Source organism: Gossypium hirsutum, chromosome A05 (assembly GCF_007990345.1).
Source record: "Gossypium hirsutum isolate 1008001.06 chromosome A05, Gossypium_hirsutum_v2.1, whole genome shotgun sequence".
In the NCBI taxonomy this organism is placed as follows: domain Eukaryota; kingdom Viridiplantae; phylum Streptophyta; class Magnoliopsida; order Malvales; family Malvaceae; genus Gossypium; species Gossypium hirsutum.
The window spans coordinates 49,825,610-49,897,698 of NC_053428.1; the positions used below are offsets into that span (position 1 = coordinate 49,825,610).

The 72,089-nt window shown below is 35.4% G+C and overlaps 1 protein-coding gene across 3 annotated transcripts; it reads right to left on the bottom strand.

Moving 5' to 3' along the window:
* Nucleotides 1–42,800: 42,800 nt before the first annotated feature.
* Nucleotides 42,801–49,358, bottom strand: LOC107898021 (DNA polymerase alpha subunit B). Of its 3 annotated transcripts, none has more exons than XM_016823584.2 (16): nucleotides 49,151–49,358; nucleotides 48,980–49,055; nucleotides 48,662–48,793; nucleotides 47,531–47,891; nucleotides 47,353–47,448; nucleotides 47,196–47,275; nucleotides 46,703–46,778; nucleotides 46,442–46,618; nucleotides 45,983–46,087; nucleotides 45,789–45,884; nucleotides 45,517–45,609; nucleotides 45,383–45,421; nucleotides 45,256–45,297; nucleotides 44,453–44,583; nucleotides 44,207–44,333; nucleotides 42,801–43,401 (listed from the first exon to the last, which is right to left on the bottom strand). In XM_016823584.2, the coding sequence occupies exons 1-16, from the start codon at nucleotides 49,224–49,226 to the stop codon at nucleotides 43,237–43,239; spliced, it is 1,872 nt and encodes a 623-aa protein (XP_016679073.1). In that variant the 5' UTR covers nucleotides 49,227–49,358; the 3' UTR covers nucleotides 42,801–43,236. The 3 variants fall into 3 exon arrangements, 2 of the variants coding, with proteins under 2 accessions (XP_016679073.1, XP_016679079.1); XM_016823590.2 differs by having other exon boundaries at nucleotides 45,395–45,421; nucleotides 49,151–49,350; XR_001684335.2 differs by having other exon boundaries at nucleotides 43,281–43,401; nucleotides 44,207–44,337; nucleotides 49,151–49,350.
* Nucleotides 49,359–72,089: the final 22,731 nt, after the last annotated feature.

Consider the following 72,089-nt stretch of genomic DNA (forward strand, 5'->3'; position numbering starts at 1 on the left):
TTTTATGCCATTTGTTTGTCTTTTTATTTTATTACATCATGCATTCATAATTTTGTCCTATCATTTTCTGTATATATATGTTTTTGCATTTATGATTCTTGTCTATATATGCATTGAGAACAATGCATCCCTTAGGTTTGGGGGTGTGTTGTGCATATAGGATGCATTAGATATTTAGTTAAGTATATTCATTTTTAGTATTTTTGTTCACTTTTTCATTCATTTTTCCATAACATACATAAATTCCAAAGATTGTTAGATTGTGATGAATATATTTTTGCTTATGATGTTCGATGAGGAGTTTAATTCATCACTAAATTTAGAAAATTGTGACAGTGAATTAGGTGAGATTAGCTTAATATAGTTGCTTGAAAATTGACCCCTAAAAGTAGAATGTCCTAATTCCAATGACAATTAGTCTATGGTAAGTTGTTGAAGTTTTTCTGGTTTATAATGATAGATTCCTAGTAATCCCTACCTTCCCATTCAACAGATTTGATCCTCTTATCCTTGCCCTGATTACTTCCCAATAGTATTTTTTATATATTTTTGTTTGTTACATTTTGCATACATCAACATCATTTTAATTATCATTACATTTCTGTCACTGTTTTGCCACAGTATAATTCACATAATTCATAATAGCAATTTAACCAAGTTAATCCTATCTGATCCTTGTGGAGACAATCTTACTTATCATTATGTTACTTGATTCGACGTATATACTTGCACATTTCACATACTATATTCACAAAAGACATGTATCTACTCCTCTATGTTGATGACATTTTGATAGCAGCCAAATATAAATGAGAGATAAGAAAGGTCAAAACCCATCTTAGTACAGAATTTGAGATGAAGGATTTGGGGGCAGTAAAAAAGATACTTGGAGATTCTTAAAGATAGAAAAACATGTAAATTGTACCTAAGTCAGAAAGGGTTCATTGAGAAATTTTTTGTAGGTTAAATATGAAGAATACCATGCCTGTTAGTACTCCACTGGTAGCCCACTTCAGACTTTCATCAGCTTTTTCTCCATAATCAGATGATGAGATTGACTACATTTCACGTGTTCCATATTCTAGTGTAGTAGGATCTCTCATGTATGCTATGGTTTTCTCACATCCAGATTTATCATATGCAGTTAGTAGATACATGATGAATCCTAGTAAAATAACACTGGAAACCAGTTCAATGGATTTTTAGATATTTACGAGATACTACTAATGTTTGCTTACTGTTTGGAAAAACTAGAGATGGAATCATTAGATATGTTGGTTCTGATTTTACTGGAGACCTTGATAAAAGAAGATCTCTCACAAGGTATATCTTTACAATTAGGGGTTGCGTAATCAATTGGAAAGGCACTTTGCAAAATACAATTGCTTTGTCTACTACTGAAACTGAGTACATGGCGATCATTGAGGCTTATAAAGAAGCTACTTGGATAAAGGGGCTCTTTAGTGAACTCAGTAAAGACCTTCAGATCAATATAGTGTTTTGTTATAGTCAAAGTGTCATATTCCTTTTGAAAGATCAAATGTTAATGAGAGAACAAAGCAAATTGATGTTCAGTATCATTTTGGGCATGATACTATTGCTCATGGAGATATTATTGTAAGAAAAGTTAGTACTCATGAAAATCTTATAGATATGATGACTAAATCACTTCCTATAACCAAGTTTAAGCATTTCTTGGACTTGGTTGGTGTTCATTGTTGAAGAACACCCCTTAAGGGGGTTTCGTGGAAGAGGTAGAGAACTTGTTCATTGAGAGTTCATGGTGAAGAACTTGTTCATTGAGAGTTCATGGTGAAGAACTTGTTCATCGAGAATTCGTTTCAATGTGGAGATTGTTAGAGTTGAGTGACTCAAATCCTTGTTAAAATAAAATACAGTGGTAAAAAAAAAGTAAAATCCATATAGAACTAAACTTCTTTTATTTTACATTGATTAGAATAAGATTTTTCAACTTTACTACACTTCATCTACTTGATATTGATTAGAATATGGTTTTCAACCTATAAATAGATATAGTCTAAACTCCAATTGTATCATTCAAATTTGATATTAGCGAATTTTCTTCTCCTCTGCAAGTGATTTTTCCTGAAAGGGTTTTCCATGTAAAATCTATGTGTTTTATTTTTCTTTTTATTATTGCTTTGCGATCGTTCTATGTTGCCATTATCGGCGTTAGTTTCTACACTAATCGCGATCATTCTATGTTGCCATTATCGACGTTAGTTTCTACACTAATCTAATCGAGTTGGAAATTATTAGTGCTAATCAAATATTAAAATATATTTAAACTAAATTTAAATTGTCAATTAAACTACTTTCTTCCTATTGTCTTAGATTATCCAAATGATAAAAAATGATGATAAAATGATTAGCCAATTGTTAAGTAAGCCAATAATCTATCTTGATTATGTCGCTTGCCACTTATAACTAAGAATCTCCTTTTGATCTCATCTTAACTCTCGGTCTCATCTAGACATGTAGCTCTCCTCTCCTCCTAGCTCGTTTATCTAGATTTTTCACTAGAGGCTTCAAAATTCTAGTGTATTAAGAAATTCAATATAATTAAATAAATAACTAATCAAGCATAGAGATCAAATGTGTGTTGGAAAAACGGGTTTGGAAAACACAGCAGGAAATAAATTTAGGGAAAAACAAGAGTTATTAAAAAAATTTCCAAAACAAGATCTTGGTTGTGATATATAAAGTAATAAACACTTAATCAAAATTGTACATTTTCGATTCGTCTAGGATGAGCGCTTCGACCAAGTAGTCTTCTCCACTATCCTCAAGCTTAAGTCTGTCGAGCGTGAGCTCATTTCGAATCAGAAAATTTTTCACAAAAATTACTAGAGGGGTAATTTTATAATTTCTCTAAAATTTTGGGTCAATTTTGTAAATTAGAAAAATGTCTCTAGAAATTTTCTTTACTAATCTCTTCAGAGAATGTTTTTCTCTACAACTCTCTTGAATTCAAGTTTGTGTAAATAATTACTCAATGCTCTATTTATACAGGGAGAGTTTAGAGAGTTCGACTATGATCAAACTTAATCATTTTAATATTAAATTTAATATTAAATCTTATTAAAATGATAGGATGTTTATCTACAAGATAAATATTAAATTTAATTTAATATTAAGATAATCACTTTAATATTAAATTAATAAGATACTATTAAGATAAGTATTAAATTTAATTTAATATTAAACTATTAAAATATTATTATTTTTGGAATAATTAATCTGAAATCAATTTTTCTGGTAGAGTTCCAATAGGAGTGTAACTCTTCCACTGCTCAATCACCGACGACAAACCACTGTCGACCAATGGGACGCAGCCGTCGCAGCCACCGGCACCATCGTGTCTAGTAAAGCAAGTGCAACACTCTTACAACAGCTTGAGTTGGTTCGGCTACTGTCAATTCGGTCTTGGTTAGTGACAACCGGACCGGTCCAGTCTAGTCACCAGTTGGATCGTCAGCCCAGTTTCACATATTGGATCTGGTTTCAACTAGTTTTTGGGTCTTGGTCTTGGTTTGGGCTCTCGGGCCCAATTTACGATCTCAGGTCTAAATTTTAGGTTCAAATTACCCATTGAGTCAATTTTTTGACTTGAAAATTAACTTCCAAAAATATCATATTAATATTAATTGATTTGATTAATTAAATTTTACTTTATCAAAACTAATTTTTCCAAAAATCACTTAGATTTTCAAAATTAATTTTTCAAGAAAATTCTTTAATCAAATTCTCTAGTTGAACAATTCTCGCACCACCTAATTTAATTCCACACCGAATAAATCTACTCAATTAAATTATTCCCAAAGTCATAGAATTTTCTTATGATTCAAATGCAGTCCGCTTAAGCTTTTGTTAAGCTAGCAGAGGGACCAATCAGACATATAAAATTAGGCTCTAGTGATTGCAATTATGTCCAAAAGCATCGTTTTGATAATTTTCAATTACTTAATCATGCAGTCATTCCACAAAAAGTACCATGATTGAAAACTCCTTATTGTATACTGGAAACAAGAAAATATATACACTTTTTCATGTCCTTTTTAACTCAAATTCATGCAGTTTCGGTGTAATTCTTGTTGAAAAATTTATAATAATTATAAAATAATTAAATTGTACTTAAATTATTAAAATATTGGATTTTAATTAATTTTATAACAAATTTTAATTAATTTTGATTTATTTTCGACAGATCCGAACAAATGGCAAAATGGCTCTACAGACACTGCTATAAACACAAAATCGAGAAGCGGTTTTTAAAGCATCAAGGAGAATTAATTTTTCAGCCTAAGACCGTCCAATTTATGAATTCATAATATAATTAATTTTAATTTTAATCCAAATTATTTAGGGTTAAATAATTATTATTAATTAAATTATGACAGGAGGCCCAGTTGTGCTAAACCGAGAAGGTTGATTCAACCGAGCAGTGGGCTGCCCAAAGCCGTCCCACATGCTGACCCAATCAGTTTATTTAGCTGATTATTTGGCTTGCAAAACAGCCCTTGAAGCTTTCTTGAAATTACATTCAAACCCCTCTACTTATCAAGCTTTTGTAGATTTACCCCTAGCTAAATTTAGCAAGTTTGAAAGCTTCAAACTTGCCACATGTGTGGTCGGCCATGGGGGGAATCAATGACTACTGATTTTTGCTCTTTTTAGCAGCTTACTCAACCCATAAAGACCCCACTTGGCTGCTCATTTGAAACACACCTCTCATGCTTTCATTCTTCACTTCTCTCTCACTTTCACTCTTCAAAACCCTTCCTTTGTTCTTCATTTTCCCTTCCATTCCCTTGCTAATTTCCCTTTTGGAAAAGATCCCTTCAACCACCATTGGTTGCTGTAACATCCCGGTTTGGGGCCTAGTTAAAATAGTGGTTTCAAGACTACAAATCCAAACTATAAATATTTTTTATGATTTTTTTGAGGCCCCTGACATGTTTGCATGATTGTGTGAAAGTTTCATGAAGAAATTTTCTGAATAAGTGTCCAATTTAACTTTTAGGACTAAATTGCAAAAGTTGCAAAATATGAGATTCTAGAAGCTTTAAGTATGAAATAGCTTTGAATTATTAATTAGAGGGCCTTAAATGGAAATTTGACCAATTTTCATATTTTTGGACAAAAATGGACATGAATAGGAAAATTTTGAAAGAAATGCCTTAAGGGCATTTTTGTCATTTGGTTAATAAAAGAATAAAAAGGGAAAATAAGTCAAAAATTGTGTCCATCTTCCTCCCTCATTGCCGAAATTTCCAAGGAGCCATAGCTAAGGTTTTGTTCATCCTTTCAAGCTCAATAGTAAGTACATCCTAGCCCCGTTTTTAATGTTCTTTGTATTTTTGAAGTTGTCATTAACCGCTTTAGCTATTTCTACCATTTATTTGAGCTAGGGTTCATGTTCAAAAATCTATCCATGTGTGACATGCATGTATTTTGATATTTCATGGTACATTATGAAATTTTGGTGTGTGTTTAACATCTTTTACTAAAAGATTTTCGATGGAATTCTAAGTGAGTGGCATGATGACAACTAAGACATGAAAATGTTAAATAGAAGTAATCTACAACTCTTAGTGCATGAAAATTTATATATATTTGGTTTGAAAAAGTATGAAGTCATATGCATGTATCAGTAAAGATGAAATGATCATATTGTGTCTTGTTTTGTATGTTTAAGTGCTCACTTATGTAACACCCCTATCCTGTAACCGTCGCCGGAATAGGAAAGGGGAGTCACCGAACAGACAGAGCATATCGGAGTAACACAGATTCACAAATATCATATAATATCAATACATAAATATTAATCCACAATTGATCCATTAAGATGGTCTTCGAGACCTAAAACATACAATTAGAGAAGGTCGGAACTAAACCGAAACCAATCAGAAATTTCAGAACTTAATCAATATTTTCAAAACTGACCAAGTCACACGCCCGTGTGACTAGGCCGTGTCACTCACATGGGCACAAAACACGCCCATGTGGTCCAACCGTGCCAAAAAGAGGTTGCTCATAACATAAAGCACACAGAGTAAGCTACGAAGAGCTTAGTAAGCCAAACACAATTGGTTTAATAACATAAAGCATGTATATGTAATTCAAAACAATAATAAGAATTCATAGCCATTTCTCAGAGTTGCTCATAAACTTAACCATGCTCATTTTCTTGTAAGAATATCATATTCATTTCCATGATTCCGAATCTACTTCGCAGAAACAGAGTCTTTCATATTCAAAAATTAAGTACGATACGAACGTACCTGTAGGAATTATACATTTCATACCTCATACTTTACATCGAACAATCCAGAAACAAAATAGATATTCACAGACAAGTACAATGCCACTGTCCCAGACGTGGTCTTACATGTAATTCAATATCGATGCCTCTGTCCCAGACAAGGTCTTATACGAAAACAGATACGATGCCGATGTTCCAGACATAGTCTTACACGTAAATTTCAAATCGATGCCAGTGTCCCAGACATGGTCTTATACGATAATTTAGATCAATACCAACTTTCTTTTATCAGGTTCTCAAGGCCGTCCAATACAGATAACAGTTTATAAACACAGAATTTAATCAACTTAACACATAAGTGTAGTTTGACTTACCTCGTATGGATTTCAGACGAAAATAAGTCGACTATTCGACTACCTTGGACTTCCCTCGATCTAAGTCCGATTTTCTTTGTTCTTGATCTAATACAATATAAATTAAACCATTTAATCATTCATTTCATTCAATTTAATCCATATACACATATTTAGGGCACTTTACATTTTGGCCCTTACATTTTCACACTTTGACAATTTAGTCTATTTTTCACAAAATCACCAATATGCCAAATTCACCAAGACTATAACTTGGCCAAATATACATGGCTTCCATATAAGCCCATACAACATGTTTAATTCACAAATTAGTCCTTCAAAACCTCATTTCCACAAATTAGCCCAAATAGTTCATTTCATCAAAAATTCAAGAATAAAACATATAACCCATCTAACAAGCCTTCATAATTCATCCAAAAATATCACAAAACTCATGATATCAACAATGGAATTTCATGAAATCTTTAACAGAAATAGAAATTCAGACATGGGCTTTGAAGAACACGAAGCAACAATCACAGAAATGTTGAAATTATCAAAAATGGACCGAAGTACATACCTTAATCAAGAAATGACGTAGCCGAACCCTAGGTGTTTTGCTCCTTTTATTTCATTTGAATTTTCGACAATAACAATGTGTTTATGGCCATTTTCATGTTTTATTTTATTATAATAAACATTATATCCATCTTTTACCATTTTGCCCATCGCATATATCATTGAATTTTTACCAACTAATGTTCATAACTGTCCATGCATTATTACAATGGTCCAATTGCATCATAAGTACCTCTCATTTATAAAGCCAAGTCAAATAAGCACTTTAACAATTAGCATACAACTTTTGCATTTTACGCGATTAAGTCCTTTCTCGTAATTAAACACAGGAAAAGACAAATTAAATCACAGAAATTTCGCAAGTATAAATTCACATTTCACAGACACAGAAAATAATTTTAAAATATTTTTTAGACTCGGATTTGTGGTCCCGAAACCATTATTCCAACTAGGGTCGAAACCGGACTGTTACAATTCTCCCCCTCTTAGGGATTTTTGTCCCCGAAAATCTTACCGTTAAACAGATTCGGATATTGTTGTTTCATTGCATCTTCAGGCTCCTATGTAGCCTCTTCTACTCCATGTCTATGCCACAGTACTTTGACTAACGGAATTCTTTTATTACGTAATTCTTTAATCTCATGAAACAGAATACGAATCAGCTTTTCTTCATAAGTCATGTCAGAATGGATTTCAATATCAGACGGAGAAATTACATGCAAAGGATCAGATCTGTACCGTCGAAGCATCGATACGTGAAATACATTATGTATCCTTTCCAACTCAGATGGCAGCCTCAATTTATAAGCAACCAGCCCAACTCGCTCGGTGATTTCATACGGTCCAATGAACCTCGGACTCAACTTGCCCTTTTTGCGAAATCGAAACAGTTTTTTCCACGGAGATACTTTCAGAAACACTTCATCCCCGACCTTAAATTCAATATCTTTTCTTTTTAAATCTGCATATGACTTCTGACGATTAGAGGCAGCTTTCAGATGATCTCGGATTACTTTCACTTTCTGTTATGTTTCTTTTATCAGATCAACACCGTAAATCTTATTCTCACTAAGCTCAGACAAGTATAACGGAGTTCTACACTTTCTACCATATAATGCTTCATACGGCGCCATCTTAATGCTCGATTGAAAACTATTATTATAAGTGAATTCAATCAAAGGTAGATGCTGTTCCCGCGTACCTTCAAATTCAAGAATGCAACATCTTAACATATCCTCGAGTATCTGAATAATCCGCTCAGATTGACCATTTGTTTGCAGATGAAAAGCAGTGCTGAAATGCAATTTAGTACCCAGGGCATCTTGCAATTTCTTCCAAAATCGTGATGTAAATCTCGGGTCTCTATTAGATACTATTGACAATGATACACCATACAATTTCACAATATCAGAAATATACAACTCAGCTAGCTTATCGAGTGAATAATCAAACTGAATAGGAATAAAATTAGCTGATTTCGTTAAACGATCAACTACAACCCAAATTGCATCTTTCTTTTTTAGAGACAGAGGCAAACCCGAAACAAAATCCATTGTCACTCGATCCCATTTCCATTTTGGAATCATAATCGATTGTAATAACCCAGATGGAACCTGATGTTCAGCTTTAACTTGCTGACAGATTAAACATCTCGAAACAAAGTCAGAAACATCTATTTTCATTCCCGGCCACCAAAATAGTTGTTTCAAATCGTTATACATTTTCGTACTTCCCGGATGTCAAAAAATATACTACTGTGAGCTTCACTCAAAATCATCTAAATCAACTCCGGATTTCTCGGAACACAAAGTCTATTTCTGAATCTCAAACAATCATTAACATCAACCCGAAATTTAGAATCACACAGAGTTTGTTTAGCTATCAATTCATTGTCAGATTTCTAAGCTTCACAGATCTGTTGTATAAACAAAGGTTTTGCTTTCAGTTCTGCTAAAACTGAACCATTATCAGAAAAATTCAAATGAACGTTCATTATACGCAATGCAAACAACGATTTCCTACTCAAAGCATCAGCAACAACATTAGTTTTGCCAGGATGATAATCAATCACAAGTTCGTAATTGTTTAGCAGTTCTAACCATCTTCTCTGTCGCAAATTCAAATCTTTTTGCGTCATTAAATACTTCAGACTTTTATATCAGAAAACACGTGACATTTCTCACCAAACAGATATTGACGCCATATTTTCAAAGCAAGTACAATGGCAGCTAACTCGAGATCGTTTGTTGGATAGTTCTTCTCATGTGGCTCTAATTGTCTCGAAGCATAAGCAACAAATTTTCCTTCTTGCATTAAAACACAACCGAGTCCATTCAACGAAGCATCACTATAAACAACGAATTCTTTACCTGACTCAGGTTGTACCAATATCGGAGCTTCAGTTAACAGAGCTTTTAACCGATCAAAACTTTTCTGACATTGTTCAGACCATTCAAACCTCACATCTTTCTGAAGTAATTTTGTCAACGGAGTTGCAATCATCGAGAAATCTTTTACAAATCGTCTATAGTAATCGGCAAGTCCCAGAAAACTGCAGACTTCATATACATTCCTCGAAGGCTTCCAATCCAAAATAGCTGAAATCTTACTCGGATCAACTCGAATACTGGAAGCTGATACAATATGACCCAGAAAACCAACTTCTCGCAACCAGAATTCACATTTAGTGAACTTTGCATATATCTGTTTATCTCTTAAAATCTGTAATACTATTTTCAAATGTTCAGTATGCTCAGATTCATTATGTGAATAAATCAATATGCCATCAATGAATACTACAACAAATTGATCTAAATACGGCCTGAAAATTTAATTTATCAAATCCATAAATACAGCATGTGCATTTGTTAAACCAAAAGGCATAACTAAAAATTCATAATGCTCGTACCTCGTTCTGAAAGCAGTTTTTGAAATAACAAAGTTCTTTACTCGCAACTGATAATAACCCGATCTCAGATCTATCTTTGAAAACACAGTAGCACCTTTCAACTGATCGAATAAATCATCAATTCTAGGCAAAAGGTATTTGTTCTTTACAGTCACTTTATTTAGTTGTCGATAATCAACACACATTCTCATAGTGCCATCGTTCTTTTTCACAAACAGAACAGGATCACCCCATGGTGAAAAACTCGGTCTAGCAAACCCTCAATCAGTCAATTCTTGCAACTGAGATTTTAATTCCTTTAACTCGGTCGGAGCCATTCTATACGGAGCTATCGAAATCGGAGTAGTACCAGGTACTAATTCAATGCCAAACTCGACTTCTCGAATCAGAGGCAAACCAGGTAACTCTTCAGAAAACACATCAGAGAATTCACAAACAACAAGCACTGATTCAACTTTCTTATCATTCACTTTCTAGTCTAACACATAAGCTAAGTAGGCTTCACAACCTTTCTTTACATATTTTCGGGCTTTCGTTGCAGATATCACAGCTGGTAGTCCATCTAGATCACTAGACTCAATTCGAATTATCTCATCATTCTTACACCTTAAATCAATGACTTTTCTTTTATAGTTCACAACAGCATCGTGCAATGTTAACCAGTCCATCCCCAGAATTATATCAAATTTGTCGAAAGGTAAAAGCATCAAATCAGCAGGAAAACAAATATCTCGAATTATTAACGGGCAATTCTTGCAGACTTTATCAACCAAGACACTTTTGCCTAAGGGGTTGGATACTCTAACTACGAATTCAGTAGACTCTACATGTAAATTCTTATTGTGCACTAAATTCATACAAATATAAAAATGTGTTGATCCAGGGTCTATCAATGCAATCACAGAAGTATCATAAAGAGTAAAGGCACCAGTAATCACGTCTGGAGACGAGGCTTCCTCACGAGCACGGATAGCATAGGCTCTGGCAGGGGCTCTGGCCTCAAATCTAACAGCAGTATCCCTAGTAGCTCTTTGATCACCACTTATATTTCTCGTGTTTCTGGAAGGTCTCCCTCTAGCTAAGGTGTTACTCTGTCTCAGATTCTGTACATTCTCTTGCTCAGTGAGTTCAAAACAATCTCTTATAAAATGATCCAGGGATCCACAGCGGAAACAGGCTCGGTTATTCAATCTATAATTTCCCGAATGTCTTTTACCACGATGTTTACACTCAGGTTTCTCTGATTGGACATTTCCAACACTTGCAACAGAAGTAACAGGGGCTCTGGTGTTCGAATATGATCTAGCTCGATCTCGATTTGAATGTCCTACATTAGTATTTGAACGATTCTGATCATCTCAGAATTTATTTGGTCCAGACTGAAATGATTTACTCGAAGATCTCTTTTTAGCATCTCTAGCTCTAGAATTAGCTTTTCTTTTCTCTTTGCTTAATTCTTCAGCTTTACATGCTCGCTCAACGAGCACTACCATTTCTTTAATCTCTAAAATTCCCACTAGCAGACGGATATCTTCGTTTAGTCCATCTTCAAATCTTTTTCACATTATTGCTTCATTTGATACACATTCCCGAACATATTGGATCAATCTCACAAATTCCCGTTCGTATTCAGTAACGAACATACGGCCCTGCTTAAGCTCGAGAAACTCTTTACGTTTCTGATCAATAAATCTCTGGCTAATGTATTTCTTTCGAAATTCAACTTGGCAGAAATCCCAGGTAACCCTTCGCTCGGAACCACAGATATTAAAGTTTTCCACCAATGATACGCCGTATCTCTCAAAAGTGAAACGGCACACTTAACACATTCCTCCGGATTCAGAGACATTTTATCAAACACCCGTATCATATTCTCTAACAAGAATTCGGCTCTTTCAGAATCATCATTCATTGTAGCTCAGAATTCTTCAGCCCCATACTTCCTAATCTTGTCAACTGGTGGTCTACTTGACTGAACTGGATTCACGGAAGCCATAACAGGAATTTGAGAAGGATTAACCGGGGGTGAAGGTTGTTGTACAGTCAGATTGGTTCTAATGTATTGGGTGAACCATTCATTCATTATCTGATAGATGGCTTGCTTAACCTCACTATCACGGCTACTCATAGTCGGTCGTGAATCATCTTGCACCGCCCCTTGTGCGGGAGCAGGCGCATTATTTTCAACATCGTCAGCTACAACTCTATCGGGATCCATTTGCTATATAAAAGCACATTTCAGAGTCAGGAGTCATCACACTATCACAGATTCAAATATATGGCATGTATAGTTAGACTCACATACACTATAGTAGTCCTAGAACCAACTAAACCATAGCTCTGATACCAATAAAATGTAACACCCCTATCCCGTAACCGTCATCGGAATAGGAAAGGGGAGTCACCAAACAGACAGAGCATATCAGAGTAACACAGATTCACAAATATCATATAATATCAATACATAAATATTAATCCACAATTGATCCATTAAGATGGTCTACGAGACCTAAAATGTACAATTAGAGACAGAAACCATTCAGAAATTTTAGAACTTAATCAATATTTTCAAAACTGACCAAGTCACACGCCCGTGTGACTAGGCCGTGTCACTCACACAGGCACAAGGCACGCCCATGTGGTCCAACCGTGCCAAAAAGAGGTCCTATACTGACTTTTCAACACGGCCAATAGACACGGCCGTGTGCCACGACCGTGTAAAATTTAGTTAGCTACTAACTTTCTTACACGGCCACAAGGCACGCCCGTGTTCCCTGGCCGTGTGGCACAATGCAGGCTTGGTTTAAGCCAATTTGCCACCCCATATGGTTCCAATCCCACAAACATTAATATGCAACAAGTATACCAACATTTCCAACCAATTCATTGTTCAAATATGACCAAAACACGTTAGAACATAGCACATTAAGACATACACCAAAACAATACACAAATATGTCATTTGCTAGCCAATTGAAATGGCATTACTTGCAAATACATAACAACTAATCCATTCTAGCTTATACATGCCATACATAATTATGTACATTTCTGAAAGTACCAAAAAGAGTTTGATGGTGTGATGACAATCCTCGACTATTCACGAGCCTTCAGTAGCTACGATAACTGTAAAACAGACAGAAAGCACACAAAGTAAGCTACGAAGAGCTTAGTAAGGCAAACACAATTGGTTTAATTACATAAAGCATGTATATGTAATTCAAAACAATAATAAGAATTCATAGCCATTTCTCAGAGTTGTTCATAAACTTAACCATGCTCATTTGCTTGTAAGCATATCATATTCATTTCCATGATTCCGAATCTACTTCGTAGAAATAGAGTCTTTCATATTCAGAAATTAAGTACGATACGAACGTACCTGTAGGAATTATACATTTCATATCTCATACTTTATCATCGAACAATCCAGAAACAGAATAGATATTCACAGACAAGTACAATGTTGATGTCCTAGACGTGGTCTTACATGTAATTCAATATCAATGCCTCTATCCCAGACAAGGTCTTATACGAAAACAGATACGATGCCGATGTCCTAGACATGGTCTTACAGGTAAATTTCAAATCGATGCCAGTGTCCCAAACACGGTCTTATACGATAATTTAGATAAATACCAACTTTCTTTTATCAGGCTCTCAAGGCCGTCCAATACAGATAACAGTTTATAAACACAGAATTTAATCAACTTAACACATAAGTGTAGTTTGACTTACCTCGTACGGATTTCGGACGAAAATAAGTCGACTATTCGACTTCCTCGGACTTTCCTCGATCTAAGTCTGATTTTCTTTGTTCTTGATCTAATACAATATAAATTAAACCATTTAATCATTCATTTCATTCAATTTAATCCATATACACATATTTAGGGCACTTTACATTTTGGCCCTTACATTTTCACTTTTTGACAATTTAGTCCATTTTTCACAAAATCACCAATATGCCAAATTCACCAAGACTATAACTTGGCCAAATATACATGGCTTCCATATAAGCCCAAACAACATGTTTAATTCACAAATTAGTCCTTCAAAACCTCATTTTCACAAATTAGCCCAAATAGTTCATTTCATCAAAAATTCAAGAATAAAACATATAACCCATCTAACAAGCCTTCATAATTCATCCAAAAACATCACAAAACTCATGATATCAACAATGGAATTTCATAAAATCTTTAACAGAAACAGAAATTCAAACATGGGCTTTGAAGAACACGAAGCAACGATCAGAGAAACGTAGAAATTATCAAAAATGGACCAAAGTACATACCTTAATCAAGAAATGAAGTAGCTGAACTCTAGGTGTTCTTCTCCTTTTATTTCTTTTGAATTTTCGGTAATAACAATGTGTTTATGGCCATTTTCATGTTTTATTTTATTATAATAAACATTATATCCATCTTTTACCATTTTGCCCATGGCATATATCATTGAATTTTTACTAACTAATGTTCATAACTGTCCCTGCATTATTACAATGGTCCAATTGCATCATAAGTACCTCTCATTTAAAAATCCAAGTCAAATAAGCACTTTAACAATTAGCATGCAACTTTTGTATTTTATGCGATTAAGTCCTTTCTCATAATTAAACATAGAAATAGAAAAATTAAATCATAGAAATTTCGCAGGTATAAATTCACATTTCACAGACACAGAAACTAATTTTAAAATATTTTTCAGACTCAAATTTGTGGTCCCGAAATCACTATTCCAACTAGGGTCGAAACCGGACTGTTACAACTTATGCCATGCTAAGTGCCTTCAAAGTCATGTATGTATTGGTGCAAATAAGGGTGGCAATTGGCTTGGAAAATAGCCTCAAAATTGTCCACACAGGTAGACACATGGGCATGTGTCTAGGCCGTGTGTGACACACGGTCTGCCCTATGGGCGTGTGATCCGGTCGTGTGTTCCCTGCACCCTAATTATGTAAAAAAGAATGCCCAGTAGTAAATACACAGGTAGAGACATGGTTATGTGTCTCAGCCATGTGAAGGGCACGGCCTCTGGACATGGGCATGTGCCCTGGCCGTGTGAAGTCTGCACCTAATTTTTGGAATTTAATTCGTCACAAGGCCTAAGCACATGGGTGTGTGACTTGGCTGTGTGACCCTATTTTGTGATGACGTCATAAATGGAGAGTTACACGGGCTGAGGACACGGGCGTGTCCAAAGCCACATGAGCATGTGTAACCACACGGCCTACCCATACGAGTGTTTGGCCTTCCAAAACAAGAAAATTTTCTAAGTGTTGTAAAAGTTTCGAAAGTTCTCAGTTTAGTTCCAAACCATGCCCAATGTATGTTTTGGGCCTCGTGGGCCCGTATTAGGGACTATACGCTTGTGTTTACATGGTTTTATTTTAGGCAAACTTTTATGGTTGGTTTTGTATGTTGCTTACGTTTAAGTCCGGTAATGCCTCGTATCCTACCTTGGCGTCAGACACGGGTAAGGGGTGTTACAATAGAAGCATTCAAGTGTTCGTAGAAGCCTCAATTCAGCAAGAACAAGAGGAGAAAGAAGAGCGGAGCAAACTAATAAAGCTTCAGAGAAACACCAGATTTGTTCCTATTTCTCTATCATTTAATTTTTATTGTTGTTGTTATGAACATGTCTATGAATACTTGCTATGTTGATATGTTCAATTTAATTAATATGGATTAAATTTAATTCTTGTTAGGTTGATTGCATTTTGTTCACTTAAGTTATTAAATTTATGTTTGTGTTGTTATAGGCCTTGGTAAGTTGTTTGATTAAGTAAAACCATGATTAAGTTATTCTTGCATTATAATTGTAAGGTAACTAATGAATTAATTATTTAATCGTGTTGAAGTTGTAACTAATTGACACAATACTTAATCAGTGCATGTTTAATCTTCTAATGTAGTCGAGGGTTAAATAAGCGATGGTATTAAACGGTACATTAGCCTTGCATAACTTGCAAAATTATTGTGATTAAACTGTTTTAAGGTAGGAATACATTGTTACCTCACTTAATCTTTTATGTGCTTATGAAGATTGATTAATTGTTTGAATTGGCATTGGAAAATGTTCAAGATATTAGTTAATTTAATAGGTATGTATAAGTAGTAGTTAGCAAATTACCAAGTTGTTGTGAATTTATTTGTAACAACATAAACATGAGTTTAGTAATTCTAAGTTAAGAAATGTAATTAATCTAACACAATTATGTCACCTTGATTAGAATCATCTTTTGAAATCGTGCATTGGAACTCTTTTTTTTTACTTAGTTAAATTTTAGTTTTTAATCACTTCATCAAAATCAAAATATTTTTCTTCACCAAAATGTTTTTAATTGCATTCATAAATAATTCTTTTCATAGTCTCTGTGGATACGGTAACTCGACATTAACTTGTCACTTTATTACTTGTTGTGATTGTGTACAGTTGCACATTTCCATCGTTCCATATACTTTTTGCGAAAGCAATTCATCCAAATGCTTTGTCCAATGACCTCGTCATGTGTGTCTTACCCTCATATGATATTCTTCATTCTTTTGAGTTAAATCCGTTCACTCAATACAATCCTATTTTATCTCATTGTCACCATTGTATCTTCTTAATGATTAACATGACCACTGTCAACAAATGCTTGTGATAAATTGCTCGTTCGAGAACAAGCAACCCTTGGCCACATTCCATATTTATCAATCCATACAATGCCAGTGAGAGGATATCATTAACTCTTTAATTGAGCTATGAATTCCACTATTTATAGTAAAGCCATGCCATATACAAGTCATGTACCCAACATAGCAGCTATGGGTTCGGTCATCTTTAGATCATAAGCCTCCATTTTAGTAAAATGCCTAGGGTTATGCCTCACACGCCCATGTGGAGGCAAAGCGCATGCCCGTGTGCTTGGGGACACGCCCATGCCCCTCACTCATGTTGAATTATTTGATTTATTTTCTATTTCGAACCTATAGGGGTTTTCACACGGCCAAGCACACGCACGTGTCCCTGGCCCGTGTCCCTCAAATGGCCTAATACACCTGTGTCATCGCCTGTGTCCAAAAACCCGGACATTGTATTTATGACATCATGACTCATTTGGGGGCACACGGCTAAGGCACATGCCCGTATGCTAGGTCGTGTCCTCTATACAGTTGAGACACAGGGTCGTGTCTCTGCCCGTGTGTTTACTACCATGCATAGTGATCTAAATTTTTAGGTGCAGGGGACACACGGCCATACAACAAACCCATAGGGACTGACCGTGTGTCACACACGGCCTAGAAACATGCCTGTGTGTCTACCCGTGTGGACCTTTTTGGAGGCTATTTCCCAAGCCAATGGTCACCCTAAACATCCATACACTTTCATAAACTTCAATGGTATTTAACATGGCCTAATTATGTCTATAACCCACCTTGGCATAGTGTTTTACATGTTAACCTCATCTCATTGGTTAAACACATGCTAGGTTTTCCTTTTTGTATTAAGGATTACCATTCCAATAATCACATTTTATACTTGGTTCATTTTATAACTTATTGCCAGTTATGACCTAACCATCTCTAAGTGATTTGGCCATATTTCACATATCCATTCATGGTATGACACATTTGACATCCACAAGAAACATTCACACTTAATCATGCACATTCGGTAGGTTTATAACCTTCATCAAAATGAGCCATACCTCTTGGCCATATACAAAATGGTGAAAGCATATCGTTCAAGCCTTTACATTGGCTAGCCAAATAACACATATAACAAAATAACCGAAAATCCTATACATGCCATTATAACGAAATAAAAGTTTCCATATACCAAAATAAGACAAGTTGATAGTGTTGATAAAGCTCCGACTGTCTTCCAACCTTAACAAGTCCTCTAGCTCTGAAAAACAAGGGAAAAGAAAAAGGGGTAAGCATTTACATGCTTAGTAAGTCCGGATAACTGGAAAGTAAACTTACCGATTGATTAGCATACAACCATATTAGGCAATAATTCCAACAAGTATGAAATAGTTTCCCTATCACATGAACTCAATCATCAAGTTAGTCTCATATTAATACATCATGTCATTAGTCTTAGATGAGCTCATCAATTCAATATTTCCATTCTTTATTTTTCATGTTAGTCGCGATGAACTTCTCAGAAATCTTGACGGATAGCCCAATTACCGTCAAGTCATACAAGTGATCATCTCAAGTACACACTCCCGCTAACCTTACATCTTATGGCGGGATTACCAGTCCAGGCTCGTAGTATTAACTCATAGAGCATTGTCGGGATTACCAGTCCAAGCTAAATCCCTTTCAACGACAATTGCTCTCATGAACTGGATCTAAATTGCCAGTCCAGACTAAATTCAGTCCTCAATCGGATTACCCGTTCGGGCTAAATCCTTATTGCACCCATATTCTTTGGAAGGCTAGATCACTCAAGGAACACCCATCTGGGTTGGATCCTTTTTATATTGAGATCAGCAGATTACTCGTTCAGGCTAAATCCTTCTCTGCAACTCATGCAGGATCTCAATTCATGTAAGCCATAATTTAACCATCGGTGTGACAACCCGAATTAGGGCCTAATCGGAATAGTGCTTTCGTGACCACAAATTCGAGATAGAAATAATTGTTTTATAATTATTTTGGGGTTTATGATATGATTTCATGATTTCGTGAAAATTTCGTGATGAAATTCTATGCATTGAGCGCTTAAGTTGAGATTAGGGACTAAACCCAATAAATTGTAAAACTCGTCTTAAATAGCAATTTGACCCATTCCTAAGTTATGGACAAAAGTTGGACATGGAGGGAATTTTTGGAAAGTTTAGTAGTAAGGGTATTTTGGTCATTTGTATATTAAATGAAATAAAATGGGAAAAATAACACAAAATTGGTCATCATCTTCACTAGTTGCTGCCGAAATTTTCTCTCCTCCATAGCTAGGGTTTCTTCAATTTTCAAGCTTCATAGTAAGTGATTTCAAGCCCCGTTTTTAATGTTCTTCACATTTTTGAAATCCTCGTAGCTCGGTTTACTTATTTCTACCATTATTTCGAGTTAGGGTGTATGTTTAAAAATTTACCCATGAATGATAGGCATGTATTGTGTTGTTTGTTGGTAGAATATGAATGTTTGAAGTTAGGAGAACGATCTTTTCTAAGCGATTTTTAACGAAAACGAGCAAAACGGCATAATCGATAAAAATACCTATTATTCATAACTATGTGTTAGAGTGAGAATTTGATGTTTCCATAGAAGATAAAAATGATCAGTAGGTCATTAAACATAAGAATAAGCGATAAAATTAAATTTCCGAGCCTTGGGGAAAAATCATAATTTTGTAAAAGTTAGGGGGCAAAAATGTAATTTTTGTATAATGTGATTTTTGGATGAAAATAAATAGTTCGAGTGTTAAATGAACTAAATATGTTGTTATATATCAAGAAAAGCGTGGAACTGACCTCGAACGGGGGAAGGAGAAAGTTTTGGACTAAATTGCAAAATTCTCATATTTTGCACCGAGGTAAGTTTGTATGTAAATAATACATTAATTCATTTACATTCTTATATTTCAGCCTATTATATATATTAGATGATGTTGAAGTATAAATCGACTATTGGAAGAATGGAAATAAGTAATAGAGAGAGATCCCAGTTGAACATTCGGAAAGATCGAATAAAATAGAGGGGGCGTAGCTAGGTCACATGTATGGTGCCGAGTGCACATCATGTGTACAAGAAAGCTACGAGATACTATGTAGTAGCTAGGTCACATGTGTGATATGGGATGTATCCTATGTAGACAAGAGAGCTACGTGAGAGATAAATGTAGCTAGGTCGCATGCGTGATTCCAAGTGAAGGACACCATGTAGACAAGAGAGCTACGAGACAAATCGGCTAAGTCGCATGAGTGGTACTAAGTGTTCACCATGTGTACAAGAGAGTCGAATTAAATGAAATATGATGGTGGGGCTGTGTGTTGAAACCATCAAGTATCGAGGATTAATCCGAATTGTTCAACGGGATGGCTTTGTGGTGACATTGTAGTCATGGGCCTATACTTCTGATGTATGAAATGTAGTGAAAATTATTTGTGATATATATATATATAAGTTAAAATGAGGTTAGTACAAAGAATGTGTGAAAGAGTGAAATTAGCATTAAAACTGTTTTGGACAGTATCAGTGATGTGATTTTCAAAAATAATCAAAAATAGAAGGAATTTAATTAAAGGTTGACTGGGATGTGAAATTAAATATTAATGAGTCTATTTTCATATAAAAGAAACAGAGCAAGCAAAGGAATTATATATTTTGAGATATTTATAATTGTGTGTGACTTGCTCAGAATGACTATGTGATCCCCTGTTCCAAATTTGAAAAATCATTAAAAGTTGTACAGAACAAATTAAGAAATATAGTTTATATGTATAAATTCCTTATTGAGTGTTGTCTTAAATGAAATAGTTTTCATGGTTATTTGAATTGTGTACTGAGAGAATTCAATTCGTAGTGAACAGAGGTCAGATTAGTTGAGCTGTGTAACAGGGGAAATTTTAACTAATAAACTATACTGATTGGCTAAACCAAAAATTCTAAAAAACAATTAGTAAGAATTTTTGTGAGTCTAGATTCAGGGAAATTTTACGGATTTGAATTTCAAGTTTCGTAACTCGAGTTATGATTTATTTAGTGATCATGATGCAGGAGGGACAGCTTGATCAAACTGGAGTAAATAGTAAAAAATTAAAAATATGATATAATTGAGTTATGTTGTAGACATATTAGATTCCTTATTGTTATTTATATACTTACTTACTAAGCTATAAGCTTACTTTCTTTTCTCTCCTTTGTCTTATAGTGTCATCCAGCTAGCACAGGAGTTAGAGATCGTTGAAGATCCGCCCGCACTATCAATACTCTTGGTATCTGAACTCAACATTTTGAAATATGGCATGTATAGCAGACTTAGTTATTTTGTTACATGTCATAATTGTCTAGGTTTAAAATACTACTTATAGTATCAAACTAATCATTTTGTACGAAGCCTTTGAAATTGGTTTGTATTGTTAATGGCATATGTTATAATGATTCATGATCAAATTGCACGCCATATTTTTGTTGGGTTTTATTTAATAGTATATACTGTAATTTGTTAATACCTCGTACCCTGTTCCGGCAACGGATACAGGTAAGGAGTGTTACATTTAGTGGTATCAGAGCTATGGTTTAGTCGGTTCTCGGACTAATAAAGTGTGTGTAAAAGTCTAGCTATACATGTCATAAAAATATTGTGATAGTGTGGTGACTCCTGATTATTCTAAACTGTGTTTTGTTTTAATATAGTAATGGATCCTGAAGGAACTGCGGCTGATGATGCTTCTAGTAATGCGCCGGCTCCCGCACAAAGGACCGCGCCTGTGGAAAGTAGACCTGAGACATTGAGACAGGGAGATGAGGCTCGGGATGCCTTTCTCCAAATGATGAACAATTGGTATACTGAATTTATTCGAACAAATCCAAATGCTCAACCTCCTCCACCCCCTCCCATACCTCAGACGATTCCTGTAGCTGCTCAAGGCATAGATTTGGTAAGAACGAACAAGCCTCCGGTTGACAAGATTCGAAAACAAGGGGCCGAAGAGTTTAGAGAAAAGATCGATGATGATACTGAGAAAGCAGAGTTCTGGCTTGAAAATTCTACCCGTGTATTTGATGAGCTCTCATGTACACCCGAGAAGTGCTTAAAGTGTGCTGTATCACTTTTGAGAGATTCGGCCTACCACTGGTGGAAGACTTTGGTAGCAGTGGTGCTAAAAGAAAGAGTTACTTGGGATTTCTTCCAGGAAGAATTCAGAAAGAAATATATAAGTCAGCAATTTATTGATCAAAAACGGAAGGAGTTCCTTGAATTGAAGCAGGGCAAGATGTCTGTGGCAGAGTATAAACATGAATTTGTAAGACTCAGCAAGTATGCCCAGGAATGTGTGTCCACCGAGGCCATTATGTGCAGAAGGTTTGAGGATGGGCTAAATGAGGACATTAAAGTGCTTGTAGGAATTTTGGAGTTGAAAGAATTTGTAGTATTGGTTGACCGAGCTCTTAAAGCTGAAGAATTGAACAAAGAAAGAAGAAAAGCTGCTATTGAGGCTCGAGATGCCAGAAAAAGGCCGATAAGCAAGTCATTTCAATCTCAATCAAAGAGGTCCAAAGAGACAAACCCTCAAATGACAGTTTCAACTGGGGATTCACACAGAGATCGTGGTAGAGCATATTCGGGGTCTAAAGCTCAAGCTACTTCGGTGGCAAGTGTGGGTAATGTATGACCTAGAAAGCCTGAGTGTCAACAATGTGGCAGGCAACATTACGGTGAGTGTTGGGGAAACGAGCGAGCTTGTTTTAGGTGCGGTTCTCGTGAGCATTTTATTAGAGACTGTCCGGAGAAAGTTAAAGAAGAAAGATTTCAGAGTGCTAGACAGAATACCACCACTAGTAGAGGTAGACCATCGAGAAATACTGGAGGTGGGACTAGCAGTAAAACTGCGATGAAAGATTCAGCAGCGAGATCAGAAGCTAGAGCACCTGCTAGAGCTTATGCTATACATGCCCGAGAAGATGTATCATCTCCCGATGTCATTACTGGGACAATTTCTCCCTATGATACTATTGTTATTGCATTGGTTGATCCCGGGTCCACTCATTCCTATATTTGAATGAATTTAGTATCTAATAAAAAGTTGCCTGTTGAGTTTACTGAGTTTACGATTAAAGTGTCGAACCCCTTAGGCCAATATGTGCTAGTTGACAAGGTTTGCAAGAATTGCCCATTAATGATTCAAGGTCACTATTTTCAGGCTAATTTGATGTTGTTACCATTTGATGAGTTTGACGTTATCTTGGGAATGGACTGGTTGACATTGTATGATGCCAAGGTAGATTGTAAACAAAAAACACTAGAGTTGAAATGTGAAAATGGAGAAATTCTGTGGGTTGAAATAGATGAATCAAATAAATTGCCTATGGTGATTTCGCACATGTCTGCACAGAAATACATGAGGAAAGGGTGTGAAGCTTATCTGGCTTATGTAATGAATACTGAGTTGCCTCAACTGAAGTTTGAATCAGTACCGATAGTCTGTGAGTTTCCAGATGTATTTCCAGAGGAATTGCCTGGGTTGCCTCCGAACAGAGAGATAGAGTTTGCCATTGATTTGTTGCCGGGTACTGCACCGATCTCGATTGCTCCATATAGAATGGCTCCGACTTAATTAAAAGAATTGAAGGCTCAGTTGCAAGAGTTAACAGACAAGGGATTTTTGAGACCGAGTTTCTTTCCCTGGGGTGCTCCTGTATTGTTCGTAAAGAAGAAGGATGGTTTAATGAGACTTTGCATTTATTACCGTCAGCTTAATAAGGTGACTATAAAGAACAAGTACCCATTACCGAGGATTGATGATTTATTCGATCAGTTAAAGGGGGCCACAGTGTTTTCAAAGATCGATTTGAGGTCTGGTTACTACCAGTTGAGAGTTAAGGAGTCGGATGTGCCGAAAACCGCCTTTAGGACAAGGTACGGACATTATGAGTTTCTTGTGATGCCTTTCGGCTTAACAAATGCTCCAGATATATTTATGGACTTAGTGAACTGGATCTTTCGACCATATTTGGACAAGTTTGTAGTAGTGTTTATAGATGACATTCTAATTTATTCTCGGGATGAGTCTGAACATACCGAACACTTGAGAACCATAGTGTAGATCTTGAGAGAAAAGAAAATGTTTGCTAAGTTTAGTAAAAGTGAGTTTTGGCTTCGTGAAGTCGGATTTTTGGGACATATAGTCTCAGGTGATGGTATTCGGGTGGATCCAAGCAAGATTTCTGCGATCGTTGATTGGAAACCGCCAAAGAATGTATCCGAGGTTAGAAGCTTTTTAGGCTTAGCCGGGTATTATAGACGTTTTGTTGAGGGATTTTCGATGATTGCCTCTCCTATGACTAAGTTGTTGCAAAAGAATGTTAAGTTTGAATGGACTGATAAATGTCAGCAGAGTTTTGAAAAGTTGAAAGCACGATTGACTGAAGCACCAATTTTAGTACAGCCTGAGCCAGGAAAGGAGTTCATAATTTATAGTGCTGCATCATTGACAGGCCTTGGATGTGTGTTGATGCAAGAGGGTAAAGTGGAAGCTTATGCTTCGAGACAGTTAAAACCGCATGAGAAGAACTATCCTACACATGATTTGGAATTGGCCGCTATTGTCTTTGCCTTGAAGATTTGGCGACATTATTTGTATGGTGAAAAATGCCGAATTTTTACTGATCACAAAAGTTTGAAGTATTTGATGAATCAAAATGATTTGAATCTGCGACAGTGGAGATCGCATGAATTATTAAAGGATTATGAGCTAGTGATTGATTATCATCCAGGTAAAGCAAATGTAGTTGCTGATGCCTTGAGCAGGAAATTTCTTTTTACTTTGAGAGCCATAATGTAACACCCCTTACCCGTATCTGTCGCCGGAACAGGGTACGAGGTATTAACAAATTATAGTATATACTATTAAATAAAACCCAACAAAAATATAGCGTGCAATTGGATCATGGATCATTATAACATATGCCATTAACAATACAAACCAATTTCAAAGGCTTCGTACAAAGTGATTAGTTTGATACTATAAGTAGTAATTTAAACCTAGACAATTATGACACGTAACAAAATGACTAAGTCTGTTATACATGCCATACTTCAAAATGTTGAGTTCAGATACCAAGAGTATTGATAGTGCGGGCGGATCTTCTACGATCTCTAACTCCTGTGCTAGCTGGATGACACTATAAGACAAGGAGAGAAAGAAAGTAAGCTTATAGCTTAGTAAGTAAGTATATAAATAACAAATAAGGAATCTAATATGTTTACAACATAACTCAATTATATCATATTTTTAATTTTACTATTTACTCCAATTTGATCAAGCTGTCCCTCCTGCGTCATGATCACTAAATAAATCATAACTCGAGTTACGAAACTTTAAATTCAAATCCGAAAAATTTCCCTGAATCTAGACTCATAAAAATTCTTATAATTTTTTTCTAGCATTTTTGGTTAAGCCAATTAGTACAGTTTATTAGTTAAAGTTTCCCCCGTTACACAGCTCAACTGATCTGACCTCTATTCACTACAAATTGAATTTCTCGCAGTACACAATTCAAACAACCATGAAACTTATTTCATTTAAAACTAGACTCAATAAGGAATTTAGGCATATAAACTATATTTCTTAATTTGTTTTGTACAATTTTTAATGATTTTTCAGAGTTGGAATAGGGGATCACATAGTCATCCTAAGCAAGTCACACACAATTGTAAATATCTCAAAATATAGAATTCCTTTGCTTGCTCTGTTTCTTTTATATGAATATAGACTCATTAAGATTTAATTTCACATCTTATTCAACCTCTAATTAAATTCCTTCTATTTTTGGTGAATTTTCAAAATCATGTCACTGCTACTGTCCAAAACAGTTTTAATGCTAATTTCACTCTTTCACACATTCTTTATACTAACCTCATTTTAACTTATATATATATACCACAAATCATTTTCACCACATTTCATACATCACAAGTGTAGGTCCATGACTACAATGTCACCACAAAACCATCCCGTTGAACAATTCGGATTAATCCTCGATACTTGATGGTTTCAGCACACAGCCCCACCATCATATTTCAATTAATTCGGCTCTCTTGTACACATGGTGAACACTTAGTACCACTCATGTGACCTAGCCGATTTGTCTCGTACCTCTCTTGTATACATGGTGTCCTTCACTTGGAATCACGCATGCGACCTAGCTACATTTATCTCTCACGTAGCTCTCTTGTCTACATGGGATACATCCCGTATCACACATGTGACCTAGCTACTACATAGTATCTCGTAGCTTTCTTGTACACATGATGTGCACTCGGCACCATACATGTGACCTAGCTACGCTCCCTTTATTTTATTCGATCTTTCCGAATGTTCAACTGGGATCTCTCTTTCTATTACTTATTTCCATTCTTCCAATAGTCGATTTATACTTCAACATCAGCTAGTATATAATATAATAGGCTAAAATATAAGAATGTAAATGAAATTAATGTATTATTTACATACAAACTTACCTCGGTGCAAAATATGGGAATTTGCAATTTAGTTCAAAACTTTCTCCTTCCCCCGTTCGAGGTCGATTCCACGCTTTACTTGATTAAGAAGCTTGAAAGTTGAAGAAACCCTAGCTATGGAGGAAAGAAATTTTCGGCAGCAACTAATGAAGATGATAACCAATTTTGTGTTATTTTTCCCATTTTATTTCATTTAATATACAAATGACCAAAATGCCCTTACTACTAAACTTTCAAAAAATTCCCTCCATGTCCAACTTTTGTCCATAACTTAAGAATGGGTCAAATTGCTATTTAAGACCTCCTAGTTAATATCCCAAAGCAATTTCATACTAAAAACTTCTAAAACACGAATTTTACAATTTATTCGATTTAGTCCCTAATCTCAACTTAAGCGCGCAATGCATAGAATTTCATCACGAAATTTTCACGAAATCATGAAATCATATCATAAACCCCAAAATAATCATAAAACAATTATTTTTATCTCGAATTTGTGGTCACGAAACCACTATTCTAATTAGGCCCTAATTCGGGTTGTCACAATTCTCCCCCCTTTAGAGATTTTCATCCGAGAAAATCTTACCGGTAAAGAGGTTCGGGTACTGTTTCCTCATAGCTTCCTCAGGTTCCCACGTAGCCTCTTCTATTCCATGTCTGTGCCACAATACTTTCACTAAGGCTATACTTTTATTTCTTAACTGTTTAATTTCTCGAGCCAAAATCTTTATTGGTTCCTCCTCATAGGTCATATCCGGTCGAATCTCAATTTCTGTTGGAGAAATCACATGTGAAGGATCAGAACGATAACGTCGCAACATTGATACATGAAACACGTTATGAATTCTTTCTAACTCCGCCGGTAAGGCCAACCGATATGCCACTGGTCCAATCCTCTCAGTAATCTCGTACGACCCAATAAAACGTGGACTCAACTTGCCTTTTCGGCTAAATCTAAGAATCTTTTTCCATGGTGACACCTTCAAGAACACTTTATCACCCACCTGAAATTAAATCTCTTTTATTTTTTAAATCTGCATATGACTTTTGTCGATCTGAAGAAGCTTTCAAGCAATCCCGAATTACTTTTATTTTCTCTTCGGTTTCTTTAACTAGATCAACTCCGTGAATCCGTTTCTCACTAAGTTCGGTCCAATATAAAGTAGTCCGACACTTACGACCATACAAGACTTCGTACGGTGCCATTTGTATACTGTACTGATAACTGTTATTGTAGGCAAATTCAATCAAAGATAGATATTTCTCCCAACTACCTCCAAATTCTAAGACACAGCATCTAAGCATATCCTCGAGTACCTGGATTACTCTTTCCGACTGACCATCTATTTGTGGATGAAACGCGGTACTAAAGTTCAATTTTGTACCCAAAGCTTCTTGTAACTTTTTTCCAAAATCTCGAGGTAAATCTCGGATCTCTATCTGATATTATAGACATAGGTACTCCGTGCAACCTCACAATTTCAGCAATATATAATTCAACTAATTTATCAAGTGAGTAATCGGTACGTACTGGTATAAAGTGGGTTGACTTTGTTAATCTATCAACCACTACCCAGACAGCATCCTTCTTTTTAGGAGTCAAAGGCAAACCGGTTACAAAATCCATGGTAATCTTGTCCCATTTCCACTCAGGCACCATTACCGGTTGAAGTAATCCTGAAGGCACTTGATGTTCAGCTTTTACTTGTTGACAGATCAAACACTTGATTACAAATTCAGAAATGTCCCTTTTCATACCTGGCCACCAATACAACTTCTTTAAATCATTATACATTTTTGTGCTACCAGGGTGAACTGATAAACAGCCACTATGCGCCTCATGTAATATTTTCTGAATCAATTCATCGTTTTTCGGTACACATATCCTGTCTCGAAACATCAAACAGTCGTCTGGTCCAACTCGAAAATCTGAGTCGTAACCTGATCCGCATTGAGTTCTCTTGGTTCGCAACTCACTATCGTTCTTTTGAGCATCACAAATCAACTGAAGAAATAACGGTTTAGCCCTCATCTCTGCTAAGATTGACCCATCATCAGACAATGCTAACCCCGTATTCATGGCACTCAAAGTAAAAAGAAATTTCCTGCTCAAGGCGTCAGCAACTACATTTGCTTTTCCCGGATGATAATCAATCACTAGATCATAATCCTTTAATAATTCAAGCCATCTCTGCTGTCGCAGATTCAAATCCTTTTGATTCATCAAATACTTCAAACTTTTGTGATCAGTAAAAATTCGACATTTTTCACCATACAAATAATGTCGCCAAATCTTCAAGGCAAAGACAATAGCGGCCAATTCCAAATCATGTGTAGGATAGTTCTTCTCATGTGGTTTTAACTGTCTCGAAGCATAAGCTACCACTTTACCCTCTTGCATCAACACACATCCAAGGTCTGTCAATGATGCATCACAATAAATTACGAACTCCTTTCCTGGCTCGGGCTGTACTAAAATTGGTGCTTCAGTCAATCGTGCTTTCAACTTTTCAAAACTCTGCTGACATTTATCAGTCCATTCAAACTTAACATTCTTTTGCAACAACTTAGTCATAGGAGAGGCAATCATCGAAAATCCCTCAACAAAACGTCTATAATACCCGGCTAAGCCTAAAAAGCTTCTAACCTCGGATACATTCTTTGGCGGTTTCCAATCAACGATCGCAGAAATCTTGCTTGGATCCACTCGAATACCATCACCTGAGACTATATGTCCCAAAAATCCGACTTCACAAAGCCAGAACTCACTTTTACTAAACTTAGCAAATAGTTTCTTTTCTCTCAAGATCTGCAATATGGTTCATAAGTGTTCGGCATGTTCAAACTCAATACGAGAATAAATTAGAATGTCATCTATAAATACTACTACAAACTTAACCAAATATGGTCGAAAGATCCGATTCATTAAGTCCATAAATATAGCTGGAGCATTTGTTAAGCCGAAAGGCATCACAAGAAACTCATAATGTCCATACCTTGTCCTAAAGGCGGTTTTCGGCACATCCGACTCCTTAACTCTCAACTAGTAGTAACCAGACCTCAAATCGATCTTTGAAAACATTGTGGCCCCCTTTAACTGATCGAATAAATCATCAATCCTCGGCAATGGGTACTTGTTCTTTATTGTCACCTTATTAAGCTGACGGAAATCAATGCAAAGTCTCATTGAACCATCCTTCTTCTTTACGAACAATACAGGAGCACCCTAGGGAGAGAAACTCGGTCTCACAAATCCCTTATCTGTTAACTCCTACAACTGAGCCTTCAATTCTTTTAATTCAGTTGGAGCCATTCTATATGGAGCAATCGAGATCGGTGCAGTACCCGGCAACAAATCAATGGCAAACTCTATCTCTCTGTTCGGAGGCAACCCAGGCAATTCCTATGGAAATACATCTGGAAACTCACAGACTATCGGTACTGATTCCAACTTCAGTTGAGGCAACTCAGTATTCATTACATAAGCCAGATAAGCTTCACACCCTTTCCTCATGTATTTCTGTGCAGACATGTGCGAAATCACCATAGGCAATTTATTTGATTCATCTGTTTCAACCCACAGAATTTCTCCATTTTCACATTTCAACTCTAGTGTTTTTTGTTTACAATCTACCTTGGCATCATACAATGTCAATCAGTCCATTCCCAAGATAACGTCAAACTCATCAAATGGTAACAGCATCAAATTAGCCGGAAAACAGTGACCTTGAATCATTAATGGGCAATTCTTGCAAACCTTGTCAACTAGCACATATTGGCCTAAGGGGTTCGACACTTTAATCATAAACTTAGTAAACTCAACAGGCAACTTTTTATTAGATACTAAATTCATGCAAATATAGGAATGAGTGGACCCGGGATCAATCAATGCAATAACAATAGTATCATAAAGAGAAAATGTACCAGTAATGACATCGGGAGATGATGCATCTTCTCGGGCACGTATAGCATAAGTTCTAGCAGGTGCTCTAGCTTCTGATCTTGCCGCTGAATCTTTTATCGCAGTTTTACTGCTAGTCCTACCTCCAGTATTTCTCAGTGGTCTACCTCTACTAGCGGTGGTATTCTGTCTAGCACTCTAAAATCTTTCTTCTTTAACTTTCTCCGGACAGTCTCTAATAAAATGCTCGCGAGAACCGCACCTGAAACAAGCTCGCTCGGTTCCCCAACACTCACCATAATGTTGCCTGCCACATTGCTGACACTCGGGCTTTCTAGGTCACACATTACCCACACTTGCCACCAAAGTAGCTTGAGCTTTAGACCCTGAATATGCTCTACCACGATCTCTGTGTAAATCCCCAGTTGAAACTGTCATTCGAGGGTTTGTCTCTTTGGACCTCTTTGATTGAGATTGAAATGGCTTGCTTATCGGCCTTTTTATGCCATCTCGAGCCTCAATAGCAGCTTTTCTTCTTTCTTTGTTCAATTCTTCGGCTTTAAGAGCTCGATCAACCAATACTACAAATTCTTTCAACTCCAAAATTCCTACAAGCACTTTAATGTCCTCATTTAGCCCATCCTCAAACCTTCTGCACATAATGGCCTCGGTGGACACACATTACTGGGCATACTTGCTGAGTCTTACAAATTCGCGTTCATACTCTGCCACAGACATCTTGCCCTGCTTCAATTCAAGGAACTCCTTCCGTTTTTTATCAGTAAATCGCTGACTTATGTATTTCTTTCTGAATTCTTCCTGGAAGAAATCCCAAGTAACTCTTTCTTTTGGCACCACTGCTACCAAAGTCTTCCACCAGTGGTAGGCCGAATCTCTCAAAAGTGATACAGCACACTTTAAGCACTCCTCAGGTGTACATGAGAGCTCATCAAATACACGGGTAGAACTTTCAAGCTAGAATTCCGCTTTCTCAAGATCATCATCGACCTTTGCTCTAAACTCTTCGGCCCCTTGTTTTTTAATCTTGTCAACCGGAGGCTTTTTCATTCTTACCAAATCTATGCCTTGAGCAGCTACAGGAATCGTCTGAGGTATAGGAGGGGGTGGAGGAGGTTGAGCATTTGGATTTGCTCGAATAAATTTAGTATACCAATTGTTCATCATTTGGAGAAAGGCATCCCGAGCCTCATCTCCCTGTCTCAATGTCTCAGGTCTACTTTCCACAAGCGCGGTCCCTTGTGCGGGAGCCGGCGCATTACTAGCAGCATCATCAGCCGCAGTTCCTTCAGGATCCATTACTATATTAAAACAAAACACAGTTTAGAATAATCAAGAGTCACCACACTATCACAATATTTTTATGGCATGTATAACTAGACTTTTACACACACTTTATTAGTCCGAGAACTGACTAAACCATAGCTCTGATACCACTAAATGTAACACCCCTTGCCCGTATCCGTCGCCGGAACAGGGTACGAGGTATTAACAAATTATAGTATATACTATTAAATAAAACCCAACAAAAATATAGCGTGCAATTTGATCATGGATCATTATAACATATACCATTAACAATACAAACCAATTTCAAAGGCTTCATACAAAGTGATTAGTTTGATACTATAAGTAGTAATTTAAACCTAGACAATTATGACACGTAACAAAATAACTAAGTCTGTTATACATGCCATATTTCAAAATGTTGAGTTCAGATACCAAGAGTATTGATAGTGCGGGCGGATCTTCTACGATCTCTAACTCCTGTGCTAGCTGGATGACACTATAAGACAAAGGAGAGAAAAGAAAGTAAGCTTATAGCTTAGTAAGTAAGTATGTAAATAACAAATAAGAAATCTAATATGTTTACAACATAACTCAATTATATCATATTTTTAATTTTACTATTTACTCTAATTTGATCAAGCTGTCCCTCCTGCGTCATGATCACTAAATAAATCATAACTCGAGTTACGAAACTCAAAATTCAAATCCGTAAAATTTCCCTGAATCTAGACTCATAAAAATTCTTATAATTTTTTCTAGCATTTTTGGTTAAGCCAATTAGTACAGTTTATTAGTTAAAGTTTACCCCGTTACATAGCTCAACTGATCTGACCTCTGTTCACTACAAATTGAATTTCTCTCAGTACACAATTCAAATAACCATGAAACCTATTTCATTTAAAACTAGACTCAATAAGGAATTTAGGAATATAAACTATATTTCTTAATTTGTTTTGTACAATTTTTAATGATTTTTCAGAGTTGGAACAGGGGATCACATAGTCATCCTAAGCAAGTCACACACAATTGTAAATATCTCAAAATATAGAATTCCTTTGCTTGCTCTGTTTCTTTTATATGAATATAGACTCATTAAGCTTCAATTTCACATCTCATTCAACCTCAATTAAATTCCTTCTATTTTTAGTGAATTTTCAAAATCAATTCACTGCTACTGTCCAAAACAGTTTTAATGCTAATTTCACTCTTTCACGCATTCTTTATACTAATCTCATTTTAACTTATATATGTATATATATACCACAAATAATTTTCACCACATTTTGTGATAGCCCAAAATTTGACCCTAGTCGGGAAGTGGTTTCGGGACCGCTAAACCGAGTCACCGAAATGTTTGAATGTGATATTTATTGTCTAGAATATGTAATTATGAATGTGTGAAAATTTCAAGCTTCGATTTAGTCGATTGCATGTGAATTTAGTCAATAGGACTTATGTGAGAAAATTTTAAAATGTGATAGGTCAATGCGTAAGGACCTATTAGTGCATGTGGAAAAAGGGGGACTTGCATGTCAAATTTCCCCCCTAATGAGTAGTGGCCGGCCATGACAAGCATGGTAGACCAAGGGTGATGGGCAAGACATGTCATAGACATGTTGTGTTGGTGCATCATGGGTGGAAAAAAATAAAATAATGAGCATGGAAATTAAATAATGAAAGGGAATATGATGGGAACAAAAAAAATGCGTGTGGTTGTCTTCCCCCCCCCCCATTGCCGTGAGTTAAAGAAAAGAAAGGAGAAAATTTTGTTCATCCTTTTTCATCTTCAATTGGCCGAAAATCCTAAGGAAGAAGGAAGGAGTTCTTGCTTCATGTTTGATTTGGAAGAGGATTAGGAGGAGGTTTGACCATACTTGTATCTAGATTAAGGTATGTTTGAGGTTGTGCCATGAGATTCATGCATGTTTTTAGTTGCTAGCTTGAGTTCTAATTAGCCCATGGTTCAAATCCTTGCTATGTCATGGGGATGATATTCGGCCTAGGTGGATTTTGTGTTAATGCCATTGCATGCTAAATATGAAGCTTGTTAATGATGCATGTGATGGTGGATTGATGATTCTTGAATCTCCTTTTTAGCATTTTTGAGTGAGCACATATGTGCATTGGTTGCTAGATGGGGAAGAATCGGCTAGCAAGTTGTGTGCTAAGGCCGAATATAACTCTTGTATGTTAATGAGCAATGCATGTGTTAAATTGATGGAAAGGGAGAGGATGCTTTACTAGTGTATATATGTGTGTATTAGCCAAGTTTTGAACTTGAAACAAGATGATATTTGTAATCAATACAAGTAACCATACTTGTAGGAAGTATTAAGCATATAATCGGCCCCAACATAGACATGCATATTCGGCCATAGGAAGAAGATTTGGTGTTGCATGTATCCGGTTGGAGGCAAGCATATTGATGCTTTTGTCTTGGCTTAGAAAATTCGGCCAAGGGGGAAAATTAGCTAAAATGTTGAGTTTGATTCATTATTTCGTACATATGTGACTTTAATGTCTAATGCATAAAAATGGCCTAAGTGCCTTGTGTTCCTCTTTTCGATACTCAAATGATTAAATCAATTTATTTGTTTAATTAAGCTCAAGAGCAAAGGGGAACTAAATCCGATAAAGGAAAGGAAAAAGTGGTCGAATAGCCATCGGAATCGTTCGACAACATCCGAGGTAAGTTCTTGAGTAAGAGAGCTTAAATTAAGATTTGATTAGATCATGTTTTAAGCAAATCAAAATCATGCTCTTTGTGTGTGGCTATTGAGCCGAAACTACAAGAATGATAAGTGTCTTGTGTTTGAGTTTTGCTAACGAAAATGAAATACGAATGTGCCATGATTTATTGTTAAATGTGCATGGTTATTTGAATGATGTCCGGGCTAAGTCCCGAAGGCTTTGTGCTAAGTGACCATATCCGGACTAAGATCCGAAGGTATTTGTGCGAGATACTAATTCCGGGCTAAGCCCGAAGGCATTGGTGCGAGTTACTAAATCCGGGTTAAGTCCCGAAGGCAATTGTGCGAGTTACTAAATCCGGGTTAAGTCCCGAAGGCATTTGTGCGAGTTACTATAACCGGGCTATGTCCCGAAGGCATTTGAACGAGGAGCTATATCCGGTTAAATTCCGAAGGTACGTGATTTGGGAATGAATGATCTTGCTGTAAAAAATTTCAGTTAATACTCTAGAAACATCCCAACATTGAGGTATGTTTCGTATGTGCTTGAATTTAGTTGAGCCCTTACAAATAAGTATTCGCTCAGTTGATAAACGAGCTATCGGCCTTTGGCTAAGTTGATCTTTTGTGTATGTACATAAGGGTTGGTAATGTGAAGCAATTATGATATCAAAAATTTGTGCATATGAAATTATCCGTTTAGCTATATGAATGCTATACTTTTGTTGTGCTGGAATTCCTTGCTCAAAACTTACTAAGCATAAAATGCTTACTCCGTTTCATTGCTCCTCTGTTTTATAGATTTTGGTTCTCCAGCTATCAGACTCGGGATCTTGAAGTCAAAGTCGCCCACACTATCAAAGCCCCCTTTTGGTACAATTTTGGTTGAACTTCGAAATGGCATGTATAGGACTACCCGTTTGTTGTGGGTCATGGACCCTTTGGACTTGTAAAATTTTGGATAGCCATGCGAAAATGGCTTATATATGTTTGAGTGTAATGTTATAATCATTTGGTATGGATATGGTTATTGAGAGGTGTGGATAGGCTTGGCAAGGATTGGCCATGGGAATGGTTAATCACTATCATAAATTGTGCTACTTATGCAAAAAGGGCTAGTTGAATCATGGAAACTATGAAATAGGTAAAGTCTACCTTAAAGGCAGATGCTGACAGCAGCAGTGATGTCAATTTGGAAATTCACTAAAAATAGTAAGAATGGAATTAAATAGTGAATAAATTATGTAAACGAACCTTGATGAATCTATTTTCATAGGAAAGTAACGAAACAATCATACGGACAGTATGTTAAGAGATATTCAGGTTCTTGTGAGACAGGTCCAGAACGGTTTCTGGATTTCCTGTTCCGAATTTGGAAATTCATTATAAATTAACCAGAGACAATTAGGAGTCAAGCAATATATGTATAGATTCCTCTCTGAGTCTAGTTTCTATAGAAACAAACGGCATCAGTATTGAAGCCCTGTACAGGGAGATATCCATGTCGTAATGTGCAAAGGTCAGTGTAGTCGATCCCTGTAACATGGGAGACTTTGACTAATAAACTGTACTAATTGGCCCAACCAAAAATTCTAGAAAAAAATATGTAGATGGGCATATGAGTCTAGTTTCAGGGAAAATTTACGGAACTGGATTCCGAGTTTCTGAACTCAAGATATGATTTTTTTTAAAGAGACTATTACGCAGATTGGCAGTGTCTGGAAAATTTTTAAAGTCTGTTAACACCTCGTGTTCGACTCCGGTGACGGTCTCGGGTTCGGGGTGTTACACATTTCATACATCACAAGTTTAGGTCCATGACTACAATGTCACCACAAAACCATCCCGTTGAACAATTTGGATTAATCCTCGATACTTGATGGTTTCAGCACACAGCCCCACCATCATATTTCATTTAATTCGGCTCTCTTGTACACATGGTGAACACTTAGTACCACTCATGCGACCTAGCCGATTTGTCTCGTAGCTCTCTTGTATACATGGTGTCCTTCACTTGGAATCACGCATGTGACCTAGCTACATTTATCTCTCACGTAGCTCTCTTGTCTACATGGGATACATCCCGTATCACACATGTGACCTAGCTACTACATAGTATCTCGTAGCTTTCTTGTACACATGATGTGCACTCGGCACCATACATGTGACCTAGCTACGCTCCCTTTATTTTATTCGATCTTTCCGAATGTTCAACTGGGATCTCTCTCTCTATTACTTATTTCCATTCTTCCAATAGTCGATTTATACTTCAACATCAGCTAGTATATAAATATAATAGGCTAAAATATAAGAATGTAAATGAAATTAATGTATTATTTACATACAAACTTACCTCGGTGCAAAATATGGGAATTTGCAATTTAGTCCAAAACTTTCTCCTTCCCCCGTTCGAGGTCGATTCCACGCCTTTCTTGATTATGAAGCTTGAAACTTAAAGAAACCCTAGCTATGGAGGAGAGCAATTTTCGGCAGCAACTAATGAAGATGATAACCAATTTTGTGTTATTTTTCCCATTTTATTTCATTTAATATACAAATGACTAAACTACCCTTACTACTAAACTTTCAAAAAAATTCCCTCCATGTCCAAATTTTGTCCATAACTTAAGAATGGGTCAAATTGCTATTTAAGACCTCCTAGTTAATATCCCAAAGCAATTTCATACTAAAAACTTCTAAAACACGAGTTTTACAATTTATTCGATTTAGTCCCTAATCTCAACTTAAGCGCGCAATGCACAGAATTTCATCACGAAATTTTCACGAAATCATGAAATCATATCATAAACCCCAAAATAATCATAAAACAATTATTTCTATCTCGGATTTGTGGTCACGAAACCACTATTCTGATTAGGCCCTAATTCGAGTTGTCACAATGAATATGGGGTTAGCATTGTCTGATGATGGGTCAATCTTAGCAGAGATGAGGGCTAAACCGTTATTTCTCCAGCTGATTTGTGATGCTCAAAAGAACGATAGTGAGTTGCGAACCAAGAGAACTCAATGCGAATCAGGTTACGACTCAGATTTTCGAGTTGGACCAGACAACTGTTTGATGTTTCGAGACAGGATATGCTTAGATGCTGTGTCTTAGAATTTGGAGGTAGTTGGGAGAAATATCTATCTTTGATTGAATTTGCCTACAATAACAGTTATCAGTCAAGTATACAAATGGCACCGTACGAAGCCTTGTATGGTCGTAAATGTCAGACTCCTTTATGTTGGACCGAACTTAGTGAGAAACAGATTCACGGAGTTGATCTAGTTAAAGAAACCGAAGAGAAAATAAAAGTAATTCGGGATTGCTTGAAAGCTGCTTTAGATCGACAAAAGTCATATGCATATTTAAAAAGAAAAGAGATTGAATTTCAGGTGGGTGATAAAGTGTTCTTGAAGGTGTCACCATAGAAAAAGATTTTGAGATTTAGCCAAAAAGGCAAGTTGAGTCCGCGTTTTATTGGGCCGTACGAGATTACTGAGAGGATTGGACCAGTGGCATATCGGTTGGCCTTACCGGCAGAGTTAGAAAGAATTCATAACGTGTTTCATGTATCAATGTTGCGACGTTATCGTTCTAATCCTTCACATGTGATTTCTCCAACAGAAATTGAGATTCGACCGGATATGACCTATGAGGAGGAACCAATAAAGATTTTGGCTCGAGAAATTAAACAGTTAAGAAATAAAGGTATAGCCTTAGTGAAAGTATTGTGGCACAGACATGGGATAGAAGAGGCTACGTGGGAACCTGAGGAAGCTATGAGGAAACAGTACCCAAACCTCTTTACCGGTAAGATTTTCGGGGACAAAAATCTCTAAAGGGGGGAGAATTGTGACAACCCGAATTAGGGCCTAATCGGAATAGTGCTTTCGTGACCACAAATCTGAGATAGAAATAATTGTTTTATAATTATTTTGGGGTTTATGATATGATTTCATGATTTCGTGAAAATTTCGTGATGAAATTCTATGCATTGAGCGCTTAAGTTGAGATTAGGGACTAAACCCAATAAATTGTAAAACTCGTGTTTTAGAAGCTTTTAGTATGAAATTGCTTTGGGATATTAACTAGGAGGTCTTAAATAGCAATTTGACCCATTCCTAAGTTATGGACAAAAGTTGGACATGGAGGGAATTTTTGGAAAGTTTAGTAGTAAGGGTATTTTGGTCATTTGTATATTAAATGAAATAAAATGGGAAAAATAACACAAAATTGGTCATCATCTTCACTAGTTGCTGTCGAAATTTTCTCTCCTCCATAGCTAGGGTTTCTTCAATTTTCAAGCTTCATAGTAAGTGATTTCAAGCCCCGTTTTTAATGTTCTTCACATTTTTGAAATCCTCGTAGCTCGGTTTACTTATTTCTACCATTATTTCGAGTTAGGGTGTATGTTTAAAAATTTACCCATGCATTATAGGCATGTATTGTGTTGTTTGTTGGTAGAATATGAATGTTTGAAGTTAGGAGAACGATCTTTTCTAAGCGATTTTTAATGAAAACGAGCAAAACGGCATAATCGATAAAAATAACTATTATTCATAACTATGTGTTAGAGTGAGAATTTGATGTTTCCATAGAAGAGAAAAATGATTAGTAGGTCATTAAACATAATAATAAGGGCTGAAATTAAATTTCCGAGCCTTGGGGAAAAATCATAATTTTGTAAAAGTTAGGGGGCAAAAATGTAATTTTTGTATAATGTGATTTTTGGATTAAAATAAATAGTTCGAGTGTTAAATGAACTAAATATGTTGTTATAGATCAAGAAAAGCGTGGAATCGACCTCGAACGGGGGAAGGAGAAAGTTTTGGATTAAATTGCAAAATTCCCATATTTTGCACCGGGGTAAGTTTGTATATAAATAATACATTAATTTCATTTACATTCTTATATTTCAGCCTATTATATATATTAGATGATGTTGAAGTATAAATCGACTATTGGAAGAATGGAAATAAGTAATAGAGAGAGAGATCCCGGTTGAACATTCGGAAAGATCGAATAAAATAGAGGGGGCGTAGCTAGGTCACATGTATGGTGCCGAGTGCACATCATGTGTACAAGAAAGCTACAAGATACTATGTAGTAGCTAGGTCACATGTGTGATACGGGATGTATCCCATGTAGACAAGAGAGCTACGTGAGAGATAAATGTAGCTAGGTCGCATGCGTGTTTCCAAGTGAAGGACACCATGTAGACAAGAGAGCTACGAGACAAATCAGCTAGGTCGCATGAGTGGTACTAAGTGTTCACCATGTGTACAAGAGAGCCGAATTAAATGAAATATGATGGTGGGGCTGTGTGCTGAAACCATCAAGTATCGAGGATTAATCCGAATTGTTCAACGGGATGGCTTTGTGGTGACATTGTAGTCATGGGCCTATACTTCTGATGTATGAAATGTAGTGAAAATGATTTGTGATATATATATATAAGTTAAAATGAGGTTAGTACAAAGAATATGTGAAAGAGTGAAATTAGCATTAAAACTGTTTTGGACAGTATCAGTGACGTGATTTTCAAAAATCACCAAAAATATAAGGAATTTAATTAGAGGTTGAATGAGATGTGAAATTAAAGCTTAATGAGTCTATTTTCATATAAAAGAAACATAGAAATTAAAGTAATTCTATATTTTGAGATATTTACAATTGTGTGTGACTTGCTCAGAATGACTATGTGATCCCCTGTTCCAACTTTGGAAAATCATTAAAAATTTTACAAAACAAATTAATAAATATAGTTTATATTCCTAAATTCCTTATTGAGTCTAGTTTTAAATGAAATAGGTTTCATGGTTATTTGAATTGTGTACTAAGAGAAATTCAATTCGTAGTGAACAGAGGTCAGATCAGTTGAGCTATGTAACAGGGGAAACTTTAACTAATAAACTGTACTAATTGGCTGAATCAAAAATTCTAGAAAAAAATTAGTAATAATTTTTATGAGTCTAGATCAGGGAAATTTTACGGATTTTAATTTCGAGTTTCGTAACTCGAGTTATGATTTATTTAGTGATCATGACGCAGGAGGGACAGCTTGATCAAACCGGAGTAAATAGTGAAAAAATTAAAAATATGATATAATTGAGTTATGTTGTAGACATATTAGATTCCTTATCTGTTATTTATATACTTACTTACTAAGCTATAAGCTTACTTTCTTTTCTCTCATTTGTCTTATAGTGTCATCCAGCTAGCACAGGAGTTAGAGATCGTTGAAGATCCGCCCGCACTATCAATACTCTTGGTATCTGAACTCAACATTTTGAAATATGGCATGTATAGCAGACTTAGTTATTTTGTTACATGTCATAATTGTCTAGGTTTAAAATACTACTTATAGTATCAAACTAATCATTTTGTACGAAGCCTTTGAAATTGGTTTGTATTGTTAATGGCATATGTTATAATGATTCATGATCAAATTGCACGCCATATTTTTGTTGGGTTTTATTTAATAGTATATACTATAATTTGTTAATACTTCGTACCCTGTTCCGGCGACGGATATGGATAAGGGGTGTTACAATCGGATTTCCCCTTTTTTATTTCAACCAGGACATTTATCCTGTTTTCATTTACACTAGCACATCTTACGGATTATCATACAATGAATATCTAATTATCATACATTCAAGAACATGCATTTTTAAGTATATTAAGAGTTTACTTCGGGTTATACGAACTTACCTGGTAGTCATTTCGGATTCGTGTCTCGGTTGTTCCGAAACCTTTCGTTTTCCAAGGTCGACCTCCGGAATTGGTTCCTCGTACATCACATTTTTCATTTTAGGATTAAAACTCCCGGGCAAAATGACCATTTTGCACCTAACCTTTCACGATATTTACAATTTAGTCTTAAGGCTCATATAATGAAATGCATGTAATTCCTTGGCTACCCAAGCCTAGCTGAATGTTATTCACACTCATAGCAGCCGATGTTTTTCCTTCATTCTATATTTTTCTATCCATTTTCACAACTCTTGCAATTTAGTCCTTTAAGTCATTTCCATGAAAAACCACTCAGTAAAAGTTGTTTACCATCCTTTAAACTCTCATATTCCTCCATAAATCATCAAAACACAAAAATCTCATGCATGGGTAATTTTCTAAACATGAACCCTAGCATGAGATATGGGTAGAAATAGAAAGAGCATGTTACGAGGATCTCAAAAATATGTAGAACATTAAAAACGGGGCTAGGATTGACTTACTATCAAGCTTGAAATGTTGGAAAACCTAGCTATGGAGACCCTTAGAAATTTGGCAGCATGGAGAAGAAAATGAGCTGATTTTAGCTTGATTTTTCCCTTTTTATTTTGTTTATTACCAAATGATCAAAATCTCATTCCTTACTAAACTTCCAAAATTTTCCATGCATGCCCATTTTTGTCCAAAAACTTAAAAATTGGGTAAATTACTCTTTAAGGACCTCTAATTAATTTCCCAAAGCAATTTCATACAAATTTCTTCTAGAACCCAAGTTTTGCAATTTATTCGAATCGGTCCCTAATTTCCCACGTATTTTTTCTAATTATTTTTTTCCGTATTTTTTGCTGGAGATTAGTCACGAGATCCTTCCCACGTATGATAAAATTGCTAGCATCCGTCACGGGTTTAATAGTTCTTGTCCGAGGTGTGGGAACGATAAAGAAACTTTGATTCATGCTATGAAGGATTGTCCGAAGACTAGGGTGGTGCTGGAGTACGGAGGTTGCCACAACAATTTTCTCGATGGTAATTATTCCTGTTGTATTGACTGGATTGAAGCGGTGGCTCGTGTGCTGGACAAGATGGTTGTCTCTGATTTTATCACAGTTCTCTGGAATATATGGAATAGTAGGAATAACCGTATTTTTTGGGGGGTGGAGGAGGAGGCCAAAGTTATTTGGGAGAGAGCAGCATCCTTAAGTCATGATTTTCGGATTTTTAACTTAGAGGAAGTTTCTATGCTGCCACGGACGAGAGTGGACAGAGAGTGGAAGAAGCCGGCCCCGGGGTGGTGAAAATCAACTTTGACGCTACTGTTCTCAGCAATCAAACGTGGTTCGATCTTGTGGCGAGGGATAACGATGGTTTTGTTCTTGGGGGTCGGACGGGGTCCATGAATAAAGAGATAAATATTGAGAGGGTTGAGATGCAGGCTATGGAAGAGAGCATTAATTTTGCAAGGATAAGAGGTTAGGATAAGTTGGAGCTGGAATCTGACTATGCAAGTTTAGTCAACCGTTTCTATAAAAGAGATTTAGATTTAACTACTATGGGCCATTGTTTGTGACTCATTCATAAGCAAACCGTCTCTTTTTCCTATTTTAAGTTTGAGTTGGGCTCCTCATAACTATAATAGTGTTGCTGACCGTCTTTGTAAGATGGCGAAAGAGAAGAACTGGGCTATGTACTTTGATGTTGATTACCCGTTAGATATTCATGATTTAATTTTGAAAGATGCAATAAAGTGATGTTGACCTTTGGGTCGTTTTTATCAACCCAAAAAAAAAAGATAAACCCTTTTTGGTTAAAACAAATAATCCTAATCTGTAAACAAATCCATTCCCAATCCAATTAAGCTAAAAATACATCCCATATAAGAATATTAGATACAATTTATGATTACATCAGACATAGAACATCCTTTAAGAGCAAAAGGAACTCCAAAAGTAGGCCCACTGGTCGAAGGGAAGTTCATCCATACTTATGACAAGGTTCGATCCGTAATTTCAACAGTGTGGTAGTGTCTGTATTGTATGAAAAAAAGTTAACAAAAGATTAATAACAATAATACAGGCAAATTTACCATCTAATCTCTTTTTTCTATCTAGTTCTGCAATTAGTTTCGTCTTAACAAAATGACATTCTGAAGCTACCATATCATATCTTTATATCAAATACATCACGAACTTCAATTTTGTAACTTTGCCTTCTTTGCATCTGCTCCTAGCATTTGATTCCCCCATTTCTCAAGGAATGTCGTGTCCATTTTTAAGGCAATGCAAGAGACTCATATGCTGATAATTGAAGCATTCATCTTATCAGAACTCCCCTGATATTTTAGCTCTACAAACGTGCCGCCGCCTTCTCCCTTAGCCAGTCTTCCCGGGTTAATACAAACACATCTTTTCATTTGTTCTTCTTCCCCTTCGGTTGTCCCCCCTACAGGTAACACCTGCAACCAGAAAGAACATGCAGAATGTATGAGGTTTACATTCCTTTATCATTACTCGAACTTTTTGATGAGTATGTACCCCACATGTGTATTCAATTTTTTCAAATATTTACGGGGTCTTAAAGGATCATATATCATGCCAATGTCTGAATATATGTCGAATATGAGTGCCAGACATGAGCACTTAAAGGAAAATAAAGAGTTAAAATAGGGAGCCATTTCTTTTTCTTCGTTGTTTCAACTGAAGTTGGAACAGGGCAATTTCTAAGTTACTTGGACTCCAGATGTTTTCAACACGAGTATATTTAACTATTTGACTAGTTTTTCTATATATTTAGAAGATCCTTAGAGATCAAATTCCAATATTTATGTCCAAATATGTGTTGGATATGGACGTCGGATACATATGTTTCAAAAAGAACAAAGGTTTTTCTAAGTGTTCCTATATATTTTAAAGGATCCTTAGAAATAATATTCTTATATCTATGTTTGAATATGTCGGACATGGATATCTGATACAAATATTTTAAAAGAATAAATATTTTTCTAGTTTTTTCTATATATTTAGAGGATCCTTAGGGATTATATTCCTATATCTATATTTGAATATATCAAACAAGGACAACAAATACAGATATTTCAAAAAATCAAAGGTTTATCTAAGTTTACATATATAGATGATCCTTAGAGAGGATATTTCTGCACCTATGTTTCAATAAGTTGAACATGAATATTGTATACAAACATTTCAAGAGAAATAAAAGGCCGGAAAAACGTAGGACAGTTTAGGATCGTTACTACTAACCTTGACAAAGTACTTGATGTCTGAAGGTAAGATAAGAAGATGTGGAACTGAGGATATATGAAGAACTTCAGAAGCAAGGGAAAAATCCATTGGGACACCTTCAGCTGGTGGATACAGTGGATAAAAGCTGTCTCGTAACATCAATTAATAAGATACATTTGATAGATTAGTACTTCTATCTTATGATTGAACCAAGAAATTATTAACTGAAATGAGTTTCAACAAAGATAACTTATTGAAAGATACCTCTGTTGGCTAAGAATATGGCTGGCAAGTCTGCTCAACCGATCATTAGGTTGTCCATCCATTGAATGTCTTGACATCTCCTCCCCACTAAGATGTTTGAGAATATCTACCGTACAGCAACCTATCATGACCTGAAATCAAAAATTTATGCTACTCAAATTTGATTGTCATATAGAGTGTCTGTCACAAATATGTTAAGGTTTTCCAAAATATTCATATATTTAGAAGGTACTAGGAGGATTGCATCCTTGTACCATGTCTGAATATAAATTGAACACGAGTGCTAGTGTCAGATACCAGGTGTGTTCCGAACACGGTTATGTTCAAGTTTTTGTTAGATTTTTGTATATTTGGAGAGTACTAGGAGGATGATATTATCATATCATGTCCGGATATGTTTCAAACTCAAGTTTTAGACACATTTTTAAGAAAAATGAAAAGTTGGAACTTAGTCCAAAATTAGTATGGAATATACTTTTACATGTTCTATTGCTCCAAGTTAAATTGTCTTAATTCGGCAACTGGCTTAAAAGTTACCCTCTATTAAGCTATGTTACTCTCAACTCTTCAATTTCCCTAGAGTATCCATGTCAGGGACTTAAAAGTCTCCAACATATTCAGACATGATGATTCTCCAAATAAATTCAAAAAAAATTTAAAAACAGAATATACCAGCGTTGGATACTTATATCGAAGACTGACCTCTGAATCCAAGTAACATATCCAAAAAGCAGAAGCTGTAGTGAAAGGTAAATAAAGTAACAGAATTGATAAAAGTGGCATGAAGGTCGTCATTGCTTTACCTGATCTGCCTCAAAAATCCCTGGATTATTGAGACTGGTTATCTGGATAAGAATAGAGAAACAAGATCATGTAAAGTATGAAAACGTATTGACTGTGAGTAGGAAGTCATCACTAGATCAGCAAGACCTGAAGCCTAACATTGAGAGAATCGAGATCGAAAGCAGGCTGCATAAAGTTCAAATGTAAATTTCAGCATATCAAAATATCAACAAATCAAACAGAGAAGCATAATTTATTTTGTTTGGCAAAAGAAAAATGACCTGAGGGAAAACAAAATCATGATTAGCATCTCGTATGGAAGGAACCATAACCAACTGAGCATTGGGTCCCATATATTCCAAATAATCTTGAACCTGAAAATACCAGTAAGAAAAACAGATGAATGAAAAAGCCTAAGTTATGTTACTCCGACTAGGATGTGTCGTATTTCCATAGTCATACCTCACTAGTCACTACATGTCAAACAAAAATAACAAGGAAATATGAAAAGAGCAACATAGAACATAAGTAGTAACTTTTTCTTTATAGATACCATTCTAAGAACTTCTGATTGGAATATATCATCGAAACTCAAGTCAACAGTTCCTTTCTTGATCTGTGGATGTTCAGAATCGATGAAAGGTCCTAACTGAAAATTAACAATAACCCAACACAAGAAGTTCCCTGGTTACTTGAAACAGTAAAATTCTATAAAAGCATCAGGGGAAAAGTGCGGTGGGTTCACACCAGTATAAGCAACTGTGGAGAGTTTCTGGTTGCGTAGGCAAGCAGTTCTGAAAGAGGTTCAAATAATAAGTTGTCTGTAGTAGTGAATGGACCAGCGGCAATAATCTGTTCAAACATTCATCACATTAAAAGAATCTGCTAAAAACAAAAACAAAATTTAAAAGGGGAAGCACTTAGACTCAAGGAATAAGTGTCAAATACGGGTTTGTATCTGGTACAGTCATCTTTGATAATTTTCCCCAAGTTTTCCCTGTATTTGGAGGGTCCTTAAAAGATCATGTCTCCATACTCATGTCCAAAAATGTTTAGGACGTGTTGGACACAGTATTTTAGGAAAAAGGAAGAGACAGGACGATATAGGAACTATCATTAAAGAGAAATCCAACTTGCCATGGCTGCATGAGTCCAAAAATTACAAATCTATGATATTTATCTTATATAGAAGACTATCCTACGCACCATTGTGGTCTCTGTTGGCGTGGAGGAAAGATGAGTTGCCTGAATCTCCTCATCTAAAGCTTGCTTCTTTGTAGGAGGCAAATCTGCGTCTGCAGCAATGGATAAAGGAACAGAATCTACTAGCTCTGATGCGATCAAACAATGGCCACTAGGATTGTGACCCTTGATGCCTACAATCTGCACAGAAGAAATATCTCCAGGCTGATTTGGGATTTATTGACAAAAAAAACAAAACCAACAATCTTTTATAATGTTTATTACCTGGCCTGGAAAAACAGAAAAGTGACTCAGTTTATTTAACTCTAGACGAACACGTTGCCCTCTCGAATGCTCAACACTGTCAAAACAATAGAAAGACACCCAAAAAGGAAAATTAGAACAGCATAGATAAACACTTTTTGCCTAATGTGAAAAGTGTTGAGAGTAGTCCAGACCTCCATTTACAAAGCAACACCCTTAAATAGAAACTAACGAATGCCTAAAGTCCAGATTTAGGTTGAATAAAAATATTATATCAACCAAATCGGTCTCACACCATATGGTCAGGTAGTTCTATTCAGAATTTAATTACAATGGCACACGTGATAAAGAGTTTGATAATTCATTTGTTATGTGGCTGACTCATCAATAATAAAATCCTATATGATATTTGACTATGTTCTCACATGTTAATGCATAAAGAAAACCTATTTGGTTCCCTCTTAATTGGTTGATGTACATGAATACAATAAATAGAAGGACCAGGAAATTTTACCTGCTTTGCAACAAGATAGATTTATCATTTAGATGACCTTCTCCATCACAGCAGATCATCCCCACAGCAAACATGCTCCTCTAAAGCAATAAATCCTTTTAGATGCACAGACAATTGAAGACACTGAGAGATAAAGACTGGTGAAACAGCAGACTACCTGCGAAGCAACTGATGGATCCATTGGTTCTTCGTAGAGACTAGATGCAACAAGTGCAGCTGCATGCTTTCTGATGCGGTTTTCAATTGCATTGAACTGTACCAACGATAGACCATCTTAGTAACATACATCGCACATAAAACAACAAATCATTCATGCTATAATAACTATCACATACCCTGTCTTCAATCCTGTCATACATGAACCTGCAACCTGGTTCTAGCCCTGATTGGTGGACCACCAATGAAGAGCTTTTTAAAGGTTGAACCCTTTTAATAATTCCATCCTCAAGATCATAATGTTCTTCAATGCCATTGGCAGTCTCTATAGTAGGAAGATTATCAATGTTGAATTTGACCACAAATTTGTTACTTCGTTTCCCAAACGGTGTCACTAGTTTTGATTTTCTCTCAGAAGAATAAATGTTCCCATTTGTTTTACGAGCCGAGTCATATATGTCCAACTGAAGTTTCTCATATTTGTCTATTGGAGTTCCAAGAATAACATCTTTTGTATCTTCATCTTCAGCATCAAGAACCCTGGGCCAATCATGTCCCATGATTTAAAAACTACACTTAGATTAGAAACTCTACAATATAATCCAAAACACAGGACTTGAAGCCCCTGGTAATGCTTCAAGTGGAAATTCAACCACAATTACCAAATATAAAAGAAAAAAAAATTATACATCCACAAATGCCATATGAATGACACTGGGGATTCAACTATTTCCACAGACCCCACCCCAAACCTGAACTAAATTTAAGTTCTAGCACCCTAACCTAATCCCGACATGAACAAACCCTCCAACCGTGATCCACCCCAAAACTTAAGCTCCATTTCTAATAATCTACCAACCATATCAAATACATATAATAAAGTCAAGTAAAAATTAAAGAATTCTAATTAAAATATATAAAAATAGTTATAAAATTAAAAGAGAGATATCTTAGTAAATATCCCAGGTCCAGATGGATTTGTTCTAAAACCGTCTAAACCTGAACCTGAAAATTTTCACAGAAAACCCACATGACCCGCCCTCGCCCAGAACCGGATTTTAAGAAAAAGAAAAGAAAACACTCTTATAGGGTTGGGTCAAAACCCAATAAGTTGAGGTTATTTTGCCAATCTTGCCGTATGAATTATACGGCAATTCAACAAGTGCACACAAATTTCTTATCCTCTTAGGCCCATTTGATCAAACAAACAAGAAAACATGCAAATAATTGCTTTCCCTTTTTTCTAAAGGTATGTAAAAAAGGTGAATAGATAGCAGTATATGAAACAGGATAACATGAAAAATACTCACATGACAACGTCTTTAAAAGAGTACATATGCAAACCAGGATCCTTTTTAGCACTCGCCCCTAATTGTTCATTCTGTAGGTGCCCTAAAAATCCATCCATCTCTGCATCCTTCACAACAGATTCATCAAGTTGTCTGCACCAAAATTAGGCTTTTAATCAGAGCATTAACACTCAAATAAACCTAATAGATCTTCAAAGTCTAAGGGGAAAAAAAACAAAACAAAACAACAATGGAACCATACACGAAAGTACTCTATGAATTTGTCCCTACACAAATACTAACAACACAAAAGAGGGTTAGCTAAATCAGTAGAATTACCGATTGAGATAATAAATCTCCCAGCTTGAAACCAGATCGGAAGGCTCGAGACGGTAATCTTGACAAAATGTATGACCTTAAAAGAAAGAATTTGGATCTTTTTAGAACCAATTATTCAAAAATAAGAGTGGGAGACGGCGATAAAATTGAAATTTAAAAAAGAGAACTCACATTTTTTGAGAATCTCTTGTTCTTCGTCAAGAGTAAACCCACTCTTCAAGAACTCTGCTTTGATCTCCTCTTCCATGGCTGCTTCCGTCACTCCCACTCTCACTCTCTCAGTTGATTTCTGTCAATCTGTTCTAGGGTTTCCTTTTTGCTGATGCGAGAAATGGCGGGAAATTTTCTGCTTTGGATAAGTATATGGCAAAAGGTGGCTTCTGCACTTTCGCGGGTTTTATTGCTCCAATTTATTTTTAGCCCCAACTTTTTCCTTTATTAGCAATAATACCCCTCTTAGATGGGCCCTAATTTTGTATAAACTACTAGCATAATTTTAAACCCACACTTCACAATTGGCTAATTATTTTTTGGTCAAATTGTACTGTAAAAGAATTAAAGACTAAAATATGCTTCAAATGCTTATACTTTTCATACATTTAGAATTTAGTCCACGTATTTTAAATTTTAAGAATTTTGGTTCTCTATTTTTGGACCTAAAAAGTTAAATATATTCGTTACCATCGTTAACATTCTTTTGTCAAATTCACTAATGTAACATTTTTAAATTAAAAAAAAATACACACTTGACTTGATACTTTACCGTCATCTAACAAAAAAATGGCATTGTAATTGACTTGAATTTAAAAAAAAATTATCAATACTAAAAATTCTTAAAAAATATCATCTTAAAATTTTAAGTATATATACAGAGGGGTTCAAATATTATTTTTTTGTATTTTTCATGTTTGTTTTACGGTCTATGTTCAAGGTTCGCAGTTGTGTCTCCAAAGTTCAAACTTGCATTTTTTTTTAAAGTGCAATGTGTCTTATCACTACACCAAATACTTATCAATGGAAAAAGTCCACTTATATTAATGAAAACCATCAAATAGCTTTACACACTTTCATATGTTTTTTGCTTAATATAACAATTTGACAATTGTATTTATCAATATAACTATACTTGTTGTCCTTGTAAAATTTTCGAATTGATATGATATTTCTATTATGTCAAACTTGATATACCCCCTACACCTTCCAAACACGTGGCACCATAAGAAACTACATGAGAGACACTCGTGGGTGGCTTCTGCTTCATATAGTTTGGCTAGTCACAGGGTGGCCAACCGCTCGCACGCCCTATCCTCCATCAAACCAACCTCTTTTTAGTGAGAACATACTCACCACCCAAAAGGGACCACTAAGAGACCATTGACGCATAACAATCTCATACTACTCTAGAAAAGGGAATGTGTAACACCCTTAACCCGTATTCGTCCCTGGAACAAGGTTACGGAGCATTTCCTGAGTTTACACAACAATTTCAGATAATTCATATCATTTACTGTTCATAACTAAAACTAATCATATTGTCTTTTAAATGGACCCTCGAGGCCCAATTTAAGCATTAGAAACAAATCGAGACTAAATCGGGATCTCAAAAAATTTTTCGCTAAATTTCAAAATTTTTCTTATATAGAAAGGTTATGCGCTCGTGTGAGTAGGCCGTGTGGTTCATACGACCAAGTGGCATTCTCATGTCTCTGGCCGTCTGGGTATTCGATGTGAGGCACACGGCCGTGTCCCAACCCGTGTCCTTACCCGTGTAACTCTCTGACTTATACCCCACGATCTGCCACACGTCTGTGTGCTAAGCCGTGTGGTCAATTTAATTTTCACAAATTATGTACAGGTTTCACACAGCTGAGACACAAGCCCGTGAATCACACACAGTTGAGACACACGCCCGTGTCTTTGCCCGTGTGCCCAATTCTGAGCATTCTGTTTCTCAATTTTAATATGCAAGGGACACACGGTCAATCCACATGCCCATGTGCCAGGCTGTGTGTCACACACAGTCAAGACACACGCCCGTGTGGACAAAATAAAGCCATTTCCTAGCTTTATTTTTCTCCCAAATTTGCCAACAACCTATACTAATACTTGCAAACGTATACCAGCCAATTCAAACATTATAACCAAACTAATTCTAAAATCTAACATGATATATCATCATATGCAATCATGTTTATAATCTTATCTTTTATAGACATTCATGTTTAACATAATTCAATCAAATTATACTAAACACATATATAATTATCATGATATAACCTTATAAATATACCAAATCAATCCATTACTAGCTATTCTAATGGCTAGATTACAAACAACCATTTACATACCAATATTGGCAAAGTTAGCCTATACATGCCATTATACCAAAATGAGTTTACTATTTATACCAAGACGAGCTAGTAGATAGTGTGATGATGTTCCAACCGATCTCCAACCTTTACGAGCTTTCGAGCTTTATAAAATAGAAGAAAGAAAACCTAGTAAGCAATAAATGGTTAGTAAGTTCGTATAACAAGAATTAAACTTACCAATCACATTCATTACAATAAGCATACAATAACATGCTTTCCAACAAATTGGCAATTTGCCTAATCACTTACACTCAAATAAGTAAGTTATTCCCATAATTCGCATGTACATCATATAAACATGAATGAGCTCTTCATGCTACACTCTTTTAGGTATTCAGAAGTATTCGGTACATAACTCTTTTAATCTTATAATTTCTCATGTGAGAAGTTTTGCCCATTGAATTATTGAAATATCAATGGATACTCAGGTAGTACACAGAAGGTGTACAACACTGTAAACTGTCAACTCATAATCAAGGGTACCCATTAGGGCACTTAATCTGTAAGCACACTCTCGAGCCACATATCAGGATGCTCAGATGAGCTATGTGACAAGCACTTATTTGGGCTAAATAGGAAACTCATAAGAGTATTAATTAGGGAGCTCATAGAGCTTATCAGGTAACTCTAAAAAGTTATTATCAATGAGCACCGGATAAGATAACAGAGAGTTCAAGCGAGCCATGTTAGGAAGCTCATAAGAGCATATATCAGGACACTCACATAGAGCTACGTTTGTGTCCGCAATATATGTTGGATCACAATCGATCAAACCATGTAATAGGATGCTCACAAAAAGCTGCAATAGCATGCAACACATGCAAAATCACTACCGATCAGGATGATCGCAGGAACTATATAACAGGATGCTCGAGAGGGCTAAAACAAGATTGTTCATCTGAGCTATATTCTGTCCGCAACATATTCAAGACCATATTCACTACAAGGAATCACATATATCCATCGAAATTCATCATTCAAACGGAACTTAATATTTTCCAGACATGATTAGACATATGATTATTTCATATATTTACAACATTTATACAATTCATATAATCAAATACTACATTCAATTCAAAATAAAATAAATACAATTTAGTTACATGAACTTACCTCGACACTTGCTTGTGTATGAATATCTACTAATGAAACTTTTTTCTTTTCCTCGATCTAGCTTCAAATTTGAGTTATTCGGATCTATATAAATGAATTTAATCATCAATTTTTCACATTTCATATTCAATTACATTCAATTCACATCCTAGAAAAAATCATCATTTTGCCCTTATACTTTTCATAAATTCAAATTTCATCCCTAGGCTTGAAAAATAAAATTCATGCAATTTAATCCTTGTTCCAAGCGTAACCGATTTTTACATGTCTTAATAATAGCCCATGAATTTCTTAAAAATCAAAATTTTTCCATGGGTTTTACGATTTTTCAATTTAGTCCCTAAATCACAATTTCATGAAAATTCTCTTTGTAAAAGTTGTTTATCTATTAACAACCTTTCATTTTCTACAATAAATTTCAAAATTTTAGCATATTCATCCATGGAAAAATTTCTATACTTTGATATCTTTTCAGACTAATCCCAAAAATAGATAGATTAAGCTGTCCCGATCTAAAAAATATAAAATTACTAAAAACGGGACAAGAATACTTACCCAATTAAGCCAAGAAAGCTTGCTTTCTCTTTCCTAGGGTTTCCATGTATATTTTGGGGAAGAATATGGTATAAAATGATATTATTTATTTTTAATTCATTTATCATCTTTTAATTATTTTAGTTTCCAATTTAGTCATTGCCTTTTTCTAATTTTCCATGGATGAATCACCAAAAATGTCTACTAACTTTTTCTTTAATGGTCTAATTACCATATAAGGACCTCTTATTTTGAATTTCATAGCTAATTGATCCTTTTAGCTACTAGAACTCAACATTTTCATTTTATGCAATTTGGTTCTTTCCATAATTAAACACATAATCGGTAAAATTTTATTATCAGAATTTTCATATAACATTCCTATCATAATGCAAACCATGCAATAATATTAAAATAAATTTTCTTTTTGGCTTGGATTTGTGGTCCCGAAACCACTATTCTAATTTCACTGAAAATAGGTTGTTATAGAATGTCAGAGTAGTACCACGCTTGCTGACAACCGACCTACCACTTGGTCAACCACACGAGCAAGCCACCACTGATACGGAATGCGCGCGGACCAAGATCGAGTTGCCAAGTCACGAGAAACTCCTACGAAAGATCCTAGACGAACAGATCTGAAATCAAAAACAAAGATTAAGATTAAACCGAATCAGATTTGAATTTAAAATTCCCAAATTCAATTAAAAGAGCAGCAAGAAGAAAAGAAATAGAATCGATGAATCAAACGAAATTGAGAAGAAAGAAAAGATGCGAATCTGCCAAGGAATTGATTCAGCCAAGAATGCCCAATTTCCAGCAAACAATTGATTCCCAAATTGAAAGAAATCCAATCGGCCAAACCTTAGGAATTGGGGATTTTTGGGTTCGAATGGGTGCTGCCAATAGGAGAACAACTTAAACGATGAGATCTTGAGTTTAATCAATGCTGGAAAACAAACAAGAACAGCAAAATATTAGATGAGAAATCGGCACAAGTATAAGCAAAGAAAAGTAAAGAAAGAAATCGAAAACAGCAAGAATTAAAGGATAAGTCCTAAAGATCCTTGAAATCCCGAAAGATTTCACAAATCTCTTCAAACGGCTCTAATCTCCCCTCCAAAGAATATCGATGGCAAGAAGAAGGTTGAAGATGGCTCCCACAATCAAAATATTGTTAAAACAACTTCTAAAGAAAACTCAAGAGAGAATTCTTGGAGAAAACCCCAAAGAAAATTCTGCACTCAACAAATCTGAAATTTGATAGAAAAAATAATAATAAGATGTTTTTACAAAGGGTGGCTGGCCAATGCTTATATAGGCCTCCAACAAATCCTAATCTCACAAGTAACTAATAAAAAATTAAACCTAATTAATAAAATAACAAGGTAAATGTTTTGGGCCGAATTTTACATGTAATGCTCCTAAAGATTAAAAAATTAAATTAAACAAGAAAGATGTTTACAAATTGGGCCCTTTGACATTTTGGCCTGATTTTCAACTAAGTATGAAGAAATTTCTTGATTGGGCTGGATTTTGGTTATTGGGCCTCGCCTTCAAGAATTTGGGCTTGTGATCCATCTCCTACCGAAATTGGGTCGTTGACGCTCGTAATGGAGATCCAACGCGCTTTGGCTGCAAGATTCGGTTTCTTGGACCAAGATTTCTAAGATTTGAAATCTTGATTTTCTTGATTCTTGAAATCGCTCCGAACAGCAAAATTGGGCCAAGATTCGATTTCTTGATTTTCTTGAAAACAAGAAAGTGAATCTTGATTTTCTTGATTTGAGCCCATCACCTTCTTAAGCTTGGGTTGGGCCTTTGTGACTCGTATCATTCCCCCCTTCCTCAAAAAGATTCGTCCTCGAATCTAAAAATCAAATGAACTCGATTTTCCTCGATCGAACGGGACTAATGGCAATTGAGTTGACTGAAAAGAATAGCCATGAAATAGTAAATAGCAACACAAACAAGCTTGTAGTCCAATTATAAGCATAATAGAACAGGTATAACGCATATGAATGGATAGATTCAGATTACCATGCATTAATCGACGATCTATAGATTCACTCACACATGCATTATCAAAAACAAGAATCTTTTTATCAACCATCAAAATAGATTTATCATCAATAAATAAAATAGGACAGTCAAGCACGTTTCGATCTAAGTGTTCATCAACACGATCTTTGTCGCTATCCGAGGAGTACAAAAGTGTTTCAAAGGTTTCAAGCATCTTGCCTTGATAAGCAAAAGAATAATGGTCGATTTTACCTTTTTCATTTAAAACAAACCTTCGCTCATCGGGGGCATAGTGTAGTCGAATCTCCGTTGTTGAGTTAACCTTTGTCAAATGGAACTCAAACTTCATGTACAACCACATAAACTGTTTAAGGCACGAATATAAATTGAAAACAAATTTGGAAAATTTCGTTACCTTATTCTCCAAAACAGATTTGGACAAATTCGAGGATTTTACACAAGGTAAATAAAGAGAATAACAAATCACGCTTCTTTTCATAATGACTTTATCAACCACAATCGAAGAGTAACAATTAATCGAATCAAAATGAGGGGATCTTTTAAGAACTAAGTCACCAAAAGTTTTATTAATAATTTTCAAATCTGCACTGGACTCGGTTTCTAAAATTTCCTTACCTCGCTTACCTTCGGGATCATGTAGTGTGATTTCATCTTTGCCTAAGTTGATCGTATGAAAGCGTCTTTCATTTGAGAGGTATTGAAGTTGAAAGTTATCTTTCGATCTTTCGGGAACCTGAAAAGTAGCAACACAAGAAAAATTCATATCTTGGTTAGTGGAAACATTCCTCACTAGCCTTTCCTCGTCTTTTTCTTTTGTTTCTTTTTCTAACTCATTTTCTCTTCTTTCTTCAACTTCTTTTTCAATTTTCTTTTCTGTTTCACATTCCTTTTCACTCTCAATCTCTTTTTGCTCTTTTTCATTCTCTTTTTCTTTTTCCTCACTTGTTTTAACAGAATTTCTCAGTTTGATTTGGTCCTCATGGACTTGTTCCGGAGTGAGCGGCACTAAGGTAAGTTTCTTTCCTTGATGCTTGAAAGAATACCTATTGGTACGACCATCGTGAGTGACTTTTCGATCCAGTTGCCATGGTTCTCCTAGCAACAAATGGCAGGCTTGAATAGGCATTACGTCGCACACAACTTCGTCTTAATACTTACCGATAGAAAAGGCAATGCGCACTTGTTGAGTGACCCTAAATTGGCCTTCGTTGCTAAGCCCTTGTAGTTGATAAGGTTGTGGATGCTTGGTAGTGATTAAGCAAAGCTTTTCCACCATCGTCGTGCTGGCTATGTTCGAGCAACTTTCACCATCAATAATAACTCTACAAAGCTTACCTTGTACATGGCAGCGAGTATGAAAGAGATGTTCTCGTTGCTGCTCGCTCTTTGGTTTTGCCAAAGATGATTGTCCATGATCATGAAAATCATCATCCATTCTAGGGACACGTTGAGGGTTGCACCTATGGGGCTGGTTATCCCTATCTTCCTTAATTGGATCTCGATATTGATGTTTTTGATTCACTCGTACCTCATTCAAAGTAGTATTCAATGCTTGAAGTGTAGCATTTATTTGTGTGATTGCAGTAGTATGTCTGTCTAACTGTTGTTGGACTTTCATAAGTGCATCATTATTATCACCTTTAGACATCTTCAAAACCTGTAAAAAATAAACACTCAACACTCAAAAATAAAAGTTAGCAAACCTCACCATTAATCACTCAAAAAGAAAAATCAAATTCTCAATGAGGTCGAATTCAATCTTGTGAGTTCTTTATCAGAGTTTATATCAACCAATTAGAGAGTGTGAACCAAACTACCAAAGAATCCTAATTTGCACTAGGATGCCAAAAACTGACGAGACACCAAGTGATTCGTGTTGCACCGAGGAAGGATTGTGCACACGTTTAAATCCTACTAACACAAGAAACAAGCAGATGTTAGATATTTTAAAAGGATAATAAAAAGCAAACAAATGAAAACCTACAGCTAAGAATCAATAAAAATTGCTGAAAACAGAAAACCCGAAAAACTGTGGAGTACCTTGACAACTTCGTTCGAGGTGTTCCCGATCTCAAAAAATCACAAAATTAAATCTCGAATGTCCTTAAATATTTAATTTTTGATCTGAAATTTTGGGCACCAAACTCAACCCGCTGAATTTTTTTAAAATTTTTATTGGATTTCGTCTTTTTTTCGATTTTTTGACTTTTTTGACTGATTTTTTTGCGGGAATAATTTTTTTATATTCAATCACAGTGCCACAAATATGTATGTAAAATTTCAGATCAATTTGACAACGTTTACCCACTCAAATAAATTTTTTTTGAAAGATTTTTCTGGGTAAAACTGCTGTTTTTGCTTTAAAATATTGAGATCAGTTTAGAAATCAACCAAGAACACCCAAAACGCCCAAAATCTGATACCAAATGATACGGAATGCGCGCGGACCAAGATCGAGTTGCCAAGTCACGAGAAACTCCTACGAAAGATCCTAGACGAACAGATCTGAAATCAAAAACAAAGATTAAGATTAAATTGAATCAGATTTGAATTTAAAATTCCCAAATTCAATTAAAAGAGCAGCAAGAAGAAAAGAAATAGAATCGATGAATCAAACGAAATTGAGAAGAAAGAAAAGATGCGAATCTGCCAAGGAATTGATTCGGCCAAGAATGCCCAATTTCCAGCAAACAATTGATTCCCAAATTGAAAGAAATCCAATCGGCCAAACCCTAGGAATTGGGGATTTTTGGGTTCGAATGGGTGCTGCCAATAGGAGAACAACTTAAACGATGAGATCTTGAGTTTAATCAATGCTGGAAAACAAACAAGAACAGCAAAATATTAGATGAGAAATCGGCACAAGTATAAGCAAAGAAAAGTAAAGAAAGAAATCGAAAACAGCAAGAATTAAAGGATAAGTCCTAAAGATCCTTGAAATCCCGAAAGATTTCACAAATCTCTTCAAACGGCTCTAATCTCCCCTCCAAAGAATATCGATGGCAAGAAGAATGTTGAAGATGGCTCCCACAGTCAAAATATTGTTAAAACAACTTCTAAAGAAAACTCAAGAGAGAATTCTTGGAGAAAACCCCAAAGAAAATTCTGCACTCAACAAATCTGAAATTTGATAGAAAAAATAATAATAAGATGTTTTTACAAAGGGTGGCTGGCCAATGCTTATATAGGCCTCCAACAAATCCTAATCTCACAAGTAACTAATAAAAAATTAAACCTAATTAATAAAATAACAAGGTAAATTCGGCCATGCACTTATATGGGCTGTTTTGGGCCGAATTTTACATGTAATGCTCCTAAAGATTAAAAAATTAAATTAAACAAGAAAGATGTTTACAAATTGGGCCCTTTGACATTTTGGCCTGATTTTCAACTAAGTATGAAGAAATTTCTTGATTGGGCTGGATTTTGGTTATTGGGCCTCGCCTTCAAGAATTTGGGCTTGTGATCCATCTCCTACCGAAATTGGGTCGTTGACGCTCGTAATGGAGATCCAACGCGCTTTGGCTGCAAGATTCGGTTTCTTGGACCAAGATTTCCAAGATTTGAAATCTTGATTTTCTTGATTCTTGAAATCGCTCCGAACAGCAAAATTGGGCCAAGATTCGATTTCTTGATTTTCTTGAAAACAAGAAAGTGAATCTTGATTTTCTTGATTTGAGCCCATCACCTTCTTAAGCTTGGGTTGGGCCTTTGTGACTCGTATCAACCACCCATACTGTCGATGACATTGCACTACCAAACATGAAGCTTTGCCCCTATAAGTACCTTAAGAAACGATGAAGAAAAGAAATTTTCCCATCTAGCAACCTTAAGAACTTATCCTTAGAACTCAATCTCCCTTACCTTTATAGCTACCTTTCTCTAAGAAGTGGTTGGGTGCAATGGTAAAGCACATTGCACTAATAATAGTCTGTTTTCAGTGAAATTGGAATAGTGATTTTGAGACCACAAATTTGATGAGTAAGTTATTATTTTATTATTATTTTAATGTGTATGGGATTTTAGTAAGGTCGTATTAAAATTTCGTTAAGAAATTTTGATGTTTACATGATTAATTAAGTGAAAAGGACTAAATCGTAAAAAGTACAAAAGTAGAATTCTATTAGTCAAAGGTGTCAAATAGCTATGAAATTTTAATCTAAGAGACTTGGATGGAAAATAGACCAATTTAATGGATATTGGATGTTTATGGACATGGTTTTGTTAAAATTATTAATTTTTTTAAAGGTTAATTTGGTAATTAAGTAAATTAAGGTTAAATTAGATAAAACAAAAGTATCATCTTGTAACACCCCTAACCCATATCCATCACTGAAATAGGATTACGAAGCATTACCGTAAAAACGTAACATAAAAACATAAATTTCCAATCATTAATGTAATCATAGCATAATTCAATCATATATATGCATATTGTCCCTTAATCAAGCCCTCGAGTCCTTAGCATCACTTTAGAAACATTGAGGAAAAAGTTAAAAATTTTAAACTGCAGGGGTCGCACCGTCGTGTGGCATAACCGTGTGACTCACACAGTGAGACGCACGCTCATGTCTCAGGTCATGTAACAATCGAAATAGGGACACACGGCCATGTCCCAACCCGTGTCCGTGCCCGTGTAACTCTCTGAGTTAGGTCACATGACCAAGCCACACTCTCGTGTGCCAGGCCGTGTAACACTCAAAATGGCCACACACGTCTGTGTACCAAGCTGTGTGCTAGACCGTGCAACTGCTTGACTTGTAACCTTTAAAACCTACAGGGATCACACAGCCGTATCGCGTGGCCGTGTGTTACACACGGATGAGACACACACCCGTGTCTTAGGTCATGGGACATGAAATTGGCCAAAATCAAGTCATTTCCATCACCCCTTTCAAGCTTGTACCTAAACATCTTTTGCACATATGACCAAGGCATCATATACATACCAAAACATATATAACATGACCAATTCAAATGACCAAATTCCATTCAACCAATATGACATACAAGGCACCTCGAATCAAAATCAAAATCAAACAAATATACCTAACATATGCACATTGCATCACATTACTACCATTTCAAAACATACCATACAGGACCTATACCATTTCCATATGAACTTACCATTTAAAACATTACTCACATTCATCAAAATCACATAAATGACCCAAATCAACCATTTCCAAATGGTACCATACTACCAACATGTATATATACAAACCAAGACCAACAATTAGCATTCAAACCAAACTTTAAACATAAGTCCACCTATACATGTTAGTATTTTCATTTTCCATACATACAAACTTAGCTCAAATATGAACTAAAACATGTCACAAGTATCCATTTTCAAACCATCATCAACATGCCAAGATATTCATATCAACAAGTACTTTAAATAACCAAAATCACATAATTTGGTAAGGCATCAAGGTGTCCCAAACCAACATAGCTTTCCAAAGCTTATACATACTAAAATACCATTACAAATCACCCTATACATGCCACTATAACCTTAACCAAATTACTCAAAATCTACCAAATTGTCCACTGGATAATATGATAGATCTCCAAAAAACTTCCAACTGATCGAGCCACCGATAATCTGTAAAGTAAAGGATAATACCTATATAAGCAATGATTGCTTAGTAAGTTCGTATAAATTTTAAACATAATATTCCATTTCAATAATGAACTTTACAAAATTATATAAACCTTTACCAATGCCATAAGATTAATAAAGCCTATATAACACCATCAAACTCTCAAGTTAGCATACTCGTTCATGATAAATATGAATTCAACCATATATATATATAAACATAACATTTAATTCATTGTTGTTACCATACGATCATGTTTCATTCCATTTGCTTACATAACGTTTCCAATACCATGAGTTTAATATAAGCCTATTCAAGCATCATCAAACTCACATGTTAATAGATTCATTAAAAATCATATAAACTCAATTATAACATAATAGCTTTCATAAAATACATTACATAAGTATCAACCTTTTTTTATAATTATGAACCTTTCCATTAAGTCATTTATCGCTCTATTCCTTTTCATACTCATTTCATTTGCATAGTACAAATTATAAACATAAAAATCAACTATATGTGTTCCCGTCATCCACAATCTCAACCGATGAATTATACATTCAATTCAAAACTCAAATGGATAACAAATCCATCAAAATCATGAAACAAGACACCTTATAGAGATTTTCAATTCGATGAATGTTTTATGGATAGGAGTACATCGGCAATCTAACCAAAACACACCAGATGCTCATAAGAGCCAATCCATCTGAACACACCAATGCTCGTAATGGCTAATCCCTCCTAAACACACCAATGCTCATAAAAGCTAATCCTTTCGAAACACATCAGTGCTCATCAGAGCTAGTCCAACCGAAACACACCAAAACAGAAAGCATAACACGAGAGTTTGCAATAAATGCTGAAACTTGGTTTAATCGGGAAAAATATATACATAACTCCATAACCATCTCCACTCCAATCCCCTTTAACACACCATATCTTGACTATACTCTATCCCGTGTTCAAATCAATCCAAACATCAAATTCAATAACATTTCATAAATAACCTTTCATCACTAATAATTGAATATATCTATTATATCATGTTATACTATTCAACAATTCATATAGAATTTAAAAATTTTAAACCGTACGAACTTACCTGGACTAAATTGTAGTAATTACAGAAGTTTAGGGACTATTTCGTAATTTTTCCTTTTCCACAAGTATCTACGGGGATCTAAAACGTAAAATTTCTCAATTATTAGCTTACATTTCACATTTCAATTCAATTTACATTTTATACCTTTTATTTTTCAAATTTAAAAATTTATCCCTAACTTTTACAACTTTTATAGTTTAGTCCCTTAACCCGAAAATCATCAAATTAACCATTTTTCCTCAAATAAACATTATAACCAAATATATAATGCTTCCAAATAGTCCATAAAATACCTTATATTCACCTTTAATTCTTGAAACTTTGACATTTTAACAATTAAATCCTTAAATCAAAAACTAAAAAGATTACTTCATAAAACCATCAAAAATCATAACCAAAGCTTCAAACATATAATTATCATAAAAAAAACCAAAATTCGTCAATGGTAACTTCCAAAATTTTTAATAGATTCAAAAACGAAGGTATGGACTAGCTGGACCTTGTTGCAACGATATTAAAAACGTAAAAATTCATCAAAATGAGACTCGAAACTTACCCATGCAAGGTTCAAACCAACTGAATGTTAAGCTTTTCTCCTATGGTATATTTAGCCAACCATCAAAACAAAAATGAAGAAGAAGATGATGTCTTTTTCTAATTAATTTGTTTTTATTTTTAGGTTAATTACCATTTTGCCACTAAAACACGTGTTATTTTACTATTTTTACTTCCATTGTCGTCCAACTATATTAAATAATGCTTAATTACCACATATATCCTCCCTTAATTATTAATTAAGCCATTTAATTAATAAATTCATTAATTAACAAGTTTTACACCTTTTGCAATTTAATCCTTTTTAATTAATTAACTATCTAAACATTAAAATTTCTTAACGAAACTTTAATACAACTTAATAATACTCTATAAATATTTATTAAAATATTTATGGATTGGTTTATAGAAATGAGGTCCCGATACCTCATTTTCTAAAACCATTTGACTTTAGGGTCTTACCACCTAAACTTAATTATTCATTCAAATAACATAATTTGCCAATTCAAATTTTATTTTAAAACCATATTTGACTCAGAAATATATTAAATAGTAATATTTATGAACTTGCTCGTCAGATTTGTGGCCCCGAAACCACTGTTTCCGATACCACTGGAAAACGAGCTACTACACATCTTCTTCATTTCATCAAAACCTAACTACTTTTAGCCATTGAGGAAGAAGAGGTTTTGGCTAAGCTTTCTTCTCTTGCATGGTATGATTTAGAGTCTTGTTTTTAATTATTTCTATGTTTTTGAGGTCGTTTAGACTAGCCTAGGGATCAATTTGTAAAACTATTAGAGATTAAGGGTTATGCCATGAGTTATTTTGTGTGATTATTGATGTTTAATGATAGATTATGAGACCTTGTTGATAAATAAACAAGTTTTGTAATTTAATGATAGATTATGAGACCTTGTTGATAAATAAACAAGTTTTGTAATGTGATTTTTGATAAAAATTGTATTTAGGGACTTGTTTGTAAAAATGGTAAAAATTCATGGTAAATTTATGAAATGGTGATTTGTATGGATTGATTTAAGTCCCTAGAGAATTCGGCTAGCTTGAGAAGAGGATTAAAATGTTTAAATTTCAATTTATGAGCTTAAGGACTAAATTGTAAAAAGTAAAATGATAGGGGCAAAATAGTAAAAATATGCAATGTGGACTAATTTGAATGCTAGGGATATTAAATGGGTTAAATTTGTCTATTTATATTAAGATAGACCACGTACGGATTTAGTTTGTATGTACGAATTACTATATTCGTGTTATTCAATTGTATGTTATTATGTATTTATAATGCTATTGAACAATGTATATCCAAGACAATGCTATGATGGTTATTGAGTCCCGCTTGAACCTTAGGAATTCGTAGGATATAAATGACATGTCATTAGGGATTTCATGTTTCGAGTGCTAGTCTTGAATGTCCTACCAATGGCTGAGGTCCTATATTTGTTGCGGATACTCCACAACATCGTATAGCTTACATTCTGACCCACAGCTCGTGTGAGCAGGCCTATTTCACAGCTCGTGTAAGCACGATGTAAAGGAAAGGTTATAGTTATATTTTTAAGCACACTTTATGTGAGCTTTCCCGAGTATCTGATGATATTATAGATGGTTCAACGGGCAAGAAAAGGGATTGAAATGGTAAGTTTCCAAATGGAATTATGCATATGCTCATGAAAATGATGAATGAATCAAATGATGTATGTTCATATGGAAATGAATTATCATATGTTTAATTCAAGTGAATTATGTATAAATGCATTAACTTGTGTATTGATAATGATGCTTAGGCTTGTGCCAAGCTTGTGGTTGGATTACATTATGCTTATACTCAATCTTATATAAATGAAATGGTAAGTTATATTCGATGTTTTACAAACTTACTAAGTATTATGTGCTTACATAGTTTCTTTCTTATGTTTTATAGATAATCGAAAGCTCGATTGGTTTGAAAGCTCATCGGAGATCTATCACACTATCCAGTATAAATATCGATAGTTTTTAAATGTTTTGGCCAAGGTTATAATGGCATGTATAGTTTGTATTGTAATGTCATTGTGATGAATATTTGGTTAGTGTTTTGGCTTGTAAAAGTTGTAAATGTTATCTTGTTTTGGTACTTGATGCCTTGATGACTTGTATCATTGTGCTATTTCATGTTGCATGTTTTGGAAAGGCTTATGTGGTATGTTTTGAGATAGTTTGAATATGGTAAGATTATGGCATGTTTTGAAAGGCATTTGCACTAGTAGTTGATGAATGAGAAGTGGTATAATATGCATGTTTAGGTAAGTTTTGGATGGTTGAAATTGAAGTGCCTTGAATGGTATATTGGTTAATTGATTTAGGACTCTTGAATTGGTCATTATATGTATGTTTCGGTAAGGTTTTGATGCCTTGTTTATGTGCACAAAAGGCTTGTTGGTGTATGCATGATTAGTGATGGAAATGACTTGATTTTGGGCAAATTTATGTCCACAAGGCCTGAGACACGGGTGTTTGTCTCTTGTAGGTTCCTTTGAATGCAAGTCAGTTAGTTACATGGTCTAGCACACAACTTGGCATACGGGTGTGTGGGGAAATTTCGAGAGTTACATCGCCAGACACACAAGTGTATGACACGGCCGTGTGACCCTACTCAGAGAGTTACACGAGTGAGGACACGGGCTGAGACACTGCCGTGTGTCCCTAATTCGATTGTTACATAGCCTGAGACATGGGTGTGTGTTTCAGTCGTGTGAGGCACATGGCCATGTGACCTCTGTAGTCAAACTTTGGTAACTTTTTCTTATACTTTCCAAATGTTTCTAATGTAGTCCCAAATCATTTCTAATGTAGTTTTAGGGCCTCGAGGGCTCGCTTTGGGGACAATATGTATGTGAATGATTGTTTTATAATGTGTTTATGATCAAGTAGAAAATGTAAGTTTGTGTAACGCCCCCTTACCCTAGACCGTCGCCGGAGTCGAGCATGAGACATTACTAAACTTATTTTAGCATTTAAACAAATTCAAAAAATTCTCGTAGTAAACTGTCCATCTGCGTCATAGTCGCTAAAAAAATATTATCTCGAGTTATGAAACTCGAAATCAAATTCCGTAAATTTTCCCTGAAATTAGACTCATATATATACTTACTAATTTTTTTCTAGAATTTTTTGTAGGGCCAATTAGTACAGTTTATTAGTTAAAATCTCCCCTGTTTCAAGGTTTGGCTACTCTGACCCCTGTGCACTACAAATCAAATTTCTTCCTGTACAGAGATCCAATGACCATGTCATTTATTTATATTAAAAATATACTCAATAAGAAATCCATACATATAAAGTGTGAGTCCTAATTATTTTTACACAATTTATGGTGAATTTATAAAGTCAAAACAGGGGATCCAGAAATCGCTCTGACCCTGTTTCACCAAAACGTAAATATCTCATAAAATACAACTCTTTTACCTATTTTGTTTCTTCCACATGAAAATGTATTCATTAAGCTTAAATTCTATATTTTATTCATCATCTAATTCTATCTCTAATATTTTTAATGATTTTTCAAACTCACATCACTGCTGCTGTATGATTCTGTTTTATAGCCAATTTCACCATTTTATGGATTTCCATAGATTAGTTAGCACATAAAGCATACGTGTTATCAAATATAATATTGATTAGCCACTTTAATAGCTAATCATTCTCAAACATTTCCATGCCATCCATGAGCCATATCATAAGATTATGTACACAAAATGATTATAATGTTATACATGCCATATTCCCAAAATATACAAGTCATTATACCGAAATAGTTTGTTGATAGTGTGAGCGCGCCTCCGACCGTTCCCGATCTCCTAGCCAGCTTGACAAAACTACAAAGAATAGAGAGGAGGGAGTAAGCATAATTGCTTAGTAAGTTCACATGTAAATAGCAAGTAACATAACCATGCAATAATACGAAATCCACATTTGCATAATATCACCAAAGCATTCATATCATATTTCTCATTCATGATCCTACCATATTATTGTTATATTGAAGTGTCAACCCGAGGGTTAAGTACATACCTGTACAAATTTTCTCATTCACCACACTTACCATCATGTCACCTTTGTTTTAGGTACTCACCTTATCCACTTAAGATTTACCCGTTGAACACATCGGAATATGATTCAAATACACGGATTTCATGCACATAAATGCCATACCCATAGCTAGACGAACTCAATACCTGCGGAAATTATGTAGCCAAGCTACCATGTAACCCGCCCATAAGCGAACTTGGACTCAACTCAACGAGCTCGGGCGTTCGCATCCATAAGTGAACTCAGACTCAACTCAACGAGTTCAGGTGCCTAGTTACATCTCACGAACTCAGACTCAACTCAACGAGCTCGGATCTCAAATATCTTAGTGACATGTCACTTGTATTCTAATCTATTCCCAAGGTTCAAACGGGCTTTTTCCTCGATCACACATCTTTGCCGTCTTCCACGGAATATCGAAACTGATACTCGGTAGCAATTCATATTTAACAATAGCACACATAATTTGCATATTACTCAATAATAAAAGCAAAGCATAATATTTCATGAAAATAATCATCATATCATATAAATAACATTAAATTACTTAAAATAACAATTATGTTACTACATTTACACCTGAACTTACCTCGGTACAAAATAAAGAAATTTTGCAATTTAGTCCACAATCTTTTCCATTCCCCGATCAAGGTCGATCCTATGTCTTTCTTGGTCTAAAATAACACATTTAGCTGATTTAATACTCACATGTATCAAAATAGTCCTTAACTCTAACTTTGGAAAAATTATGATTTTACCCCTAAACTTTTGCATATTTACACTTCTGCCCCAAAGCTCGAAAATTAAAATTTTTTTTCCAAAATTCTTATGTTTTATGACATGCTGATCATTTTTTCCTTCTATAGCAACATCAAATTCTCACTTTAACATGTAGTTATAAATATTAGATATTTTTACCGATTATGTCATTTTACTCGTTTTCACCTAAAATCTTTAGCAAAAGTTGTTTAATACAATTTAAAGCTTCATATTCTACCATAAAACATCAAAATAAACACATTTCACCTATGGGTATTTATCCAAATATAAACCCTAGGTTAAATTATTGCTAGAATAAGCTAAATCAAGTTACCGGGACTCCAAAAACGTAAAGAACATTAAAAATAGGGCTTGGAATCACTTACTACGGAACTTGGAAGCTTGAAACAAACCCTAGCTATGGAGAACCCTTGAAATTTTGTCCTAATGAAGAAGATGGACATATTTTTCCATCTTTTTCCTTTTTTTTAATCATTTAATTACCAAATGACTAAAATACCCTTCATTAAAAACTTTGGTTATTTCTACCTATGTATGTCCATTTTTGTCCATGAAAACCTAATGGTATAATTACCATTTAAGGACCTCTACTTCAATTATGCTCTTCAATTAATCCTTTAACATCTAAAACTCATATTTATCAACTTTTGCAATTAAGTCCTAATAGGCAAATTAGACATGCAATTCATGAAATTTTCTATCGATATTCTAACACATGCATCTAATCACTCAATAAATTATAAAAATTAATCGGAATAAATTTTTCTACTTTAGAATTGTGGTTTCAAAACCACTATTCCATTTAGGCCCTAATTCGGGATATCACAACTCTCCCCCCTTTTAGGGATTTTCGTCCTCAAAAATGTTACCGGTAAATAGGTGTGGGTTTTGATTTCTCATAGTTTCCTCGGGCTCCCATGTAGCCTCTTCTACTCTGTGCTTTTGCCATAATACTTTCACGAGAGCAATACTTTTATTTCCTAGTTGCTTGACTTCCCGAGCTAAAATATTAATCAGTTCTTCATTATAAGTCATATCCGGTTGTAGCTCAATTTCCGTCGGTGAAATTACATATGAAGGATCTGAACGATACCGACGTAACATAGATACGTGGAACACATCATGAATCTTCTCTAATTCAGGTGGTAATGCTAACCAATATGCTGCCGGTCCAACTCTTTCTATTATCTCATACGGTTTGATAAAACGCGGACTCAATTTGCCTTTTCGACCAAATCTAATAACTTTCTTCCACGGAGACACTTTTAAAAACACTTTATCACCGACTTGAAACTCGATTTCTTTGTTTTTCAAATCCGTGTAGGATTTCTGTCTATCTGAAGCAGCTTTCAAACAATCTCAAATCACTTTCACTTTTTCTTCGATTTCTTTGATTAGATCAACTCCGTAAATTTGATTTTCTTTGAGTTCAGTCTAATACAATGGCGTCCGACACTTACGACCGTACAATGCTTCATAAGGTGCCATCTTCAAACTCGTATGATAACTATTATTATAGGAAAATTCTACCAACGGTAAGTATCTTTCCCAACTACCTTAGAATTCCAATACACAACATCTGAGCATGTTCAAGAATCTGAATTACTCTTTCTGATTGTCCATCAGTCTGCGGATAGAAGGTAGTGCTGAAATTTAACTTCGTACCTAATGCCTTTTGCAACTTTTGCCAAAATCGCGAGGTAAACCTCGGATATCTATCTGAAATGATCGACAAAGGTATTCTGTGAAGTCTAACAATCTCACTGATATACAATTTAGCCAACTTATTAAGAGAATAATAGTACGTACCGGAATAAAATGAGCTGATTTAGTCAATCTATCAACTATTACCCAGATGGCATCTTTCTTCCTTGGAGTTAACGGCAAACCTGACACAAAGTCCATGGTAACTCGATCCCACTTCCACTCGGGAATCATGATAGGCTGAAGTAGACCTGAAGGCACCTGGTGTTCAGCTTTTACTTGCTGACAAATCCAGCATCGCAATACAAACTCGGAAATATCTCTTTTCATTCCGTTCCACCAATACATTTTTTTCAAATCATTATACATTTTTGTACTGCCCGGATGCATTGACAAACAACCACTGTATGCTTCGTGTAAGATCTTTCGAATCAACTTATCATTCTTCGGTACACAAATCCGATCTTTAAACATCAAGCAACCATCAGAACCTATTCTGAAATCTGATCCCGTATCAGCCTCACATTTCTTTCTCTTGGCTTGCAAATCTTGGTCACTTTTCTGAGCTTCACAAATCTCTTGTAAAAACATCGGTCTTTCTCTCAACTCTGCCAAAATCGAACCATCGTCAAACACCGTCAACTGAGTATTCATAGCTCTCAAAGCAAACAACGACTTTCTACTCAAAGCATCGGCAACCACATTCGCTTTCCCCGGATGGTAGTCAATCACAAGCTCATAATCTTTTTCAATAATTCTAACCATCTCCACTGTCTCAAATTCAAGTCTTTTTGTGACATCAAGTACTTGAGACTTTTGTGGTCGGTATATACTCGGCACTTTTCACCATACAGATAATGTCACCAAATCTTCAAAGCAAACACTATAGCAGCCAGTTCCAAATCATGAGTCAGATAATTCCTTTCGTGAGGTTTCAACTGCCTCGAAGCATAAGCCACAACTTTTCCTTCTTGCATAAGTACACATCCCAAGCCATTTAGAGAAGCATCACTATACACCACAAATTCTTTACCTGACTCGGGTTGTACCAACACTGGTGCCTCAGTCAGTAACTTTTTCAATTTCTCAAAGCTCTGTTGACATTCTTCTGTCCACTCAAATTTAACATCCTTATGGAGTAGTCTAGTCATAGGAGTAGCAATTATAGAAAATCCGTTTACAAACCGTCGATAATAACCAGCTAGACCCAAGAAACTTCTAACCTCAGTTACATTCTTCGGTAGCTTCCAATCAACAATAGCAGAAATTTTACTGGGATCAACCCGTATACCATCACCCGAAACTAAATGATCCAAGAATCTAACTTCTCGAAGCCAAAACTCACTTTTATTGAACTTAGCATACAACTGCTTATCTCTCAAAGTTTGCAAAACTATCCTCAAGTGCTCAGCATGCTCTGTCTCATCTTTTGAATAAATTAAGATATCATCAATAAATACCACAACAAACTTGTCCAAGTATGGCCGAAATATGCGATTCATCAAATCTATAAACACGGCAGGAGCATTTGTCAAACTGAATGGCATAACTAAAAATTCATAATGGTCGTGCCTTGTTCTAAAAGCAGTTTTAGGCACATCTGACTCTTTTACTCGCAATTGTAGTACCCAGACCTCAAGTCAATCTTTGAGAACCATGTCGCTCCTTTCAACTGATCAAATAAATCATCAATTCTCGGTAATAGCTACTTGTTCTTGACTGTCACCTTATTTAACTGTCGATAGTCTACACACAATCTCATTGAACCATCCTTCTTTTTCACAAATAATACAGGAGCACCCCAAGGCGAAAAACTCAGTCTCACAAAACCTTTGTCAGTCAACTCTTGCAGCTGCGACTTTAATTTTTTTCAACTCTGTTGGTGCCATTCTATATGGAGCAATCGAGATCGGAGTTGTTCCCAGTATCAACTCAATACCAAATTCTACTTCTCTGATAGGAGGCAAACCCGACAACTCTTCTGGAAATACATCCGCAAATTCACATACAATCGGCACTGATTCAATTTTCTTCTCAAATTCCTTTGTATTCAACACATACGCCAAATAAGGTTCATAACACTTTCTCAAATATCTCTGAGCCGACATCAAAGAAATCATACTAGGCAATGCCTCTGATTCGTCTGATTCAACCCATAGAATTTTACCATTTCCACATTTTAATTCAATAACCTTTTGTTTACAATTTACTATAGCATCATGTAATGCCAACTAATCCATACCCAAAATAACATCAAATTCGTCAAAAGGCAATAACATCAAGTCGGCCGAAAAATAATGATCTCTAATCATCAAAGGGCATTTCTTGCATACTTTATCAACTAAAACACATTTGCCAAACGGGTTCGACACTTTAATCATAAATTCCGTAGACTCAATAGGTATACTCATATTAGACACCAATTTCATATACACATATGAATGAGTAGAACCGAGGTCAATCAAAGCAATAACATTAACATCATAAATAGTGAAAATACTAGTGATCACATCGGGAGATGAAGCATCTTCACACGCCCTTATGGCATAAGTTCTAGCCGAAGCTCTAGCTTCAGTTTTAAATGCTGAATCTCTGACTACAGTCTTACTGCTTGCCTCATTCCTAGCATTTCTCGAAGATCTTCCTCTCGAAACTGCACCACTAAGTTTTGCTTTCTGAAATTTTTCTTTCTCAATTCTCTTGGGACAGCCTCTAATAAAATGATCTGGAGAACCACACTGATAACATTCATTAGTTCTACATGAACGAAGGTGACTTCTACCACATTGTTGGCACTCGGGTCTAACAAATCTCGAATTTCCCACACTAGCCACAGAAGTAGTCTGGGATTTAAAACCCACATTTTGCTTCTTACGATTCCCATACGAATGTTCGACCGAAACATGAGAATGAGAATACATATCTCTGGATTTTCTAGATTGCGGTGGAAATGCACTGTTTGTCGGTCTTTTCTTCAAATTTCTAGTCTCAGCCTTAGCCTTTCTCTTTTCTTTAATTAGTTCTTCAGCCTTGCAAGCCCGATCAACAAGTACTACGAACTCTTTCAACTCAAGAATTCCCACAAATACTTTATTGTCTTCATTGAGTCCATCTTCAAATCGTCTGGACATTTTAGCCTTTAAAGTAATATATTCTCCAGCATACTTACTCAATCGAACGAACTCCCTTTAATACTCAGT

Bases quoted from the DNA above. Each gene is read 5' to 3' on its own strand.
- LOC107898021 (XM_016823584.2), bottom strand. From the start codon at position 49,226: ATGGAAGAGGAGATCAAAGCAGAGTTCTTGAAGAGTGGGTTTACTCTT. The intron at 47,449-47,530 runs GTATGTGATAGT...TCGTTGGTACAG, and splicing joins ATGACAGGATTGAAGACAGG to TTCAATGCAATTGAAAACCG. The intron at 46,779-47,195 runs GTAAAATTTCCT...TTGTTTTGACAG, and splicing joins TCTATCTTGTTGCAAAGCAG to TGTTGAGCATTCGAGAGGGC.